We start from the raw sequence: 72,089 nt of genomic DNA on the forward strand, positions 1-72,089 counted from the left end.
AACTACATTTTAGTTTTCTACATAGAATTTTATCTACATACTAGAGGCTCAGTACATGGATTCATGCACCAGTGGGGTCTCTCGGCCTGGCCTGCGCCCTCTTGTAATTTGGGGCCTCTTGGGGAATATCGGATAGCTGGTTTCGGCCTGATACCTGCAGGCCAGGCGAGGGACCCCACCAATGCACAAATCCGTGCACTGGGCGTCTAGTATGCATATAAGATCTTTCGTTAATCTCTTCCCACCCTCTCTCCTCCCCCCTTCCATTTGAGATTCATCAGTCTGTTCCATGTTTCCATGCTTGTGCATTGAGTGTCTGCCCCTTGATGGTCAGTGCACATCATAGCTTCCAGTCAAATGGTTGCTTAGGCATATATATATATATATATATATATATATATATATCTCATATATTAATATATACAATAAATATAACAAATACATATTTTAGGTATGTGTATTTGTTCAACTACATATAGTTTTCATTCTACATATAAATTTGTATGTATATAACATATATACAGTATATAAATTTCTCTATGCATAGAGATTTGTATTATTTATAAAGGAGAACAATAGAGGGCTGCATCATTGAGTTCTTATATTCCTTTTACATCACATATTATTGACCTAAAGAACATTCTTTTGTTATAGAATCTTCAAGGAAGCTGGCAATGTTCTCTGATGCCTGAGGCTTGTTCACACTCATAACTTTATGTGAATTACCAAAGAATAAAACAGGAAACTCCCTTGGGGCATTTGGGAAATGTGATCGCTCCCTAATTGATATAATCAAATTTCTAGAATCACAAAAGAATAAAGAAAACTTGTTTGAAGGCCACATTTCCCACCAAAGACTTTCAGTGGATTTTTTTTTCAAGCTGCAAAGACCATGAAACACAGACCAAAATGGGTCTGAGCCCCAACAACACTTTCCCACATGTTACACATCCCTGACTTCCAAACACTAAGTCATAGATCAGAGGTTCAAGCTCACAGAATTCTAACCTCACTGCTTCCACAGAACCCACATTCACCTTTATACAAAAAAAATGTTGATCCCTAACATAGACATTGTGAAAAATATTTAGATGTATAACCAATTTTCAGTCATAAACACCTGATTTACAAAGGACCCATACCTAGAACAATTATGTCCTTTTATCTTTAATGTTGTATTCTCCCTCATGCTAAAGACCCTGATGGTTCTGTCAAAACCAACAGCAGACCACCCTAAACTCCCCCTCCAACACACCCATATACCACTGCAATAAACAAACAAGCAGATCTTTAAGGAAGCTGTGGAGTATAGACCTGGAGAAAGAACACCAGGAAAAGTACTCACTGATACCCCTAGCCAGTTTGGCTCAGTGGATAGAGTGTCAGCCTTCAGACTGAAGAGTCCCAGGTTCAATTCCAGGCAAGGGCACATGCCTGGGTTGCAGGCTTGATCCCCAGTAGGGGGTGTGCAGGAGGCATCCAATCATTGATTCTCTCTTATTGGTGATGTTTCTCTCTCCCTCTCCCTTCCTCCCTGAAGTCAATAAAAATATATTTTTTAAAAAAGTAGCAACTGATATACTTTGCCATGGAGCAGGAAATAAAAATGCAAATACCAGAGGAATTAAAAATGCTGTTAGTCACTCAAACCTTAGTGGAGGTTAATTTTTTCAGAGCTGCTGTCGTTCTCATCTTCTTTTGTCTTCCTCATTAACCACTTGTACACAGATTTTATAATGAAAACTGTTTAGTTTTCTAGAAAACTATCTTTTCCCCCCATCTTCTTCTTCCTTCACTGTTCTGTGGCCACATACTCCCAGAAGACAATTCAACACAGTCCCTCCACTACACTCCTGGATCCCAATCCAACACAGCAGCTTGGTGACCAGTGATGGTTAATGGGGTTTTGTTTTAGACAACTTCAGAAGTGCTTTTTGCAATAGAACCACTTCATAAGTTAAAGACTTCCTGTAATAAAACCATAATGGTTTTAAAGTGATAATAAGGCAGGCTTTTTTTCTTCAAAAATAATAAACATTCTAGAAATTAAACCTAATTTAATAATATTGAGCCCGAAAAAGGAGAGGGAACTCTCTTAATTTGTCTATTGGACCTGTGTAATACGCCATGTACCGAGAGAAGCATTGTGCAACACACCATGACGAATCAGTTGTTTCTCTCTTCAAGGAAATCACAGTCTTGCTGGTAAGATGAATGTATGAATAATTGAAAACAATTGAGTGCTCAAAGGTATTATGGACATTGTTGCTATCTGGTGTAAGTGACACAAAGAAGCATGGCCAATTTAAAATTTATTTGGGCGGTGGGAACTATTTCTAATATTCAATGTTTACAGCAGAATGGATTCATAGAGTCCAGTAGTGGGGCAATGAGTGACTAGTGACAATGGAAGATTATTAAAAAAAAGGAATCAAAGCAGGAAATGTCTGCTTCCCCTCCTGGTTACACGTGGAGTCCTAGGATCTGGGCAGCAAAGTCAAGTAGCCTGAGCCATAAGTGAAAATACACCCATTACTCAGGTATTCAGGGGCCAAAGTGAGCAAAAGAGACAATCCAATAAAGGCTTCTAAGCTAAAGAGGACTGGACACGAAAGACTGAAAGTAGTATTTGTAATATGGATTTTCCTATATGTCTGAGGGGTGACACAAGATGTCCATGTGGAGAACCTGCTTGGCCATGGGGAAAGTGGAGTTGAAGGTATCCTGTGAGTTTAGGCATGAACATGGTGTCCTACATATACATGTATTTGCATTGTAGCAAACAAAGCTGGCCAAGGGATGAAGGCAAGAAGAGCCAGTGAGGAAAAAACTAATATATTCTATTAATACATACACAAAAAGAAGATTTTTAAAGTTAATTTGTTTTTGACAGGCGTGGTGGAGGAGTAATTTATAATGAAGTTGTGTTAATAGATGTAAAGTGAAGTATGAAATATTATTCAAAGAACCATATTCAAAGCAATTATAGAAATAACTATAGCCAGAAAAAAACACACCACAAAATGATTTCTGATGAATTGTTCAGATAAGTAAATAAAAATTAGTTTGGTTATATGATCTAGTCATGTATTTTTCTCAGACACTCCTCTTCTGTTTTAACGAATAAAAACAATTAAAGAGACCTAATTCAATAATTTCTAGAATGTTTATTGTTTTTGAAGAAAAGGGGTGATCTAAAATGATGATTCTAACAAAAGACAACAATGTAAATCATTTTAATTAAAGTATCTATAACTCTATATACATCCACTTTAAGATCTGAACATTAAAAATACTATTGGATTAAAATGAACAAAAGCACATTGTTTCCATCATATACAACACCTAGACATTTTCAGAAGCTAAAAGAATTTCTTGGAATATATTCTGCTTCTCTCAGTTAAGAATAAACATTAAGTTGTTCCAAATATCATTTTATATAGTGCAGAATATCAATAATAGGTCCAAAATGAAAATTTTGTGATGAAAATATAATTTGAGTGTTCCTGGGCACATGCAACTATTTCAGAATGATTTTAGAAAAATTCCACTGTCACAATGCTATCACCCAGCAACGCGGCGGGACCAGTAACCACACAGATACTGGCTTTTCTGGTTCTGAAGAGCAAAGAATGTTGACAAAAAGCACCACCCCATGATTCAGGTGTCAGAACAAGGTTTAAATTATTCTTCAGTAGAAGAATTTCCAAGGTTATCCCTTCTCATGAGCTTTGTTTAGGAGATACTGTGCTATCCCCATGGTTACCAAAAGGGGAGAAAAAAATCCAATATACTTCAAATTTCAACTGCTTTGCTGTTGAATCAGAAGCACAAAATGACCTTCACCTGAACAATGCCTCTGGATAGTTTTAATTTTCTCATTTGATTCTGGGTATCACTTGTCTTCGAAAACATATCCCAAACAAGCAACACATTTCTTCTACAAACAAACATAATAATAAAAACTAGATTTCTGCATCTAGCTGCATTGCTTAATTTGAAATAATCTGAGAGGATTGGATATCAGCGAGATCACCCAGAAAGTGTGTGTGTGTGGGGGGGGGGGGTACTCTGAGAAAATGGAAAAATAATAATAATAGCAAATAAAATGAATGATTTCTTGAATTAGGATCCCCATCAGCTCTAGTTGTTAAAGGATCTATTTTTGGCTTTGTATTTAATGGGGAATATTCAGATACAAGAGGAAAAACCATCTAGGCTGTATGGCCCATTGATCCTATCAATTCTTTTTCCTCAAAGAAAACATAAGTAAACAAAGCAAAACAAAAAGACAGGAAGGTGACAATAAAACATTTGTCTTCCTTATCTCTGCTTATCTAAATGAATTTATGTCTCTTTAGTACTAGAGGCAGCTCAGGTGTCATTCTCCACTGCACAGGAGGAGGTATGAGGTGGGTGTTTCCAGCAAAGTTCTTCCCTATTCTGACCTGGAAGTAACAATACAAGAAATTCAATACTATTCCTGTGTCCTTACTGTGAGCACTAGGCACTATGTAAGATTCAAAGATGGATGTAATTGAATCCTTGTTCTTACAGAGAGAGTAGGAGCTAACCACCTTATTCTACCTTTTATTGTAATTTGATTTCCTCTTCAGAATTTGCATGAGGGAATGAAATGAGAGTTTGAAGGAGGAAAAATTAATATCTGTTAGGAAAAATCAGAAATGACTTTCCAGAGGCTGACCTTGGTGTAGGGAGGGCAGGGTTAAGTAGGTGGCAGTAGAATGCGAGCTTATGACAAGTCCAGAACATAGTATCAGCAGAGGCATGTCAATTATTATTTGGATCATAATGAGTTTAGAGTTTGTATTGAGAGCATGTACACTGCAGGTTAGAGAAAAGCAGCAGGTAAATAAGAATCTTTCCAAAGGACCTAAAATTCTAGTTTAATAGGAACGCATTTCAATCTGTAGATAGTTGAAAGTCATTCAATGTATTTTTTTAAAGAAGTGATTGAAAGCTTCCTAAAATGCAGTCCTGACCATATTGGATCTTGAATACAAGAGGATTTTACAGAGCAAGTGCGGAGTAGAGGTTTAAGAGGAGTCACAGTCCTTGACCTGTAGAAGGGCCGCTGTGAGACTACCGTGTCTTTCCTCTTGATAGGGCTGCCCCATAATATTTCTTCCCTCACTCCCACCCACCCCCAGCCAGCTATCCTGTGTTGGGTGTCCAGATAAGCTCCCTCCAGTATTAGTCCTTATCCCACTGGGCGTGTTTCATAAATAGTGCCTGTGCTGGGCAACATCTTTGTATCCCTGGGCATGTAGATAAAAAACCAGGCAACAATCACCCTGAGATCAGAAGAATGCTTTCTGGCTAGTACAGAGGTTAACGCCACGGGAATGTTGTACCCACTTTATCTTTGGACCAGTCCCATCTGTACTACAGCCCTCCCTCTGGCCCAAACAGCCCTGTGCAGATTCCTGGTGCTTCCTAATGTTGAGAGGATACAGAATGAAATAAACTGAGAGAATGCCGTGGATGCGCACAGGAGAATATCACAGGTAGACAACCTAAGGGCTAAAGAGACCTTATTTATGTTAAGCTCAGTGTCAGCCCTATCTCAGAGACAGAAAATCCATAAAACACACATTTTAATGGGGAAATATCACCTTCAAAGGGTGAAGATTGCTTCTCAGGGAACAAAACCATTTAATTTGTGCTACATATAAAACACAGAGATACACACAGTATATAAACATATACTAGTATACAGTACATCTGTGTTATTAAATTGTCATGGGTGAAATTTTATTTTCCTAATAAAATTTTAATTTATTAAGAGAAATATGTCTTAAAAGTCTTCTTAAGAGAACAATGATAAAAAAAAAAGTTGAAGAATGCTGCCATAGGGGCTTAGGAGCCTCAACCTTGCCCCATGGCTTCAGAAGGGAAATGGAGATGGGGAGAGAGGGGAAATCTGTGCGAAATCCCCACCTTGACTCTATCCTCTGAGCCAAGGCAGAACTGTCTGACTACATAGAATCCACTCTATGAAATTGTCAGGTCTTGCCAGGCTACAGAGAGCCCGCTGAGTGGCAGCCGGGGAAGAAGCAAGCCCTGCCAGCTTCGGAGTGTGAATTAAACTTGAGGGTGGGGACTTCCCAGGGCCCTCATTAGAGCTCAGGCTTGTACATACAGGGCTGGGGTTCCCCAATACTGCTCTACTCTTAGGTACATGCAAGGCCAAACCTAGCCTTCAATGCTGTTTCTCTCAAGCCAGAAATTACCCCCTTCTCACGAGATATGGAGGTACTTGTCTAGAAGGCAGTGTGTGGGCTACATTGGGCTTCCCAGAGGCCAAGGACCTGGAAAGGAAGGAAGGACACTGAGAGTGATGACATAGTCTCTTTGTGACTGAGGGACAAACGGATGGAAAGAAGCAGCAGAGGTTGGGGTCATTGATGACATCACACAGGGAATCTTTGTTTCTCTTAGAGTTTCTATGTAATTGTTTTGTCCACCCACAAGCACCTGGAGTCTTGCCCAGTATCTAAGACTTGGGAAGGGGGTGGGAAATGAACAGAAGCAGTGGGGGTGGGTGGGGAGAAGGTAGCCCTGCAAGGAAAGCACAGTGTGAAGGGGGGTGGAGGACAACCAGAGGAGGGGAGTGGGAGAGAGTGAGATGGCAGAAAATGAAGCTAGTGGTGAGTTATCAGGGCCATTTTAGCTAAGGGGAAAGAAAATATGAACAAAATTGTTCTGGAGACTAATTGGCTTGATATGTCATTTCTCTAATTATGCTCTATGAGAAAAATCATGCATATTTATCTATGCTGAGACTGTGTATTTCATACAAACATGCAAACACATGTATATCTCATCTTATTATACATGTGTGGGTTATTTCGGTATGTAATTTTCTAATTTGCTAATTATTTAATGAAGTTCTTCTTTCAAGGTTCCTTACTTTGACTTTCCTTTTTGTGTTCCTGTATGTTAAGCAGAAAGTGAGAGGATAGCTTCCAAAAATGGAAATGCATCAAGGCAGGCAATAAGAAGTTGATGAGGCTGTCACCCTGTAGATCTTTAAAGGATTTCTTGTGAAGAATGAATAAAACTCTATATAATGACTCGCTGCAGGATTAGGATATATTTTTTAATTATAAGTTTATGCAGGTGAATGTTTATGGGCTTGCACTGACAAGCCCCAGGAGAGGTAAAGAAGTTTTAAGTCTTGTGGGAGGAGAAACAGGTCCACAGGAAGAAGGAATACTATCTCAGGTCATTTAATGTAGAACCAGCTTTGGAATTTATGTTGATGCCTTTTATGGTTAAAAGAATGGAGACTTAATTTGCATTCGTAATATGTGCTCAAATTCACATCCTGTTAAATCCAGCTAAGCTCACACACCCATGTCACTCTGACAAGACTGAGGTGCAGATGAAACAAAGGATTCTTTAAGTCATCAGGCCAACATTATATCTGGAGTGCAAGGACAGAGATTTTTACCTGGTTAAATTCAAGAAGGAAAATGTCTCAGTTTTCCATGTTACTTATGTGTTTTAAACCTAAATTGTCCATGCCATATTCACTACCAAAGAGAATGCAGCCCAATCTAAATTTCAAGGGGGAAACTAATTATACAAGGACGCTAATATGGCATGGAGAAAAAGAACTCTTAGTCATAAATCAAGTATGCACCATTGAAACCACATGCTTTAAAAATAATGGCTTCCATCTTTATAAGAAAAAAAAAATCACAGTCCTTGAATATTGCAAGCTATTGTGCCCAGCTCCCTCCATCCATCCCACTTAGAGGGGAAGAGCCCCTGTCATCAGTCATTTCTCTCCACAGATCTCTATACCTTTTTAAAAGGCACTGCTAGAAGCCAAGTTCATTGCTAACAGCACTAGGATGCCCGCTCTAGGGTGTGACTCTTCCCTCCAAGATTACACATACCTAGGGAAGATATTTCTTTGCATGAATTGTGCTTACGGCTTGCGTTTCTAAATGTGCTTTTGTTTCTTTGGTTGTTTGGTTGTCATGAGTTCACCACTATTCTCTGTGTAAGGTATGTGGAAGAGTGCCCCGGCATCCTTAATACATTCAGATTCTAAATGCGTGTTTAGGCATAACAAAACTGGAAATGGGAGTCAAGCCTGCTTTGTCTAGGCTCAATAAACCTATCCTGTTGTTTCCTTTCAAACACTGCTAAAGAATTTTTTCAGTTGTAGTTTTCACAATAATTCCTTCAACATGTTTTTATTTTATGGAGGAGCAAGAGTTAAGAGGTGAGCAAATGCCAATACCCACCCCCACCAGTTTCTCTTATGTTGTTTCAAGATTTTGAGTGGTTTTGTTGTTGTTGTTTTTCAAAATCTGGTTAATACCAACCCTTTTCTAATTGCAGAATTTGGTTTTAAATGTCATGTAATGAGCCATTCCTAGGGAAGTAAGAAGTAGAAATAACATGAGTAGCTATGCTGCAATTATTAAATCATCGTTCTACCATGCTAAAACCAATATATGGTGAAGTAAAAGTCATTTGTTTTCTATTTCGTGAGATAAAGTCTTAAAAATAACAACTCCCACATGTCAAATTGTGATATTTGTGGCTCTAAATAAATTATGTTTTATAAAAACACAAAACTATTATTTGATAAAAACAAAAACAAACAGTTTTCCAGATAGAAATATATAGATGAGAAAGGATTTCTTTTCTAGAAAATTTCAGGGTTGAACACATAACATGATTACTGATGGACTTTCTTTTAATTAGACACCCATTTGCCCCTCCCTAAGGAAAAACAAACTGTGGAGCTGTTGGTTTTCACAGTATCCCACCTTAATTGAAATAGGAGCTAAAGAAACAAAGATAAAATTCAGATTTGAATTAAAATAGCATGTCCTTTTGTAAGATCTGAGTCACGATGGCCACTGCAAATACAAAGTCAGTAGATCATGAATCATACATGAATGTATGCCAAATGCTTTTTTTCCACCTGAGGAGATATTTTAAAAGGCAATAATAGCTTCTAAAGTGTGCCATATGCCATGTGTAATCCTCATAATGTGTTAAAATATTTAACAGTGAAAAAAAATCACCAAAAGGTTTAAAAACAAAACACAAAACTCATTTCTTACATTTCAAAAACTAAAGTAAAAAAAATCAAACACAATTTCATGAAAGAAAAACAGGTATTTCATTTGCTGTAAATAAGTGGACTGAACCAATAGACAGGGAAGGATTTCAATCTCTGCAAATTGCAAGAAGGATTGCAACGTTACTGAGAAAAAATACAAGCAGGGCTGTTGGCACCATTTTGTAGATTAGCCATCACCTATTCAAAAGGTGTTTAGAATTATTTGACTTCACTAAGAATCCAAGAGGGGTTTATAGTGACCTATACACTAAGAAACCAAACAAAGCTTATTAAAACCTAATTTTTATGATGCTGCTGCAACTTACAGGTTTTTAATTCAGGCAACCATGGCAAAATAAACCCTAGAGAGATTATCCTAATATATTAGCTCTTATTAATAACAACCCTTTAGTTATCTGATCTGCTGACCCTTAACATGTTCTCTAGAATATAATGTTTAAAATTGACAACTTAAAAAATATTGATATGACCATACATAATAATGCTTGTAGAGTAAAAGAAAACCCTTGCAATAATGAATTCAGATAATCTTAGTTAGTCTTTAAATTTTCTCACTTCTTAAGCTTATAAGTAGTTGGTCTCTAAAAACATCTTTCCTAAATTGCAATCTAGTCTTTAAAGTCAGTGGATCAAATTGATCAAACTTACACAACCTCTTAATGGTCAGTAACAACCTCTAGAAACCTGTTTCTTTATCTGTAAAATTAGAAGACTGAATGATTGATCTTATAAATCTTTTCCAGATTTATAGTTCTTGTTCTAGCAGCAAAAGAAATACTGAAAAGCTTCAAACAAAGTTGGACTGGGAAGCTAGAATTTGTAATGTCACACTGAGAGATTAGCTCGGCAATTATCATTAATAGGAGTCATATGGTGAAATCCCCCAGCGCTATTTAGAAACAAATCTCTGACTAGTTAGAACTATAGGTAAAGCTAATTTTTTTTTACTTATTTTTTTTTTAAGTCAAGATATGCCAAGGTTAGGCTCTGTCTTGGGATGAATTAATAGGCATTTGGAGAAGAAAGTTGTGTTTTTCAGGTGAATATGGAAAAGGACTTAACTGAACTAGGTATGAGGTGGAGAAAAATAGGACATGTTATAAAGGTCATAGGAACAGAACTGGGCTGGGGATTAGCATGTGATAAGTATTTTAAGACCCTGTGGTTTCTTGTTGATGGTAGGCTAGCCCTCCAATTGTGCTTAACACTCTACATGATGAAAGAGGCACTGAGATATTGTGAGCAGTTGTGTTTATCATTTTATTTTAAGTCATCATGAGATAGCTGGTGCAATACCAGACAATAACCAAAATCAAAGCAGGGGGAAGTTCTTAAAGATTTAAAAGAAGCTCTCTAATGCATTTTTTCTCCTTTAAAAATGGGTGCCTTTGGATGGAGGGACTGTGTAGGGTGTTGAGAGAAAGTGCTTCATTTTATAATAACATTCATTTATAAATTGTTTTTAAATATATTGCTAGATGGTTCATATTTCCATAAATATAAAGTTTTAGATTATTAAAAATAAGAATTGAAATATTAGAATTAATGTTTAAAAAAGAATAATTCTTGTGTTTCACATTCATATGACTCACTCTTCAATTGTTCTTTAAAAAATGCTTATATGATTTAATGGCAATAAGATACATTTTGAAGAATTTATTAAAATTTTAGAATAAAAATTTTTTAAAGTTGTTTACTATGAAGGTGCAAATTATATTTGATTCATACTATTAGTGCGTAAGAATTCAACAGTCAGGGCAGTTTAAACTGATGTGTACAAAAAGTTAAGAGCTCAGAAATAACAAACTAACTCTTTACTGATAATTCATAGGGAGTTTCAGGTAATCTTTCTCCTGTATCCCCACTGTATATTATGTTGTAAATTTATTGTAGTGGTATTATTTATTGATAGATCTATTCCCTCTTTGTACTAGGTTATCTTTATAATCAGGGATTGTCTTTCTACCATAGTGTCCTCTGTGATCACTGGACATAGTAGACATTCAGAAAGAATTTGCCCCGTAGTTGGTATTGCTTTGATTTATTCTTGATGCAGACAAAAGCAAAAGCCAAACAAATAAATGATCTTACCAAAATGGTTAAAGCCCTGGATAATAATACAGTGGGGCCTTGACTTACGAGTTTAATTTGTTCTGAGACTGAGCTCGTTAAGGAGCTCGTTAACTCAAATTGCCCTATCAACTCAATGCAAAAAATCTGCTGAGAGACAGCTGGTATCTCAAAAAACTCGTTAGTCGGGGCACTCGTAAGTCAAGGCCCCACTGTACTGTAACACTTCTAAGTGAAAAAATTTAAAGACAAACAGCAGCCTGGGAGAATGTATCATATAAAACAAAGGAAGCATTCCTAAAAAGCAAAGAACTACAGAATAAAAAGAAAAGCACAAACAGTCAAGTAGGAAAATAATAAAGGAAAGATATAGATAAAAATACAAATGACTAGTAAAGATGAAAAGATGAGAAACTCCACTAGTTATCAAAGAAAGCCAAATGAAAACAATACTGAGCTCTCATGTTTGCCAGATTCATGGAACAAAATTTTAAAGGGTTCATAATAGCAATGTTTGGTAAAAATGTGAGAAAATTATTACTCATATATTGTTAGTGGGAGAGTAAAATAGTACCGCCCATTTTATGGGAAAGGTTTTTTTAAATTTCTAATCTACTGAAATGTAAAACACGTGCGCCTGGAACCAGCACATCTCTTTATAGTTAGTTCTCTCTAAGGAGCGAGGGGGTTTTTTCTCAAAAATGCCCCTTCTCCACCCCGGGAGCCTTCCTTTCCCATACCATAAACCAGAATAGATCCCAGGCAAAGGAAATGTGACTACCCTTGGAGTTTTAGGTAGAACTGAGTGCAAGCTAAATTAGGGTTCCCTTAGGAAGAGGGAAGGAGTGAATGGATGTGGGATGGTCAACCAACAATGTCAATTAGAGTGTATTATGAAAAGGGATGTCCTTCCTTTCTCTATTACTCTTCCTTCTCTAGTCCCTCTCATAAGAACAACTTTTAACTCTAACTATTCCTTCGATAGTTATCTCTGTATCTCTAAACAATATACTTATACCACTATATTTTGATTTCTGAATTTTAGGGTTCACCTATGAAATGTAACAATTTCTTTACATTCTCTATCACCAATGCTACCCTTATTCCAGACATAATTGTGTCATGTTTGCTTCCTCTAAAGAATACTTTTGTAACTCTAAGAAAGAAGTATATTTACATTTTTTTATTTCTTATTCAATCAACCAAAGGCAATATTGTATGACTCCACACTTTCTCAGCTGAGTTATCACCTACTCCCACCATATCCCATGGCTTTATCCCCTGACTACAAACTTCCCCATTTCTGTCATTTGTAATTTGATTTTTGCAGTGACATGCTCTAATTATTCTAAAAGCATAGTTATGTTTTCTGTGCTTTGGCTACAGATTAGTTCTAGATGTTACAAATCAATAATAGTGTTTATATTAGCATAATTATATAAATATATTCATTAGGATTTTATTGTGTGTGTGTGTGTGTGTGTGTGTGTGTGTAAGCTTGTTTTTGATACTTTTGCTCTTTCTTGTTCTTGAATCATGTGCCTTTGTTGTTGTCTCAATTATTGTCAGATTCTTCCCTTATCATTAATTCTCTGAAGTTTCACGGCTGCCCCCTTCCATCTGTCCTGGTTGCTCTGTGGGCCTGCCCTTCTGTGACTTTCTTCAACTGCTCTGGTTTGGAAATTCTATTTATTGAGTCCATTCCTTTCTTTTTTTCCCAGTACATTTTCTCATTTTGCTGAAGAATCTCCTCAAAAACTCCTGGGAAAGTTTGCTCGGGAGGTTGACTCTCTGCAATGAGTTTTATTGCAACATCGTGCTTGCTTCATAGTTTGGGGAGCATATCACATCCCCAGCTTTAAAGGCATTGTTTAGTTGTCTGTGAGTTTCCGGAATGGATGTTAAAAAGACAGCTAATGTAATTTTGAACAGTATATGTATTTTCTCTGAAAACTTTTAAAGATTTCTCTTTATCTTCAGTGCTCCGAAATTTCACACTGACATTTCTAAGAATGTGATTTTATCTCATTTTGTGTAGCTGTTGAGCCCAATCAACCTGAATGCCTGTGTTCCTCTGCTACAAGAAATTTTCTTCTGTTTAATAATATGACTTGCATGCGATTGTATTGTTTATTCTTTCTGAAACTCATTATTTGGACAGATTATCTTTTTAAATGAATATTTTTACATCTTTTCTTTCTTGTAGTCTTTTGATTATTTCCTTAAAGATTTTATTTACTTTCTCTTGCAATCATTATATATATATATATATATATATATATATATATATATATATATATATATAAAATTTAATTTTAGCAACAATTTTTAAATTCCAGAAGCTCTATCTTTTCTTCTGTTCATTTATTATATCACTGTATTTTTTCATGAATACAATACATTCTTGAATCGACTTAGGATGCCATTTAGAAACTTTTGTGTGTGTTTTTTTGTTTATTAAAATCTCTTATTTTTCTCTGAGGTTAATTTTTCTTTTTACTTCTTTCACTTCCATGCTGCAGGCTTTCCACAAATGCCTTTGTTTCTCAGTTTTCTTTTCATATTAATGAATAATGCAACATAAAGTTCACAATGAGTTCTAATATAGAGACAAGGATTCTGAGCCATCAGTGTCCCCCAGAAGGAGCTGAGAGAGATTGGGCTCTCAGGCATTGGTGTTCCTAAACGGCAGCATATAAAGAGTTTGGTTGGATCATCAACTTCCACACCATCTACCCTAACTTCTCCCAGATAGTTGAGTTTTTTCTGGAGAAGAACCCTTTGGCTGTAGTCATGGTGGCAGCAGCAGTGGCAGTGGTAGATACCTTGTTACTGGAGATAACTGGCTTGTGCTCAGAATTTAATTTCTCTCAGTCCCACAAGTTCCCTTTACCTTCAATAGTACCTGCCGTTTCTGAGTCCTAATCCCCTTTATGGTTCTTCAGAGAAGATAAGCTCCAGGCAGGGCCATAGTCTTTCCACATGAACTCGTAACTGTGCTGTCCTTTGGTCAGCTTCATCATCCATCAGTTCTTCATCCCACGTTTGTCTCCCAGAAATCTATTAATCACTTCTCTGGTGATGTCCAACCCTAGCATTTTTCAGTTGTTGTAGGATTTTACCTTCTTTATTCTCTACTATAATTTTAGTAGGGTGTCATGGGAGGGAGTAGGGGAGAGAAAAACACTTAAACTCAGCCCACCACCTGGAACTAAAAGTCATAAATAAACTAAAAGATAAAATGTTACCTCAATTTTAATGTTATATTTACCAAAAGTACTCTGTCATACAAGATTTATTAAATTTCAACACAACTTTATGAGATATACAAAATTATCTCTAATTTGATATTAACAAAAATCAGATGCAGTTAGATTGACTTCCTCAAGGTTAAAACACTACTTAGAAACACAAAGCTAAGTATTGTAATTGTACCTGCACCAACACAAGGACAATGAGAGGTCACAGCTTTAGAGATGTGCCTTTAGTCACTGACATATTTCAGAATGTATGATGGTATCAAGTAAAGAGCCCTGGGCTGGAAGAGTTGGGAGGCATTATGTCTGTCTTATTTCTTCTAACCAGTCAATGACACCTTCCTGGACTTTAATTTCTTCATCTGCAAAGTGACAGGGTCAAACATTTCTAAAGCTCTTTTCCAGATTTCATGGTTGATATTTAAGTGATATGTCCCTAAATGATATCGGTGGGGACTTAATAAACCTTTCCTCAGAAGTGTTTTCTGAGCATGTTGCTGTGAATTTAAGTATACAATGCCCTACCCTTTCTGGGTTGGGCTTCATCAAGAATTTAATGGCACCAAATTAAGACTAATAATATTTAATAGTGAGGACTCTTGCCTAATTGGGAGAGTCATGCTCACTTAATTGAGATGCCTCTAGGTGATTGTGTGCTATATCTACAGAACTTGAGGTGACTAGAGACTGGTAATGCTTTCAGCTTCTTCAAATAATTCTGTTAATGCCAAGTTAGTAGAGCAGTTCAGAGGGAGCAAACACTTCTCTAGAAACATCATCTCCCCTAGGTGAGAAGAATCAATCGTCCCAGGAAGAAGATTCCTCTTCAGTTCTCTAGTAACGATTAATTATTAAAAGGCACTCTTGCTTCCATGGAAAGGCTACTCACGGGTAGCTGCTCTGGTGTGCTGAGTGCTTGCCATAGGCACGTATGACATCAGACACAGTTGAATGGTGTCTGCCAGAGACATTCTTATTATCTACATTAAAAGACAAACTCATATGGGGAAAGGATGCAGGAGCTGAATCTGAGGCTTACGATGTACAAACATGTACACACCATACACTCACCCTTATTAGCCAAGTGTAAAAAGAAAGCATCGGTTATAGTTTCTGCTTCACAATCTGTGTAACCTCAAAAGATGCTGAATTTAACACCTGGTTGATTTTAGACACCACTCTTCTCTCTGTTTAGATTAAATGAGGTCTCTGTTTTCTTTGGTGTCCTAAATCATTGCTATATTGAAGTTGGTTGCCATTGTATTATGAAAATCTTGACGTTTTATCAAAGTAGCTCATTCTATTTTTTCCACTTAGCTTACATGAAAATATTTTCATTATAAGCAGCATTTAGGGAAATTTTATAACAGGGAAATTTATTATTTTAAGATCCAAAATAAAACATGTTTAAATTTTTTCTCTTCTTTTTGGAGACATAGACCTATGAATTTTGAGTTGATTCACTTTAGCAGAGATTTTGGCTTTATGTGATCTATATTTATATCCTATAATAGTGAACATGTCCTAGAATAATCATAATATTTTCTGAGTTGCTGAGTACTCCACACATACAATTTTTTTAAGCCAAATAATCCCAAACCTAATGTCCCATATAATCACTGTAGCTGCCAGCAACAGACTCATAAAGCTTAATTTATTTTTTCAGAGGGGTGGAGCTTTTAGATAATTCACTTAACAAAGTTAAAGGTGTAATGGTAGTTATTGCTTTCCAGCAGCTTACATTACATTTGGGCTCAGTAATACTGTTGAGATTTCTTCTACCCAAAGCAGGAATGTTCTATGCCCTCATTTTCACCCCTCTGAACCAGTGCCTACCTACACTATTATTAGCAAAAGTATTTTACAACTCACTGCTAATGCGGAGAGTTACTTCTCTCACTTATCTCACGGAGGCATTCAGGCTGGACAAGAGACAAGGGGAAGTTCAGAGCACTAATGCGCTGAAGTCATATGAATTTCAGCAGCTAAGAAAAGAGACCTGAGTGACTCTTCGCAGGGACAAGCAGTTACTTAGGTCTTTTCTTCTTTCCCTTTGGTTCCTCCTCACCTCCATGTGTTACCTGTACTTAGTAGTGAATTGACAGTTTTCACTCCGATAGAACTCAATAATTTAGAGCATAATAAAATATCCACTAGCTTTTTAAAAAATCTATGATTTTTATTTTTAAGTTTTTATTATTTTGTCCTTTTTATAAAAGTTTTAATTTATGAGACATAGAATGCATGTTTCATTATCAGTTTAAAAATATTTTAAGTGACATTGGAAAGGAGTCTTGATTTGGAAAGCAGAGTATTATACCATTTGTCTATTCAGTACTGTGTTCCCAGTAGCTACTCAATAAATGACAATTGTTGTTTATTAGGTAAATGGTATAAATGCATTTTATTAAAAAATTATTATGCTACTTTATTATTATTCTGGCCCATCTTATAATTGCTAAGTATGCCAACAACTGTAAGTATTAGATAAATTACTTCAATCCAGAGTCGATGTCTTTCTCCTCATGTATGTTTGACATTATCTATTCTTCTAAATAAAGTCATTGTATGTCCTACTGAACTCTTTGAAATTTAGATCTACTGAATCAATTTATAAGGTCAAAGTTGTGCCACCACTTCATAGGCACAAGAATTTCCTCAGCTATAGACTTGGGTTACACCTTGTATTTCACAGAAGAGCTTTAAATTTAATTCCGGACTTTAAAAGAACCCGGATAGGAGCAAGAGGGGTTGCGGATGGAATAAAGTAAAGTGAGAGTCAGAAGGTTGGTCAAGGTTACAGAAGTGCCTCATTTACTAACTTGTTTGCGACCTCAGTTTCTTTAGAAATGGTGTCTTTAGACTTCAGTTTTATAAGCTTTACAGTGAAGGCACTGAAATCAATCTCTCTGACCTTATATGATGATGTTAATGCCTTTTGCTTTTCACGTAGTTCTTCTACGGGCACTTTATAAAGCAGGGGTAGGGACCGTCCAGCCCACAGGCCTTATACTAAAGCCCACAAAATCATTTGGTCTGGCCCTGTCAAGGCAACCACAGATGGGACTTGAAATTCAGTGCATCATCTAGGAGCTTTTTTCACAGCAACATAAATTTATATTAAGTGAATTTTATTAAGCAAATGATGTTATGGATATCCAAATAGCCCTTGGCAGAAAAAAGGTTCCCCACCCCTGTTATAAAGCTATGGTGATCTGAACCTAACAGCTGATGATGCAACAAAGGTCATTTTCACATTTAATAAATATTTAAATATTTCATAAGCATATAAAAGTTCAGCAAAGTCAAGCAATAAAATGAAAGCATTTTACCTTTTAAAAATCTATCAAAAATATAAAACAAAAATCACATTTAATTGTCTTTTTCAAAAAAATGCTTTAAGATATTAAGATAATGCTAGTAAATATCCATATTTATTTTCTGTTATGAACTACGTTGTGACCCCCAATCTATATGTTGAAGCCCTAACCCTCAAAGTGACTGCCTTTGAAGCTAAGGCCTTTAGGAGGTAATTAAGTTTAAATGAGGTCATAAGGGTAGGGCCCTGATCCAATAGAACTGATGGCCTTATAAGAAGAGGAAGGTCGCTCTCTCTCTCTCTCTCTCTCTCTCTCTCTCTCTCTCTCTCTCTCTCTCTCTCTCCATGCAAAGAAAAAACAATGTGAGGACACAAGGAGAAGATGGACATCTGCAAAGTAGCAAGGGAGGTCTCATGAGAAACAAAACCTAGCCAGACCTTCATCTTGGACTTTTCAGCCTCCAGAATTGTGAGAAAATCAATTTCTATTATTTAGTCGTGCAGTCTGTTCTTTTGTTATGGCAGCCCAAGCTGGCCAAGACATTCTCTGTACTTATTAAAAGTATATGGAAATGAATAAAATATTACGATGTAGAAGTCCACGGCAATCCCCAGAATAACTCTAGAGCTATTCTCTCCAGAATGCTTGGCTGGCTGGAAATAATGGCACCTAACTCCCAAAATAACCACTCTAGTGAGTTGTAGGAGGGAAGATCTGACTCTGGTAGATAGATCTCTTTTAATTACCGTATGACCATGGAATTAATATTCAGTTGATGCATGCCACATGTATAATGTTAAAGTAAACAATGACAAAGTCTATCTATTTACAAACACTCAACATGATCTCTTAAGATTCATTTTATGTGAGAAAGGGAGGGATACGGGTGTTTCTTCCAAGGTGGAGAATACTGTGAGGTGTCCTATAGGGCTGCAATGTTGTCTCTCAGATTTCTTGAACTGAACATATTCTGCCTTCTCTCACAGAAAATAAGCATAAGGACAGCAAAAAATATTACAGAAGTCCGAGAAGAATGTTACCTTCCTAGTTACTAGAATCAAAAGAATGTAATTGAATCATCCTTCACAAGCACAGGGAAGCTAAAAGTTAAGGAACTTGCCCACAGTGCTCATTCACAGGAAGTAAATAGAGAGTCAAAATCTGAAATCAGGTCTCTTGAATTCCATTGTTCAAGTTCTTATCTAGTTTACTATACATAACTCCTCTTCCTATATATGGAGAATAGGACTGGGCCTAAAAAAATGTGTGCCACAGATTCCATGGCATAGCAAAATGCTTTATAATATCTTATAATGGCTGCATATCACTCAACAGAAAACAACCTGAAATGTGAGATATTTTTTAAAACATTAAAGCCATTTCAAGCAACTTCATGTTATAGTATCAATGTTTTCCTTCCTTTATATCTGGGATGTGCACAAGTCAAATGGTCTCACATATGTTCAAGAGAAGCAAACTTATTTACTTTTCTTGGCTCGTTCTCATTTTGTGATCTCTCAGAGAGGTGTACTCTTGAAAGAAAAATAATAATTTGGCTGTGTGACCTTTGTCAAAATCATTTGTAAACACTCTTCCATAATGGAAAAGAATCAACCTTGAAATAAACTAAAACACAGTTATTTTTCTTGACTGAAGTACTTGCCTAAAAAAGAATTTCAATTCAATTTCAACATTCAAAGGTGTTATATTGTTTTATTTGTAGTACAGGATCATTTGGGGAGAATAAAAGTAACAACAAAAAGCAATCTATGAATGTCTAAGCAGATCATGAAGGTTGTTTCAAGCTTAGTGTCTGAAATCATGAAATACGGATTTTATTGTTACTTAAACTTGCTTCGCATTTAAAAACTCTGTGTCTTTTAAACAAAATCCACCACATGTAATGACTTTTAATTGTAATTTTTTAGGTAGTTTCTATTACTGGGTTTTTTATTTCCCCAATAAACTGGTCAAAAATTATTATTTTGAACAATCCATAACTTGACAATTTAAAATTTCATCATAGTATTGATCAAGAAGAACTCCATTTGCAGCTGACCAAGTAGCATCATACTCTCCAACAGATCTTGTGAGTATATTTTGGTTCAGGGGTGGGCAAACTTTTTGACTTGAGGGCCACAATGGGTTCTTAAACTGGACCGAAGGGCCGGAATAAAAGCATGGATGGGTGTTTGTGTGAACTAATATAAATTCAAAGTAAACATCATTACATAAAAGGAAGGGTACGGTCTTTTTTTTTTAGTTTTATTCATTTCAAACGGGCCGTAGTTTGCCCACGGCTGTTTTGGTTAGTCAACAGAGTGCATAGGTAAATTGTCCCATCTAACACCACAATCCTGTAGCTTACAATTAAAGATGAAAAATGGCAATTGTATAGTAAAGGCTTAGCAGGGAGTCAGCTCTCACTGGGAATGGTGTTGGATGGTACTAAGTACAAGAGTGTTTAATTGGTTTCAAACTTCCTCACTCTTTCTTGGAATGGGATTTTGCAAGAAATAATAAATGGGCAAAAAGTAAGGGCAAAAAAAAAATATCTAGTATGGAATTTCAGGGATCTTGAACAAATACTTTGTTCCTCCATTTGTAGAGATTACCATTTTGGATAGGTGAAATTATATTCTAATTTTTTAAAAAATTAAACTTCTGGGAAAAGACATTATGTTACCAAACTAATAAGTAATGATTCTTGCTGCATGAAATAGTCCTTTATGTGCTTCCGAAAATCCTCCTGTTGCTTTTTATTGTGCATTTTCTCTCATTTACTCCTCAGTGAAATGAAATCCTTTGTTAGAAGAAATGAAGAGTGTCTAGTCACCATATTTTAAATAAGAAGTTCCCGAAGGCTTGATGATAGGTATTGTATTCAATAGAAACATTTTCACCTCCCTGCATTTTCCTCATCTTCTCCCATTTCAAAACTGCTCATTCACTCTGAGAACTGGAAGGAGCAATAGACGAAGGATTAAGATTTAAAGCTCAATTAACAATTCTGTCACGAAATAACTGTGTGCCTTTGGATAAAATACTTCAAACTTTCTGAGTTTTGTCAACAGTAAAGTGTGGAGTTTGAACAGAATTATCTCTATTTGTCTATTTCTAAAAGCAAGTTATAATGCTTCCCTAAAATCTATCTACTTTTCCCACATTAATTAGGGAATCTAGAACTGGACACAGCATGACGATACTAAATATAAAAGTTAGGTCATCATTGTGAATACATTTATTCCTATTTCTGAATCCTAGTCTCATAATAATATTTTTAAACTATTTAACTTCAGAGGTAAAATAAAAATAATTTTATTATTCATGGTAACCTCAAGGCTTTTTTCCATGCTAATCTTGCTCATCCTTATTAACTTTGAATATTTTTAGATTTGTTTAAGTGTATCAGCTGAGAATATACCCATTAAAATTTATTTTGTTTGATCGTGATTATTTCTCCAACATATTATTTTCTTATTATAATCTGGGAAACAATGGACGTACCAATCTGTCCACTTGGCAACACATCATTTACTTCCTTAATTATTATTCTCACAAATCACCCAGGAAAATATGTAGCAGTGTCAGGGCTGGTGCTGTCCCCAGAGAAGTACCACCATTGTTGACACTGATCCTCTGATAAGTTCCCTCTGCATAATGACCATGAGTTGTGTGAGCCACCCAGAGCCTATGTTCCCAATTGACTTATTTTCCATTTCCTTTTTATTTGGATTACATTTACTGCATGTATGTTCTATTGGTCCACTTTCCTTGAGAGGTAGAAAGGCTGTCCACACTAAGAGGATGACACCCAGAGACCTAGTCAGATAATATATAAGGAAAGGAAGCTTACCATGGAAGGAAGAAGAAAGAAAACCCACAAACAACAAAAATATTACAGCCAAATAAGCTATATTAATTAATATATAAAATGTAAATGGGTCAAAATATCCAATTAAAATCAAAGATTATCAGAATGGATTGTAATACAGACCCAACTATATGCTGTTAATATGAAACACACTTTAAATATAGAATCACAAATAGCTTAAAAGTAAGAAGAAAAGCCCTGGCTAGTTTTTCTCAGTGGTTAGAGAGCATCTGGCAATGGATCAAAGGGCCATGGTTCAATTTTGGTCAAGGGCACTCAGTTGTGGGTTCAATCCCCAACCCCGACTGGGGTTCCTATGGGAGACAACTAATTGACGTGTCTCTCTCACATCAATGTCTCTCTCTCTCTCTCTCTCTCTCTCTCTCTCTCTCTCTGTCTCTCTCTCTCTCTCTCTCTCTCTTCCTCCTTCCCTCCCTCCCTTCCATTCTCTAAAAAAATCAATGGAAACAATATTCTCAAGTGAGGATTAAAAAAAAAAAAAGTAAAAAGAAAATACACACGATCCAAACACTAATCATAAGAAAATTAAAGTGACTGTATTTATATCAAAGTAGGCTTCAAATAAAAAGTATTAGTCAAGATAAAGAGAAAAATTTTAAAAGATAAATCACTGAATTTATTGAAAATCATGACAATTTTAAATGCAACATACCTAATAATATAACTTCAAAATACATGAAACAAAAATTGACAAAACTAAATGGAGAAATAGATAAATTCACAATAATCACTGGAGACTTTAACAGTCAACTCTCAACAACTAACAGTACAAATAGATTTTAAAAAATCAAAAGCAATATGTAATATTTGAACCTCACTATCAGCAAGTGCATTTAAGATCTATACTCTGTACTGTATGTAAATATATCTCAATAAAACAAAGAAATAAAATGTTCCTAAACTCAAAAATTGTGATACATGTCATATCACGGGTAAGTATAATATGACAATCTGTATAATTACTAGAGGCCCAGTGCACGAATTTGTGCATGGGTGGGGTCCAACTGGCCCACCACAATGGGGGCCCATCAGGCCGGGCCAGCAGGGGGGAGGGGCCACTGGTGGTTGGCCAGCCAGCCCAACCCTGATCGGGGTGTTGGGAGCCAGGCCAGCCAGGGGAGTAGGGGGCGCCCGATCGGGGCCCAGATTAGGCTGATTGGCTGCTGCAGTGTGTGTCATAGCCACTGATTATTCTGGTCGTTCTGCCATTCCAGTCACTGGGCTTTTGTATATGTAGACTAGAGGCCCGGTGCATGAAATTTGTGCACTTGGGGTGGAGGCCCTCAGCCTGGTTTGCACCCTCTCACAGTCTGGAAATCCTCGGAGGATGTCCAACTGCCTGCTTAGACCAGCTCACCAGGTCGGACAACCTTAGCGCTGCCATGGAGGCAGAAGAGGCTCCCGCACTGCGGCTGCGCTCGCCAGCCATGAGCCCAGCTTCTGGCTGAGCAGCGTTCCCCCTGTGGGAGCGCACTGACCACCAGGGGGCAGCTCCTCCATAGAGCGTCTGCTCCCTGGTGGTCAGTGTGTGTCATAGCGACCAGTTGTTCCGCCGTTGGGCCGAAACTGAATCTCTGACATCCCCTGAGGGATCCCACATTGTGAAAGGGCACAGGCCAGGATAAGGGACCCCACTAGTGCACGATCGGGCCTGGGGAGGGACATGGGTGGTTGGCCAGCCAGGGGGGGACTGCAGGAGGGCTCCAGAGCATGTCCAGACCATCTCTCTCAGTCCCGATCAGCTGGACCCCAGTAGCAAGCTAACCTACCGGTCGGAGCATCTGCCCCTGGTGGTCAGTGCACATCATAGCAAGCAGTTGAGCAGCCTTAGCATATCATTAACATATTATGCTTTGATTGGTTGAACGGCCAACTAGACAACTGGACACTTAGCATATTAGGCTTTTATTATATACTAGAGGCCCAGTGCACAAAAATTTGTGCACTGGGGGGGGGGGGGTGGTCCCTCAGCCCAGCCTGTGCCCTCTTGCAGTCTGGGACCCCTCGGGGGATGTCCACCTGCTGGCTTAGGTCCACTCCCTGGGGGATAGGGCCTAAGATGGCAATCAAACATCCCTCTGGCAGCCCAGCAGCCCTCAGGGGATGTCCACTTGCCAGCGGGGGGCAGACCTAAGCTGCAGTCGGACATCCTTAGCACTGCTGAGGAGGCAGGAAAGGCTCCCACCACCATCGCTGTACTGGCAGCCATCAGCCTGGCTTGTGGCTGAGCAGAGCTCCTCCATGTGGGAGTGCACTGACAACCAGAGGGCAGCTCCTGCATTGGGCGTCTGCCCCCTGGTGGTCAGTGTGTGTCATAGTGACCAGTCATTCCCAGTCTTTCTGCTGTTAGGATTAGTTTGCATATTACCCTTTTACTCTATAGGATGGAGGCCTGGTGCACGGGTGGGGGCTGGCTGGTTTGCCCTGAAGGGTGTCCTGGATCACGGTGGGGGTTCCGCTTGGATGCCTGGCCAGCCTGGATGAGGGGCTGATGGCTGTTTTCAGGCTGGCCACACCCGCTTTAGGGTGGGGGTCCCCACTGGGGTGCCTGGCCAGTCTGGGTGAGATGCTGAGGGCCGTTTTCAGGCTGGCCTGTGACTGAAGCTCCCAGCCTCTCCTTTTTTTCTTTTTCTTTTTTTATTCTGGGATTTATTTACCTTCTATAATTGAAACTTTGTTGCCATCCTGCTTGCTTCAGCTCTGAGGCCACAGCCTGCTGAAAGCAGGTATCTGGGATTTGTTTAGCTTCTATAATTGAAACTTTATTGCTTTCGGAGCTGTTGCTTTTGGAGCTCAGAGTTGGACCGCGGCAGGCGGGGAACCTTGGCTTCCTCCATCACTGGAGCAAGCAAGCCTCCTGCTCGCTTCAGCTGTGTGGCTGCCGGCCGCCATCTTGGTTGGTGGTTAATTTGCATATCACCCTGATTAGCCAATGGGAAGCATAGCGAAGGTATGGTCAATTACCCTTTTTGTCTTTTATTAGATAGGACTAGAGGCCCGGTGCATGAATTCGTCACCAGTGGGGTCCCTCAGCCTGGCTTGTGGGATCAGGCCGAAACTGGCTCTCTGACATCCCCTGAGAGGTATCAGATCGCAAGAGGGTGCTGGCTAGGCTGAGGGACCCCATCTGGGGCACGATCAGGGCCAGAGAGGGATGCAGGAGGTTGGCCAGCCAGGGAGGGTCCGCGGGAGGGCTCCAGGGCATGTCTGTCACATCTCGCTCAGTCCTGATTAGCCGGACCCCAGCAGCAAGCTAACATACCAGTCGGAGCATCTGCCCCCTGGTGGTCAGTGCACATCATAGCGAGCCATTATATTACGCTTTGATTGGTTGAACGGATGACCGGATGACCGGACACTTAGCATATTAAGCTTTTATTATATAGGGGGATATTTATTTGTATGCATATAAAGAAATCAGTTCATTTGACCATATGGCAATCTGCTTTTCTGAACTGATTTGAGTATATTTTCTCAATGCCTTATACATGATACTACCTAGACAAGACAGAAATTCAATGTGTTATTGGCTAATGACCTCAGCATATCCTATAGGTGGCTTCATGAACCCAAATATACAAGTGCCTGTGAGAGATCCAGGTCCTGGAATTGGGATAAGTGCCCTCCTACACCTGGGAGCCTGGGTGCTGTTGGTTGATGAAAGGCAGGCATTGGAGGAAGTAGTTCTTCCTATTGACCTGAAAACAATCGGAGTCATAGCCCATGACATAGGAGTTCTATACAAGATCTCAGAGGTCATCTAGGTCAGCCCTCTAATTTTACAGGCGGAGACCCTGACACTGAGATAGGTTGCCCAAGGGAACACAGATAGTTAGTGGTAATCAAAATGTCCATATTTCCAGCACCGTGTGAAGTCATTATATCTGATGCTTCTAACCCCTATAAATTATCTACCATTTTCTTTTTTCATTGTCCATTTCTTATGTGTCCTTTATTTTTAGGTATCTTTATTTAATATTCTTTTTTTTCTATTTTTTTTACACAAATTTATGCATACTATTACTACACAAACTGCTCCACACTTTGTTTTTTAAATTGTTTTAACATAACAGCATGTCTTGAAGGTCAATTTATTTTAATATATAGCCACCATTTTCAAAGCAAAAGTGAGTGAACCATCAGGGCACACCTTTATCAGTGTAAATGTTGTATTTTGAGTCTCCCTCAATCCATGTAAGGCTTCTTTTGATATATATTTGAAGCAGATTTAGACCAGAAAGGAGAGTGAGTAACTTAACGATCTTTGCCTGAGCCCATAAGCCTCTAGGGTTGGCTCATGGCAGAGGCAGTTTCATTGCAAGATAATTATGTTTTTCAATTTCTTATAGCAACTTCTCCACTGAGGCTTTAAGATCAGAGCGGGGAACGAAATACATCATTGAATTACACCTATTCCTGTTCTAAGTAAACATAACTATTAATTTGCATTTAGTTTAGACATAGTAATTGTGTGTGTGTGTGTGTGTGTTAATTTAAGGATTATTTATATTTTTAAGATGTAAGCAAAATTTCTCTTTCTCAAGTTTTGTTCAACCTCATTGTTTTTACCTGTGTGTAATTTTAGGAAATCTAGGGCTATTGCTTGTATCACAATTTTCTTTGGAAATTGATCTTGCAGCCTAATGCTCTGTTAATATCTTAATGCAAATCGGTTTTCCTCCTAGTAGTGAAGAGCATGGTGGGCTTGTGTGTGTGTGTGGGGGGGGGGGGGGCAGGGAGGGGAGGCAGGGAACAGTAGATATTAGGGATCTGGAATTACTCAAATGATTTGCTCTCTGAAGGACTTTCTGAGACATTTAGGATTATTACTCAAAGAGGTTTTCATGGTTAGAATTGCTATTCCCAGAATCTCTCTACTTATTCACCTGAGAGTGTTTAAGAACCCTGTGATATATTCTGTCAGCATCGGTCAGTTTGGGAGGTCTCAAGATGTCTGTAGGTCTATGGACTGCCTCAGTAGATGAGTTCCAGAGAAGGGCAAAATCTTCTGGGTCTCTTCTCTGCAATTTTTGTGACCTAACTTTCTAGGGGCTTTGACTGAGAAGTGTAGGCCAGGTAGCACTCAACAAGACTCTTAAAAATACCAACTGAGAACTCTAGGGGGAAATAAAACTATAAATTCATATATATGGAAAGCATCATTTTGGGAAAGTTTCCAAGATATACTAATTGGTCAACAGCTAGTCAGCTTTTTTGGAAAATGAATCAAAGTTGAATGCCTTCCATTGTACATTAAAATAAATAAGCCTCTCTTAAGGATGTTAATATTAGCCTTTCTTTCTAATTCATGGCTTTCAATATAAATAAATACATTAATATTTTTCCCATTTTTTAAATTTTCTCAGCATGCCAAGAATTCTTATGTACACAAAATTTGGTTTCAAATGTCTGTTTTAATTGTATATGAACCACTCACTGTAAGTGCCCTGGTGCCAACGTGTTAAGAGCCTTTAGTGACCTCCTGTAACATTAACCTAGGCTTCTACATGTCGGACTTGGTGACATGGGGTGCTCCTGAGAGCAGTCATTTGATTGATGTCATAGCGTTTCTGGGACTATGTGGAAGCACCAGGGGGCATTTTCAGAGGCAGCATGGAGGATATAAGCCAGAACAAGTGTACTGGCATCAACCCTCAGTAAATATTTATTAAGATCAATGGCTACATGCAATGTGCTGATGGTAGATTTTGGCTCTGAGTTAAAATTAAGATGAATTATATTATTGATGTAGTAGGACCTTTTCTTTGCTTTTAAAGTATAGGACAGGTTTTTTTTTTTCTTCTTCTTCTTCTCGTAACCTACACATCTTGCTAGCTACCAGACATTGCATCATAATGCTTACATATTCATTTAACCTATGGCTGATCTCTAGTGGGTTAGTGACAATAATGTGACCTACAGAAAAGTCTTGGATAAGGGCCAGGATCATATTGCGGTGAGTCATTTGACCTCTACTTATGTGGCCAGTTTTAAGGCCATAACATTCAGTTCATAATCACATTCAACAGCACTCAATGAGTAATAATAGCATACACTGTACAGAGCAGTGCCTTTTAGAGAGGGTTCTTTGGAGGTTGGAGTGAAGAAGGAGGGCCTAGAGAACCCTTCGGACTACAAGATGTTTACAGAAGGCACAACTGTTGTTGGCTGCCATAAAAAAAATATTTTTCTTCTCGCTCATATAGGTTTCAAAAAGTAACGGTTGCAAGACTTTGAGCATCTGGGGTATATTTTGCAGGATGCCCTATTCCCCACAAATAGGTGTCCTTCAAAATAAAGAATAATATTTTGGGTTTTAATGTACAGCTTGGGCATAAGGAAAATTTCACTGGAAGGATCTTTTAGAATAAAAACAAAATATTTTGAATAATTAAATAAAAGCAAATAAAATAAACTAATGATTAAATAAAAGCAAATAAAATAAAATAATTTTCCTCCCATTTCTGCAACAAAAAGGAAGGGGGAAAAATGGGAATTGACATGTTTTCTATATTCTTTAACAGGTAAACCATAAACTCTTTGATAAGTGCTACCTGTCTAGAAGAGAATATGATCTAAAGTACTGAATCTGCTCTGCTAAAGTCAAATCAGTTGTTCCAAAAGGAAACATTTTTCCTGCTAAAAACTGCTCTATAGCAGTGAATCTCAGAATCTGGTCTGAAATCACTGGTTATCCATTATAAGCCTTGTTCACGGATCACACATGATCCAAGTCCTAATATAACCCCATGCAAGGCATTCAACTTTCAAATAAATACCATAGACAGAATATGAGACCTAGACATTTCTTTAGAGGTTTGTCTTCAAAATCTTTGCAACTTGACCTCTAAATTCAGGGTGCAGTCTCCCTAGGAACATCTGTGGACTTTTTTCTTTGTTGGTTGTTAGTTTTATTTACCAAAGTATTAGCTCTTTGCCCAAACGGAAATTGAGAGCTGCTGGTCTAAAGAGCAATATCTGAAAAATGAGGTTAAATATTTTCAAATATATTGTCTATTTTGCCTAAGCTAATGACCCCTTTCAAGTTGTCCTAGCCAAATTATTTTCTCTTTTCTCATTCTGAGTTCAGGGATAATAAAATAGTGGTTACTGGGGTGTTTTGTTTATAAGTTTGATCTAACAATTACTGCCTTTTGCCTTTTCATTAAACAAACACTAACCTCAATTTAATTTTTTCTTTCTTCCTTTCTTTCCTCCTTTCTTTCCTCCTTTCTTCCTTTCTTTCTTTCTTTCTTTCTTTCTTTCTTTCTTTCTTTCTTTCTTTCTTCCTTCCTTCCTTCCTTCCTTCCTTCCTTTCTTTCTTTCTTTCTTTCTTTCTTTCTTTCTTTCTTTCTTTCTTTCTTCTTTCTTCCTTTCTTTCTTTTTCAAAGGATTTTTCCAGAAACTTGATAGGACATCTCTGACTCAATTTTTCAAGTCTTAGATTAAAATATTGAATGCTACTTGACCAGCCACATAACCTAAGTCACTCAGCTTTGTATGTCTCATCAGATTGACAATGAAGCTTTGGTGGTCTCTAAAAAATGTCCTGATTTGTGCATAGTAATAATCTTTGGTTTTATTTGATTACTCCCAAAACTCTAAAAAATGTGTATCTTTTAAATATACAACAGGCTTTTTAAAGAGAACAACTTATAAAGAACACATTCTTTAATTTTTTTTCTGAGGAAAGTTTCTTAAATATGTATCATAGTGCACTAACCAATTGATATAAATCCTATTTGGATATTTAGCAGACTAAGTAATCAATGAGCCTTATAATTCTGTATTAATCCTTTAAATGTTAATCTTTAGCTTTCTTTTTCTGGGAAATACTGAAATGTAAAGAAATGTCTTCCGGAATCAAAGACAATGAAGTTTGGAAAGGGCATTTGGAAAGGACTATGTGTGCCTTATACTGTACAGAACCAGAATTATATGGTCTGAGTCACTGAAGAATGTAACAAATTCTTTGTCAAATGCTCTGTAAACACAGAAAAGGATAATCAATTGGGCAATGAGTTATTATTTAACATTCACCCAGCTGTGTCATTTCCTGTTGGCTAAAGAATGAGGACCAAGCCCATACATCAGTAGTCAATCATATTAGCAGTCAATATTGATGAGGAAAAACAAGACCAAATTCTGTAACCCAGACCAAACAGCCTACACAGCTTATCTGAATGTCCTTGACAGGGCAAAGAGCCATAATTCTAAGTGAAAATTAAGGAAAAGATAAATTATCTTCCAAGGGAACAAATTCTTCCCAAATAACAGGTTCAATCCATTACATTTTATGAACCATCCTTTCCTCAATTCCTCTTTCTCAAAAAAAAAAAAAATGCCTATTACTTTTTTGATGTTACATGAGGCCAGCTGAGTGATCATCCCAATGGAGAGACAATTCTGAAAGTGCCACCCTAGTTACAAGTTCACACCCTGCTCTTATCTTTATATTGCACTTCCTGGATTTGAAGCTATGTCACATGCATCATCTTATTAAATTCTCAGAGAGAATGACTATGACTCATAGCCATACTTTCTGACATAACGTCTGTGAAGGCATTCTGCATGCTTTCTTGTTTTTATGTCATCTCTTGCTTCGTTGATGATGCCTATAAGAGACCTGTGCCTTCTCCTCACGATGCACCTGCTCCTTCAAATACTTGGGCTGGAGTCTGAAGAGAGGCAGGCACCGTGAATAAACAATTAGGATTATGCCTTGCAGTTTTCTACTGTGAGCTGAGATCTCCATACCTACCCTTCACCTGAGAAGGGGGTTGTCTGTAGTGTGTTTCTAAAGAAGAGTGTTCTAAGGTATAGGGCACATGATTTTTTAAGCAGCCTTATTGTGCAAGTTAAAGGAGACAGATATTATCATTCTCTCGCAAGGATGAAACTAAGGAAAATAATTCAGCCAGTGCTTGCCCGAGGCCAGACAGTGCCTTAGTGTTGAGTCTGGACTAAAATTCAAATTTTCAGACTTGTAGTCCAGTGCTCACAGGGAGAACAGAGCTATTGCTTATCAGTCCTATACCATCCCTAAAAGTCGATTCTCTCTCAATTCGCCCTCTCAACCCTTTTTGTGTCAGATGTGATGCAGTTTCTATAGAAATTGGGACTTCCCCCTAATAAGTAAAGGGTTAACGACAAAGGAAAGACTTTTTTTAGTTCAAACCTCTTCGGACAATTGAATGCTGAACACACATGGTTTGTTCACCAATCTATGTTGAAATGTTTGCTTTCTTCTTCTCCTTTTGAGGTTAGGGGTAAATTAGAGAAGGAGAGGGTAATAGGACGACAAAGAAGATAAAGAGAAGCGATAGTAAAGGGTTAATATACAGGGGTGGGCAAAAGTAGATTAATAAATACAATAAATAGTACAATAATTGATAAGTAATGCAAGAATAAACTCTGTTTTGCGTATTTACAATGGTAAACCTACTTTTTCCCACCCCTGTATGATCCCCTAGATGGGGCTTCACATATTCCAAATGAATGTTTTTCTCAGGGAAAAACCTCCCATTGCACTCTAAACTTTTAGTCTTTTCTAGGACTTTGGGTATCATTTAGATCTGAAAATTTCATTAAAGATGAGCAGTTTCATCAACAATTCAGTTATCAGAGAGACAGTTGCAGACCTAGAACTGGGGCCATTCATTCATTCTTTCTTTAATTCCTTAATTCATTCATCCATTTAAGTTATCATGTCACTACTCTGGTTCAAGCCTTCCTACGTCTAACTAGATGTTTCCCTAGAATGAAATCCGAACTCTATCACCATATCGCCATCAGCCAATTATTTCATCCCTACCTGCTTTCGTCTGCTTTCCTACCTATTTTCTCCTTCCCTTAGTAGGCCCCAGTCACTCTGGCCTTCTGAATTCTGTTCCTTAAACCTGCCAAACGCTCTCGCTCCATGCAACCTTCGCACTCTCTGTTCCCTTGCCTTCCACTACACCTCATGGCTGAATTGTTCTCATTACTGAAAACTCAGCTTCCTTACAGAGACACTGCCAGGCCGCTGTGTCTAATCCCCACCTGCTGTGCCTTACCATGCCGTCCTGTTTTTTCTTCATGGAGCTCAGCACTGTCATTCTTATTTGTGCAGTTGCTTCCTTATTTATTGTGCATCTCTTATCTGGAATGTGTGCTCTGTGAGCGTAGCAAACAGGTCTGGCTTGTTTACTGTTACATTCACAGTTCCTAGAACACAGTGCCTGGTATATAGCAGGTGCTTAATAGGTACTTGTTGAACTAAATGCTAAATTAATTTTTAAAGATTTATATAGGTTGAATATCCATCCACATGGAGCATTAGAGATTCAAAGAAGAAAAGGAAAGAATTCTTACCCTAAGAGAATCAAAGTTTAGTGACTTCAGGCAGTTGATTTTTTACTCTATTACACAGCCATTAAATTTCACTCAGCAACTTGCAGATTCCTGGAGATTCAGGTAACCTCATTTCCAAAAATAGCCATCCACTCTGATTCCAGATTATTCATGGGTAAAGTGATCACGTCTCTCAGTTTGCCTGGGACAGGCCCTGTTTACCATCGTTGTTCTGATGTAATCATTTTTCTCTCAAAATTGTCCCAGCTTATATGATAAACTACACAGTTATTCTATTCCTTGTCAGCCAATTACTGATAATTGATAATTATTGCTAGTTAGAGTGGTGTAACCATATAGACTACATCAATTCAAGAATATGGAAAGTCAAATCATATCTCTAGAAAGGGGCAAATTTCTAAGTAAAAAATTGAGGGGAAAATGGGGTGGATCTAATTTTTCCCAGTTCCAATTAGGCCACTAATGAGGCCAGAATTTCCTGAGATATGTTCCGGAGTTCTGAGAAGTGCAAATAAGAGTTAGGTGCCAAATATAAAATAGGTTGATGATTCTTTATTGTGCTAGAAACTAATCTGAGAACTTCATTTACATTTCCTCATAATTACTATTTTATATTTCCTCATAGTTATCGTTATAACTCCTATTTTACAGATGATGAAATTGAGGCTTAGAGAAGTTAAATAACTCACCCAAGTTTACACAGATAGAAAATACGAAGTTTAGGAACTAAGCACACCTCTTTGTGATCTATTGCCCCAACCACTCTGCCCATTGCTTCTCAAACAAACAAGTAAATAAGTCGATAAAAGATTCCTGTACTTAAGTAGATTTGAGGATGATGGGTTAAGTAAATAATGCTAAGTAGGCTACTTTTCTGTCTGCAACAGGTCAGAGTATTGGTACATCTTCAAGGAGTGATATGAGCACAGTGTCTCCATCATTAATTGGGCCCTGGCACCTTTTTTTTTGTTCGTTTGTTTGTTTTTGTTGTTCGTGGTGGTGAGGAGTACTAAAGTGCTGCAGAGCAAACTCTGGCCGATGCTGCTTCAGGAACCTGAGCATGGCCAGCCGTCCTCTTCTCTGCGGGTCAGCCCTCCACAATGTGGACGGAGAGTCCACATCCGGGATCTTCCTCTGTGAGGCTCCAGTTTTCTCAGCTCTGAAAGGAAGAGGAGACCGTCCTTGGACTCCCTAGACTTTATGGTCATAGCGTCTAATACTTACATTCGTGCTTTTAACCACCTTTCATTGTGCCTTTTCACTCCTCATACTAAGCTTTCTGGTTTTTCACTTCATCTTCTTTTCATTTACAAACCTAGAAGTCTTCATAGGGAACTGTTAAGTGCTTTTGGCCAATGTCCTTATGACTTAATAGTTGAAACCTTCCGACAATTTGGAGCGCAGAAGATGAAGATGAGGAAAAAAAAGAACTTATAAGAAAAAGAAAACAAATTCATGGGCCAATTTTACTCCTCTCTGAGACTTTTAAAGTAGGTGATTAGAGCGATGGATGTGGAGGAGGGATGAGGGGAGGTGGAAGTTTGTACCTGCATTTTTCAGTTATACATAAGGTGTTTTCTGGGTCCAGCCTAGGATGCTTCAATTCCAGGGATGGGGGTGAGTATTGATAAAGGGGTTAAAGGGCAGGATCTGAACCCCTCCTATCCAGTCTCCTCACCCCAACGTGGACAATGGCTGACTTTGTATGTTTGGGTCCCCAGTGCCATAGGGTTGTGTTTCCAATGGCTTTTGTCACTCATTTATGAGCAATTCGCCATTTTCTTTCTTTTTTTTTTTTTAAATATATTCCATCGGTCCTTCACAGAGAGGAAGGGAGAGAGACAGAGAGAGTCAGAAACATCGATGAGAGAGAAACACCGATCAGCTGCCCCCTGCACATCCTGTGCCCGCAACCCAGGCACATGCCCCCGACCGGAATCGAACCCGGGACCTCCCAGTTCACAGGCCGACGCTCCATCCACCGAGCCAAACCGGCCTCGGCAACCATTTTCTTTCTTTTCTGCTCCCACCTCCCCTTTGCACTACTCCTGATTGACGGAAACTGACATGTTTCAGAAGCCAGCCTATTACTGTGACCCAGGCAAGCCAGTTCCCACATCTGGAATAACCTGGCTTAGCTACTGGTTTATGGCCTATATACCTATGACAAACCATTTCTCTACAAAAACAGCCACTTAACCCTTCCCCACCCAGGACTTGCTTCCTATATTTCATATGGGTGTCTTAATTTAGGAGACAAATGCTTTTGCTTTCACGCATCTTCTGTAGACCAGTCCTTATTAAAACGTTTTTTAAAAAATGCTAGTAAAAGTCACTATGCACACAGATTCAGTTTTCCATCTCCTCCTGGACTTGCACAGTCCCATCCATCAGCAAAGCGTCCTTGGAATCTTCAAGTTGTCCCAGAGCCTCGGTCTGGAAATGGATCCCTCAGGGTCACCCTAGAGGGCGCACTGCTTGCGTTGTCCGCAAGTAAGCAGACAGCGCTCGCTCCCTGGCTCCATAAAAGGGGAGGAGGCGGATCAGTTTCCTTCTCTCATTGAGAAAGAAGAGGATTGGAAGGCCGAGCATATAAAGCCGCGCAGAGAGCGTGAAACAAAGCAGTCGGATCGGAATTGGACTTGGGAAGCGCGGTGTGGAGTCAAGCATAAAACTTGTTGGAGGGGAGTAACGAGCCTGCTCCTCCAGCTCTCCTTGTCTGCGCCGCGCTTCAGGGATTCCCAGCAGCCTTGCGATTTATTTTTATATCTGCTTTTTTATATAGAGAGAAATACATATATATATTTTCCTCTTAAGAGAAAATTCCTGTTCTAAGAGAAAATAAGACAAGATCAATGAAGGAGAGAAGAGCCAGCCAGAAATTATCCAGCAAATCTATCATGGATCCTAATCAGAACGTGAAATGCAAGATAGTAGTGGTGGGAGACAGTCAGTGTGGGAAAACCGCGCTGCTGCACGTCTTCGCCAAAGACTGCTTCCCCGAGGTGAGTGTGGCCGGCCGGGGCTTTGAGGAGGGGGGCGGCCCGCGGGGTACCCGTCTCCAGGTGGGCTTTCCTTTTTGCTTTTCCCTGTTCCTCTATTTTTTTTTTTTAAGCTGTCTTTTCCACCCCTTATTACTCCCACCGGTTAGACTGCCTGGAGAGGGAAAGTGGGCAGGAAGCGTTTTAGGGTTTGGGACGCGCCTGCACATTCTGCTGTGAGCTCAGAAACTTGTCCGGTCATGTGTGCAGAACCCGGGGTTGGGAGATTTGGATCCTCATGTCTTGGGGAGCCGGGTGGGGCGAGCGGGGAGGCAGGGGTTTAGGAAAAGGCCTGCCTGTTTGGCGTGCGACCTGATGTGTCGGGTATTTTATTTTTAATTGAGGAGGCAGTTTTTCAGAGGGGGTACTTGCGGCGTCGTGTCTTTTAAGATAACCTCTTTGCACTCTTCTGTCCATTTTGTTCGTCCAGAATTACGTCCCTACAGTGTTTGAGAATTACACGGCCAGTTTTGAAATCGACACACAAAGAATAGAATTGAGCCTGTGGGACACTTCGGGTAAGAGTCAGCGGACCGCGTGGTGCTCGGGGCGGGTTTCCAGCCGCGCTCCCGGGTGCCTGGCGGGTCTGGGACCTCGCGCCCCGCGGCTTCTCCGCGCCCGCCGCCGGCGCTCGGCCGCCCCTCGGTTAAGGCGACCTTTTCCGAGGGATCCCCGAGGTCCCTGCTGGGTGATAACTTTGCCCCTTCTGGGTGGGGTGAGCAGATGGCAGTGGGGAGAAAAGAGCGCTGTGTGCCCGCAGGGTGACCCCGCGGCGGGGACCGCCTGTAGCCGGGTGGCCAGGGAGCGGTTGGCTCGCGGGACTCTCTGCCCGAGTCGCCTCGCAGCTGCCAAGGGGGCTCGGTGTTGGCGTGATGCGTGCACCGCCTCGGAACCACCTGGCTCCCGGCGGGCGCCCCTCCAGGATCTAACCTGCTGGTTTTCTGGGAGGCGCGGAGCGCGGCGGGGGTGGTGGAAAGTGGGAGGTGGGAGAAAATCCCCGAAGCGACGCAGTTACGTTCGGATCCCGCCCCTGGCTGGGAGGGGGTGGGGGCGGGGGGGTGGGAGGGGAGAGGAACCCGAGCCCGGGCCGCCGCGGCGCTCGTGACGCCTACAGCCAGGAATGCGCTGGCGGCGGGGCAGCACGCGGCCCGCTGGTCCCCGGCCTCCGCTCCCAGCCGCCGCCCCGGTGCCGACCTGCAGATCCGAGCTCCCTCGCCTTCACCAACGCCCCGCTCCTCTTGGTCACGCTGGCCCCCGCCCCCGCCCGTGCCATTCCCCCCTGACCCCTATTGCTTCACCCCCGCCCGCCTACGAGGCCGCGGGCCGCACTATTCGCCTTTGACCTTCCCGTCCAGTTGAATTATTGACGTGGTGGTGAATTCGTTTCAAGGATCTGGGGGTCAAGACCGGGTTATCACCTTCCCACGCGCCCACCCATCCACCTGGTGCGCGGTGGTGGTCGGGGGCAGGATTCCAGCACACGGCTTTTAGGGGTTCCGGCTGGGTCTAATGCGGTAAGGGCACCCCCCCGCCCCCCGCCCCGGAATCTGGGTCTGGGATCCAGGCACCCGCAGCTCGTGTGTGCGGCTCCCGGGAGCGAAGGATTGAGGTGCTCACCAAGGGCATTGCCTCTGGAGGAGGAGGAGCCAGCGCGCAGGCTGGGTCAGAGCCCCCGCGCTGCTGTGTGCAGCTCCGCCAGCAGCTGGGCTGCCGCCGGTGAAACCGGCCCAATCCCGGGTGAAACCAGCGCGCAAGTGCCAACACGCAGGTTTTGCTGTCAAGCTGGGAGTAGCCTCCTGGAGGTGCTTCTGGGCTGTGCGAGCTCCCCACAACCTTGGGCCTTAACCTCTGCAGCCCCGGAGGGACTCGGGGATTGGAGAGCACCGGGAAGGAACCGGCCTGACAGGGTCGCCTGAGGCAGTCCAGGCACAAAGACCCGCGGGAAGTCTCGCACGAGCGCCTCTCGTGGTCACTGCCTGGTGCTCTGAGTTGTGCAGTGAGGAGCGCAGATTTTGTCTCCCCCTGGAGAGCCAGGCTCTTCCTGGAGCCTTGCCAAGGGCAGCAGAACCAGGACCTCAGCGTGTTTTGTATGGGGGATGGCACACAGTCTAGCAGCTGCAGGGAAGGTGTTGCTAGAATGCTAGTGTTTTCTTATACCTCAGTAGTTCCTATCATCAGCGTTGTTACAGAGCCCCCAGTACTTAATGGGATCTAATTCCCAGACATATCAAGGTATTTGTGATACCTGGTAGGCAGGACAGCTGGTTTGGAACCAATAATTAGCACCAGTAATCCGCCCCCCTCTCCCCCTCCTCCCCCCCCCCCCACACACACACGCACACGCACACACACACACAGGTTTGGACCTAATGCAAGGTAAGAAGTATTTAGGCAGTTAGGTGTGTGGTCTGAGTCTGATCCAGTCATTGATACGAAGGTCTGCTTAGATCTTAGCTACTGGTTAGCACCGATTTCTGTGTATAAATCCCCTACCTCCCTGAGCCTCATTTCATTGTCTGAAAAAAGAGAACAGAAAGCTAGATAACGTGCAGGATCTCTCCCAGCCCTTTGCTTCTTGGCTTTAGGACACCGGACAAGCAAGTCTTTTTGTTTCCCAGGATGTTGGTTGGCTTCTGCTCTCAGTCCCAGTGGATCTGGCATTCCAGTGCTGGCGTTTCACCACCCACAAAGCCAGCCAGGTTCTGGACAGAGCCTCTGCTTCCTGGGGGATTTAGGAAGGAGACTCATTTAGGTAGGGGAGGGGCACGGGTGGGCTCAGAGAAAGGAATGCTGGGTTATACATGCCCTGTCTCAGGCTTCAAGAGTCACAGGACCACCAACGGAGATTTCGATTAGGCCCCCAAAGGGCTAAATTGACTTTTTTTTTTTTTTTTTTTGGCAGAAAAAAATGACACATTGTTTTTCAAAGGCTAGAAAATAAACAAAATGTGGAGGCTATGCTTCACATGTGCAGTAAATATCAATCACTTCAGATATTTTCAAGTATTTAATTCAAACTTTCTGCATACATAGCATCATGTCTCACACACGGTAGTCACCCAATAAAATATGTTGCATGAACAAATGAATATGCATAGTTTCCAAGGAGATCAGATTTTCTGACATTTATTACCACTGAATTATCTGTGCACAAAGAATGTCAACTTTATAAATATTGCCTTTCATCAAACTAAAGATAATCACCTGAAATGAAGTCTGTAGTGAGATAATCACTTGTATTTTTACTTAATGAAACAAAACGGATGGATGTTTAACTAAAATATAAAGGTTTGGAAAAACTGTGATTAAGAAAATATCACGGCAAAATTATTCCATAATGAAATCTTTGCTCCAATTGAGGTTTATACAAACGGAAATAAAGGCATAGTTAGAATTCCATTATGTTGTTTGTGAGGCAAAATATTAGTTAATTAAACACAGTTACCAAGCACTGCTTAAATTCTAAAATAGACTGTTTCCACCAAAAATGGTTTGTCATTCATGAGCAAAATACATCTAGCAAGAACCACTGCATCAGTAGCTAATCATTTCAAGTGTCTTAACATTTTTCCATTGCACCTCGAGCTTTTCATGGCAAATTTCTAAACAGGATTAATTTTTGATGAATGTTTGACATTTTCTTTGCCCACTAAGATATTTGTTTAGTTCAGGTTGTGAAAATAATTGCATGTGCCTTATGCCTCATTATACATTTATTTTTTCCCCAATTGCTATCAATTTAACTTTGGAAATAAGATCGAAACCAAGTCTGTAAAGTCCTAAGTGTCAATTTTATTTTTCCTTTCTAAAACATTGCGAAAGTTAGAGATTTATTTAGGAAAAATTAGATGTTCCTCACTTCACTTACTAGTATATAGGGAGAAAGATTGCATAAACTTTGTCCTTTGAGTGGCATGCTCCTCGTGTTTAGCCTCCTAGCAGAGGGGTAAACATTCAGGAACCAGAAGCAATTCTTGCCTTATCTGGCTTCCATACTTGGAAGGCTTCTCATACAGGGGTCCCCTTACCCCACAGCAGTCATACGATATGCACAGGCAAAGCTCTGCCAATTTGGGTGTAGGAAAGAACATCAAGTGCAAGCAGGCTATGTAGGGTCTTTTTGCACCAAGAGAAAAGATAATCCATTCCCCACTTTTTAAGGCACAGAAACTTAATAGTGCCCTCTATTCTCTTCTCTAGCTCCCTTCTCTTTTTCTGCACCTATTATGTGCAGGCCCTGTGTGAGGTCTTAGAGATGCAGTGCTAGTTTTAAAAAGGCCCTGCCCCCAAGAATCATTTAATTCAGGTGGGGTGGGGAAAAGGAAACTCTCCCCATGTAGTGTAGCTCATATTCAACTTATGATGAGGTTCTTGCACCAAGTGCCCTGTTCTACCTGGTTACAGTGTATTTCCATTGTCAGGCACCCCTAGGGCTGACAGATAGACTCTCCCGCCGCCAGTGCACACACCAGTTCAAGTCACCACAGTGGCACTTGGCTAGTTGATTTCTGATGGTTACTTAAAGTCACTCCAGCCCCTCTGAAAGTAAATAAAACCTTCTTTGAACTAAAGCCACCATGAATCCTCTAAAAAGTGGTAGTGGGCGGGGGGTTGGGGAGAGGGGCTAAAGATAGCCTTTGGATACAGATCCATAATTTTTGATTTTAATGAGAAGTATTCCCTTTTCATTAAGAAGATGAACATGTTTATTAATATTTTCAGAAATGCCCCAAATAATTTTCAAATTTACTCCATGAGTTTCTGCAAAACCATGGGACATGGTATCAGCATTTTGAGGTGATGAGTTGAGATCAAAGTAGTTCTACTATCTATCATGTGCTTCAGAGTCTGCCACATTTGCCAAGCATGGAAGCAATTTGTAGCATGGAGCTAATAATAGAAGCTTAGTCATTTAAGGATCACCATATCTTTCCTAAGTGATTTGATTGCAGTGTAATTTCAACGCATGTGAATAGTCATTCATGCCAGCTTTTAACCAAGGCAAGTTAATGCACATTTTATTTCAGGCATATTATTAGTTTTAAAATACTCAGTTCAGCTGCTAAAATTCCCCCACAATAACGATGCTGTTTCCTCATGAATACTCTTTTGAATCTCGTCATGATATAAGCTTCTTTTAGGCCCTATGTGCTAAAGTTAGTACTTCCTTATTAGTTTTTAACATTATTAGCAGAGAATATAGTTGTCTTTAAATTTTATACTTAAAGGAAAAGGGAAGAAAAAAAACTCAATTCATGGTCTGACTTTAAGGACAAACTCTTTACAAATAGAAGTCATTTATATTGTTATATCTATAGCTTATACATAAGTTTAAAGAATAGTCTCTGTGACAAGCTTTCTATTGAAATATTTCTTAACAGGAATGGAAATGTTCAGCTGTGTTGGAGATTAGTGTATAATTAATTCAGAAAAGCAGCTTCAAAAGAGATCACTGGCATCTCTTTTGTGATTTACCATGTAAATTAACACATCAAGGCAAGACATATAGAATAGAAAGAAGTATAAAGCTAGTAAGCAGTTTTGTTGTTGTTGTTAGGTTTTTTTAGGGCATTGTGTGTGCATGAACTCTGATGAATGCTGTGGGAACAGGGTGGGGACAGCAGAGCAAAGCTGAGCCCTCAAGGCATTATGAGTCTTATCTTTGGTTCTTTAATACTTGTTTATAGGAGGGGGAGTCTAAGGTTCTAAAGTTGGTTTCACCTATCACGAAGATCCAAAGAATTGAAGGCTAGAGGGCCAGCCCAAGCCCGTGATCTAATGCCTTCCTTATCTCCATAAATTGACCCAGTCTTTAACATCCATCCCACTTGGAAACAGCTTACATTTATTTAATGATTCAAGGAAACCAAGATTCTGAAAGCTGAAGTCTAACTTAACCTTGTTAGAGAAAGACAGAGAACAAGCATTTACAAAGAAGCCAAATACTCATGGGTGATGTGTTTACCAAGGGCAAAAGTGCAGAAAACCAGTTCGATAATAAGGTAGTCATGATCCCTAGGAGCTTAGAGTTTCAAAACGAGGTTCAACTCTTAAGCTTTTATCCTGAAACTCTGTAAGACATGTAGATTAAGGCAAAACAGAGAGCTCTTAAGTTTGGATGGTGATTTTCAATAAGCAATAAACTACATTTGGAGATTTGTCCACCATGCAATGATTTCAGCTTATACTATAGATTTTTAAAAAGTAAGGTATAAATTCCCTTTCTACGTCTACATCTGTCTCTAGATCCTCAGTTAGTGCTAAGTTTTCTCCAACCTAGTTCCTTGCTAAGTTGTACATTTCAGTGAGGCATCCATATTGGTCATTTTGATGGCACCTGAAATAACCAGATGTTTCCTTATTAATCCAGTTCTTTTGCATGTAGATATGACACCAGGGATCAATAGTTTCTCCAATAAGCTCATGGTATCTGGTGGGCTGTGCTAAATGAATTAGTTGTACCTCAGCCATTTTCAGATGCCTTGTAAATGTCTTCTCAGTTACTATATATTGGCAACTTGACTCAGAGACACCAAAGCAAATTCCCATTGACACCGAATGCAACTGGGAATTCGCAGAAGTTTGACCAGGTTTTGTGTAAATTGGTTTTGAAAAGTGAGCCTGATGATATGGCAAGGTGAATTCACCTGTGGAGCTCTTCTCTGAGGAATCAAGTATTATATGGAACACAGTCTTTAATCTGTTACTGAAGAATAATGCCATTAAAAACTTTTGTTCATATCTACCCTTATCCCTAAAGTTCTGTGACTTACCATAGTTCCACTTTAAGCAGAATGTTTGGATTCTAATACTTTTTAAAAGTCTAAGTAAGACCAGGAGTTTAGGGCAACCACTTTATTTACAGCCCCCAAATAGCGACCTTATTTCTACCTCATTGACTTTCCAACTATGCATCTGCATTGCCCCAAGAAATAAAAAATATTGATTCTATCTTTATAGCAACACAGAAGTGCCCCCATCCACGTTTTCATAAAATCTGTTCATAATTCCAGTGAATCTGAACCTGTAAAAGAAACAAAATACTCTTCTTGGGAATGTTCGTTGCATATTTGCGGGCATGGCATTTGTGGGGCACACTAACGGGGAAAAGAGTTCAGAGTCCCGTACTGTGCCAGACAGAAACGTCCTGCTCAGACGTGATTCACATGGTGGAGATTGTTGCTAATTTGGAGCCTTCACTCTCTGGATGGCATGAAGAAGTGGAATCCGCTGATAGCTGGGCAGATCAGAGTCTCGTGTGTTTGCTGCTGTTGGCACAGAGATTCTGTTGGTGGCCACTGAAAATACCAAAAGTTAAATCTATTTTCTTTGCCAAAAAAAAAAAAATATGCAGTATTCCTAATTTTATTGTTCTTGTTAGGAATTTCTTAAGGGGGAATGGAAAGTTTTTAAATTTAAGGTTCAAATAAAAGAAATATTTAGGAAATACTCAACTAGAAGAGTTTTCAGTTCTCAGACTCCTATTATAGAGACTCACAACATTTGAACTGGTTTCACAAAAGGTTCCATAAAGCCTGCCTTTGGGCATGAATCTTCTCACATATACATTCAATGATGTACATATATGGTATGTTCTATCTTTGTGAAAGGATGACGTAAACAGGCAGGTATGTCTGCAAAATTAGTTTCTGGGTGAGGCACTTTGTGACTCTTCTTGGGCTGGAAATGCTGCTCTCACGCAAAGTTAATGATCTTGAAGACAAAGATGGGTAGACCTGATGTTTCAAAAGCCTTTTAGAACTTGGCCGATGTTTGCCAAACTTGAGGAACTCAGAGCACCATAAATGTGCACTTATTCTAATCTACACCCAAGCAAAGAGATTTTTTTTTCTTGTTTTTTTTTTGTTTTGTTTTGTTTTTTTTTGTTTTGTTTTGTTTTGTTTTGTTTTTGTGGTGGGGTGCATATGTGGCACAGTTGTTTCTTTATAATACAGAGTTTTCCTGAAGTTTTCTCTTTATGGTCTGATCAGCTCATTAGAAAGGACTTGGGAATAGTGCTGTGTGTTTCAAGTTTCGTCTGGCATAATAAGAAATGCTGCAGCTGAGATTTCCATATGCATGAAGCCTATTGCACATGCTGAGAAAGAGTTTTATTTGAGAAAGCTCAGCTCAGTACCTAGACAAGCATTTAGCTGAGGTACATTCTTGGGGTACATACATCAGTACCTGCTGTGTACTGCAGTATGCTCCTACATAGTGAAAAATGTGCAGCACTCCTGTGTTTAGTTCTACAGTTACCCTGGGAGCTTTGCACCTGCATCTTTAAAAATATATATATAGAAGTTAATGTGTTGCTGTTTGGCTTAACAGACTGTTTTAAGACTTTTCGGGAGAGACGTAGGAGTTAAGGGCACGCATTTTTCCCATTTCATGGGCTTACTTTCAGCCCTTACTTTGGTGTCACTTCTGCCTCCCATATTGGTTCTCACTTCACAGGGAATTCCTGGAATTCCTCTTCCCTTTTTCTTGGCCTGTGAGTTGTACCACACATGCCTGTGATTACAGCGTGCACTCTCCAGCTTTGCTTTCCTTTGTGCAGTAGCATGGGCTTTACAGAAGAGAACAGGGAAGAATCCGAAGTGCTTAAGCAGAGTAAACACTGTTAAGTTACACAGGATCTTTCTTTTTTTTTCCCTAAAGGTTCTGCTTAGCTGTATTGTTAGATTTTTTTTTTTTTTTTTTTTTACTATGAAAAAGTAGAGGCAGTAGATTTTCCTATCCCAAAAGATAGGAAAGATCTTTTGGGATAGGAAAATTTTACCCCACCCCAAAATATAATGAGTAAGTGGTCTTGTGGTCTTGTTATTTTTAATGACAAATTACTCTTGTAGTTAGTGGTTATACAAATTATGCTTATAACTAATAAATATGGGGATCAGTTTTATTGCCACTTTGGACACTCCTGTCGATCTAACAGAAGTGAGAGGACAGGATCACTCCTAATCAGGTCTTGTGAAAGCTTTTAAAAAGTGCCTCTTTGTGGGTGGTGGGCACCCAGTGCAACACACAGATCTTGTATCATAGAAGTGTATGGTTGAAACCTGTATGATCCTATTAACCCATGTTACCCCAATAAATTTATTTTTTAAAAATTGCATCTCTACACTGTAAAGCAAGGTGGTTTATTTCTCATGAGCCTTCACATACATACTTATTTTCATTCAAAACATTAAACCAAATGAAAACATGAACAGAAACAAACCTCCGTAAGGATGTGGTATCAGTCACAGCTCTGTTTCATCTTAAGTCGGGACAGTTTCTACAGTTGCAGCTATGTGGGCTGACTCACTAAGCACACAGAGCACATGGCTTGATTCTAGGAAGCCATAGTCTCCAGGCGGGACAGGGCAGAGGGCGGAACACAGAGCCGGATCCCCTTTGTGGCTGATAATGTATGGGGGAGGGAGACCCAGCACAGAAAGGGCCGGGCCTGAGGAGTATTCTCTGCAGCCACGTGGTGAGCTAAATTATGAAACCACTTTCTTGGTAGTCCCGATTTTCATTACTCTATTTTAACACCTTTGTAATTCTCTGGCTGTCTTTCCTAAATTTTGTAGTTATTTGGAAGATGGCCCCCATTGTTGTGCAGAGCAGTTGTGAGTCTGAGATTGGCAGTGAGCACTCTCACCTCATGTTCTGAAGGTATAAGGCACCTGCAGGTGCTTCTCCTCCCAAGTTCAGGGCAGATTGAGGCTGGGAAGTGAGTGGTTTCCAAGAAAGGGGATCTCTGAAAGCCTGACTAGGTTTCTGACAGTCCCCACTGTTGAAAAGCTCTGCTTTTATGGATCTGGGGTCCACTCATCTCCTGCTAACTCTGAAGAGCAGAGGAAATCCTGGGGTTCATGGTTGGTATTTGGATTTCCATTCTATGATCCAGAACTTCCTGACTCCGTATTTGGAAAGCAATTCCTTAATGTTTACAGCTGCAGCTCTGTCAAAGTTAGACTTTGGACACAAACAAGAAAGGTTGCAATTCGGAAAGTCAGCACCGGACAGAACAAATATACCCACACAGAGCCATAAGCAACCTAATTTCTGATGCCTCTCAGTAATGTTTAAATTAGTGAATTATGTGTGTTATTCTCTTCACCTCAGATTTCTTTAAATGGCCGAAAAGGCAGGAGCTCAGCTTATCATTTTCAGAGTCATCCTCATTCTAATACACCTCGTTATTTAAAATGACTTGGTTTTGAAAGAAACTGAAACCTTTAAGCATTTGAAAAATGTCTTTCAGTTGTCAGCCTGCTTCTAGGTGTGGGTAGGGAGCTGGTGCAGCTCATGAAAAATTCTGGCTCCGATTGTTTGTACTTATTCATACACTTTCTTCCTGATTCCTAGAACATTTCCTTCTTCCTTGATTGGTAGACACACCTGGCTTGAATTGTCACTGTCCACCTGTAAAACAGCTCAGTGTAAAGGCCACAGTGTCTCTGGGTTCCTTAGTGACTGCTAGGGACCAGACTCTACTGTGAACAGAGGCTGGTGCACCCTAACTGCAATGACTTCTAGAACTCAAGAATAGCCTCACATTTTGTTTTGCTAGATTATTTTAAAAGCTTCTTTAGTATTTCTCTCCTCCTGACTTTGACTATCAAGGTTTTGACTTATCAGGAGACAGCATGTCATGTTTTTCTGCTAGAAATGGAAGGATATGTCAAAAGGGAATTGATTTTCAAAAAGGCTTTGGTGGTTTAGATTTGACTCTCTACTCTGGAGTCAAATACACATACATACTTAGACACACACACACACACACATTTATATATATCCCCTAATAAAATGATTTTCATATTATGCCTGTGCAATGTCAGTATACGGAAAATGATTTAAAAAATAAAAAGCATTGACAAGCTGCATTTGATTGTATAGTCACACTATTTTATAATAATTGGCCTCGTGTAATTGCCCATCTTTTGGGATTCCTAAAGGAAAGGGAGAAATTTTCTAAATGGCTAGAGGGTTCTGTGGTTAAATTAATTTGCTGGTAACTTAAACATTTTGGGTGCCCTGGATTTAACTCAGGCCAAGATCCTTGGATCATGCCTCCGTGTCACTCTCAGAGATGGAACTGTGTAAAAAAGTGACGTGATCCAATGTGGCATTTATTACAAGGTTTGGTTGTCACAGGAAGAGACACTGTGTAGAGTTTGGGGGTGAGTTTAAGTAAGCAAGCTCACAGGTTGATGGCTTATCCAAACTTGTAACTTTGAGGTAGGGTACACAGATGCAATGTGGTTGACTGTGGTTCTCTTTGAAGAGCTGAACCTACCTTTCCTCCCTCCCCGACTCACCCTTACCGGATTGTCAGAGTGCTTTTGAGTTTTGGTCTCTTTCCCAAGAAGTAGCTCCATTTATGGTGCTGGCTACCACTCAGCTTTTAATAGCACCAACACAACCATAACCATTGTTAAGACTTACTGAGCCCTTACTAAATGGGTCTATTTAATCCCAGGTAGGTATCCTCATTTATGAATGAAGAATCTGACGCAGAATCCTAAAGCAACCCTGCCCCTCCTTCAGTGGTGGCAGTGGGTGGGTTTGCATTCTGGGCCATCTGACTCCAACAGCCTTTGTATTTCACCCTGATGCCCAATCTTCACTCTGAACCATGCAGATGTTAGATCCCGGCTCTTCCCTTTGGAGTCCCATCAGATACAAGGGAGGCTTCATTCCTCTTCTGGCAGCGATGCATATATTACTACTCAGCCTTTGTTTGTGTGTTTTGTTTTGTTTTTGCCTTAATTACCAAAAATTAGAGGAAGTGGGAGTGGGACCCCACCCCCATGTGATATTCAAGGGATTTAATTCAAAAGGGCAGGATTAATGCATGACAGACAAGAGATTTTCATCTAAAAACTGGTGTATCTTTGTCTCTTCCAGGTTCTCCTTATTATGACAACGTCCGGCCCCTCTCTTACCCAGACTCAGATGCTGTGCTGATTTGCTTTGACATCAGTAGACCAGAGACTCTGGACAGTGTCCTAAAAAAGGCAAGTGCTGGAGGATGATGACACGGTTCAGTACCGGCCCATATATAACATAGGAACATGAAGTGGGCTGAGGAGCCCCAACACTCTAGTTCAGGGGTCCTCAAACTACAGCCCCCGGGCCACATGCAAATACAAATATTGTATTTGTTCCCATTTTGTTTTTTTACTTCAAAATAAGATATGTGCAGTGTGCATAGGAATTTGTTCATAGTTTTTTTTTAAACTATAGTCCGGCCCTCCAACAGTCTGAGGGACAGTGAACTGGCCCCCTGTTTAAAAAGTTTGAGGACCCCTGCTCTAGCTAATACTCGGCTGTGTATGTTGGAGTTAGAACACTATAAAGGACACTTTTACACTATGTTAGGGTTTCCATGTGTCAGCAGTTTTGATGATGAGCTTGCTTAAAATTGTATTTCATTTTAAGAAACAAAATGCCCCTTTAAGAGCCTCTGAGTTTATTCTTTGGGCAGAAATTATATTTGATTACTGTCAAGCAAGTCTTCCTTCTTTCCTTCCTTTATTTACCCTATAGATTGTGCCTTAGTTTATAGGTTTATGTTTGACCTCAACTCAGATAGTGAAAAGAATGCAATAGTAGCTGTTTTAAGAAAGAGGCTGTGTTTCAGTAATGATGTTAGTTATTGGAAACAGAAATAGAACTAATATAGGAGGAGCATGGGCGTGTTTCCAGACATTAGACAAGGTGACTTGTAATTAGGGAGATGTCAGATGCTAACAAGAACAGTAGTTGTAAACATGTTCTGATGATAACATACCTGGTTTCTGGAGGTGGAAGGACCCAAGGAAGCCCTAGACAGAACCAGGGGGAGGTCAAGAGGAAGGGGTCCTATTACAGGTGGGTCCCAGGTACTGAGAAGGCCAGCGGAAGGGAGGAGCTGTCCTGGGCCTCCACCAGTCTTGTACTCAGCCTCTGGGCAATTACCGAAGCCATGTGCTTCACTATGGATCAGCCTGTGTTCTCAGTCCCGGCCCTGAGCGCTGTGGGGTTTCAGAATCAGACGCTTCTGTGGAGCGCCCTCTCTTCTCCATGCACTAAGGCTTACACAAAGGATATGGTTGAGAACAAGGCAGTGTCATTATAACATTTTGTGTGTTTTTATTAATTTATACCTCTTTATCATGTTTGACTGTTCATCTTTTGTGTCATATAAAATTAGAGTTTGAAGGTGAATCATCACTCATCTCTTTACTAAACATGGCAAACACAGTTATCTCAATGAATGTGCTTTTCTACTTTTTAACTTATCTATGTATCACAAATAATGCTAATGTTTGTCAGGCTTAGGCATGAATACACCTTTCCTGTCTTCAGTGCTCGTAAATAGTTGCTAGACATGCAGAGGGAGGCCAAAGTCATTACACAGCTGAAGAGCAACATAACAGCATGCCTAGTGCTTGTCTGTAGGTAAAAGAGATTGCTTATTTACTGGAGTTTTTACTTGACGTAGCATCGGGTTATGCATAATTTATAATGAAAAGCCGCGCTCCTGTTTTATTTTGCTTTCGTCCTCTGAGACAAAATGAATAGTGACATTGGCCTTAAAGATATTAATGAGTATGTTTTACATTCGTGTGAGGTTTAAGGCTCCTGATAACCCCTGTTATGGTTTGTCTTGATTAATTGAATCCTTTAAGTCCTTGAATATCAAAGAGGTTAGAGTGGCTTAAAGCAGGATAGATTGTATTCTTTTTTTTTTTTTTTTTAATTCAACTTCCAGTTCTTAACTCCAGTGCCATTCAGCACATGGTAGATGTTCCTAAATAATTCTGGAAGGGATAGGAGGAATGAAGGGAGGGAAAAAAGGGAGGGAGGAATTGGTGGATAAATTGGGCTCTTATGGAAAGTACATTGCTCCCTTCACCCACTGGTGTACTTGGGAGTAGAGTTCTTTGCCCACAGTACACCTCTAGCTCTAGAAAGGTCTCCTCTGATGGTCTTTGAAACTACTCCTGCAGGGTGTCCTTATTATCCAGGATTATATTCAGGACTTCATCATCCACACTCTTCTGTGAATTCCTCTTTTGGAGGCACAGTTATGTCTTAATCATCTTTGTAACCACCACAATATGTAGTACAGCACTTAAATACATATGTGTGCCTGTGGGAGGGGAGAGTCTGGAGGCGTGGATTCCTGATCTCAGCCCCTCTAATCCCTCTTCTCCAAGAGCCAGAACTTTCCTGTGAACACTCTGAACTCCTGACTCCCATCCTGATGGTTATCTCAAGTGTGAGGAAGTGAAACCACGAAAAGATATCCATTTGCTCTTTAAAGGGAGGAATCCCCTGGCAGATTTTTCTGTAGATTCTAATAATTCCTGTTAGGTCACAAAACAACTAACCCAACGTTGCACTAAATTGAAATATTTAGCAGCTATGTAGCTTAAAACTGACTCCAGGGCATATGAGCCGCAGGCCAGATGCCTCTCTGAGAGCCCAAAAGGTGGGACTCTGCAAGGCCGTGGTCTTGGTTGATTTGGCCACTCGAATGGAAACTTCTTAGAGGCAGAATGTTCTGTTTATTGACTTTATCTCCAGTTCTTGAAATCTCAATACCGATTCCATCACATGGTAGCTGCTCCATCTTTCTTGATGGGATCAGTGAATGCATACCTGTGCTTATGTTGGTTCCTTCTTATTCCCAGCCGTCCATGCTGGGACGTGTCAGCTCAACACATCCAAGGATGTAATCACTTGTTACAATATATAATTATGCTTAAGGCACTTTTATCTTTCAGAGATACCCTGATAATTACGATATTACTGAAGTTACCTTCTCACAACACCCAACAAGTCTCTTGCAGTAGGGACAGATACTGAGTCACAAAAACAGAGAATAAATAATAATATGCATAAGTCTTCCCCAGTGGATCCACTTGAGGATGTAGTAAAACTTAGTATTACTTAGGAGGTAAATGCAAGTTTGCTTCTTCATCTGAAGTGAAGGTTCCTTTTCAATGTCCTTTATGAGTCCCATTCCCAATGTCTGCCAGTGGAGAAATTGTTTCTATTCTGTGGGTGTCAGCACTTTGCTAATGCTTCGTCTTTTCCCTCAACAGTGGAAAGGTGAAATCCAGGAGTTTTGTCCCAACACCAAAATGCTCATGGTGGGCTGCAAATCTGATCTTCGGACCGATGTCAGCACATTAGTGGAGCTCTCCAACCACAGACAGACACCAGTGTCCTATGACCAGGTATGTATATGTTGTCCGTGTACCAGTGTGGGTTTTAAAAAGGACAGAAATGGAACATCACTCATAATAAATAAAATTAACAGGTGCCACTTTTCTTAAGGCTCAACCAGTGGTCAAGTCCAAGAGCAAGTCCCTTTTCTAAGATGCAGAATGAGCACCATGTGCCCAGATTGGCACCATCTGTAAACACAGATGAAGGGGCTGGTGCTTTGGGGCCTGTGCCTTCACAGGGAAGCATCTAAGCTCCTTGGGGGCAGCCCGTAGCTCAGATCAGTGTCAAAGGCCACAAAGTTAACCAGGGGCAAAGCTTGGCTGAAAATGTGATACTTTGGCACTGAACCCTCCCAAAAAGCTTTCCAAAATTGTTTCAGTGGTTTATTGTATAAAGGATTCATGTGTGTATATGCATAATAAGACAAGTTTGGGAAAAAATCTTTTAAAATATGAATGTTCTGGCATTTAGTAGAGCAATGACATCTTTGATTACTGAGTATATGAACAGTGGGTCATTTACTTCCTTGTATATATCTAAAGCTCCCACTGGATTTAAGAGAGAATGGGGTCAACATCGGTAGTACTCTTTAAGAGAGTTCATCTTATTTTACACTCAGCAGCACAATAAAAAAACAACAAAAAGAGAAAGGCTTTGACAGTAAAGTAGAACACTCAATAAAATTGTCTTTTACAGATTCATCACTTTTTCAGGTGTTTTTTCTAAGCATTTAGAAAAGAGGAGACTTGTTTTTAGAAATTTATTCTCTCAAAGCTTACAGATTCTAAAGAGAGTTCATGTTGAAAGAGCTATATATATATATTTTTTAGTATTCATTATTTTAAATGCTGTAGTCTTTGTCTTGCATTTCTAATTAACAAAAAATTTGTTATTTAGTAAACTGTTTTGATGCACACTTCCTTATTGTTCAATTCACTGAGGTGTATGGCCCATGTTTAGAAATTACATATTTTGTGTTTACTAACGAGATGGCATAACAGTACTGTTTCTTTCATCAATTTATTTTGGCCCTAAGACTTAATTCCATACATCTCAAAATTGATTCTGTATTCTATTCTTTATCCCTATTTTTTGGTACAGCCTATTGACTAATCTTGATTGTTATATACACTCAAGAAAATTGAGTGCCCCATGAGGTGCTGGAACAAGCTAGGGGCCGAATCACCCCTGCATGTGGAAAATGCATCATTTATATTCATGATCTTCAGCTGCCTTTTTCCAATAGTAGGATCCTCTGAGTAATTCTATACTTTGCTGTGACCTGGAAGACCAGAGATTCTAGTTCCTCTTGGTTACAGTTGATAGTGAAGATGAATCTCCTCCTTAGCTTCTCTCCTACTTCTTTGACTCATACTAACTGATGCTCTGGGCCTCATTTAGTGATGCCCAGTGACAGCCTTTTGCACCCTAGGATGTCAAACAGCATCTATTGAGTGTTGAAAATTGTGCATCTTAGGACTGGTTCTTGACTGCAAATATTTATGAAATGGTAAAGAAGGCAGTACAGATTTAAAAACTGGCATTTTTTTATTTTTTTTTGCAGCAACATTTGGAAAATTCAGTTAACATTAGAAATGCTTTGCAATGCGTTATTATTTAGAAGACACTTCTAACTTTTGCCAAAGACATATTGCTAAATACAGTCCCTTCTTTTACTTCTCAGGGGGCAAATATGGCCAAGCAGATCGGAGCAGCCACTTATATTGAATGCTCAGCACTACAGTCAGAAAATAGCGTCAGAGACATTTTTCACGTTGCCACCTTGGCGTGTGTAAACAAAACAAATAAAAACGTTAAGCGGAACAAATCACAGAGGGCCACCAAGCGGATTTCACACATGCCCAGCAGACCAGAGCTCTCGGCAGTTGCTACGGACTTACGAAAGGACAAAGCGAAGAGTTGCACTGTGATGTGAATCTCCCGTTACCATTGATGAGGACAAGGAACTTTCGTGTAAAAAAACACCAACAACAAAACAAAAAGGTGAAGTCTGAATGAAGTGCGCAGCCGAAGTCACATATTCCGGAGGCTTAGGGGGCATTTGAGAGGATGCTCATCTTTTTGGAATCCTGTCCTTAGGTTCGGCATGTAGAACACATGGTGAGAAGTGAATCCATTGAAGAGTTCTGAAGTGTGACTTGAGAAATATGCCAAAAAGAGAGAGATTCAGATGGGCTAGAGGTAGATGAGGAGGAATGCGAGTACCTCCAAGAAGAAATATCCCGCTCGGAGTGGTGCTTGCGTTATTGTTTTCTTTGTTATAATCTAGTCATGGATCTCTACTTTGATTTAATTTTTCAATGTTTTAATCTCCTTTACAAAAAAGTATATATTAATATACCGTCCTCACTGGGGAACTGGCACTGTGACCTTAGCATTTAGTTTTCTAGAGGATGAGATCTAATTTCCTTCTAGCTCATCATTAAAATGGAAATTGTATCAGGACCCTTGGGATATCCAGAGGAAAAGTTGGCGAGGCTTTGAAATCTTGCCTTCCTGACAATAGCTGAGCGAGAGGGCTCTAAAGAAAGGCTTTTGCAGTCTTGCAAGATAAGCAGACGATCAAGTAGAAATAAGTGTCGATTTTTATTCAGTCTGATGGTTCTGTTCATCATTGTGATTGTCATTAAAAGTGGTAAATTGCTCAAGGTAATATTTTTGTGCGCTGTGTAGAAGAGAGGGTGTGTGATTTTTTAATTTTTTTTAATTTTTTTTTTTGCCATCGTTAATGAAAATGCAAAGTCAAATAAAAGGTGTCTTGGTTTGACGTCATAGGATGAATGATCTAAGGGGGGAAAATGTAGGTACTATCTTCACAGGAAGAAATAATGAAGGAATAGTAGCAGAAAGCACAGTTGGTGAGTGAAGCTGTCTGGAATCATTACCAAAAGTACAAAGCAAAAGGCCTCTTCTTTGGGGGATGAAGCTCTGAAGTTGGCAGCAGCTGATGATCGGTCGGTTTAGTTCGCTTCCTTTAAATGAACACGGTCACAGAAGGACCCTCCTGTCCACGCTTTAGAGTCTCCTTCGTGGGAAAGTATGTACGGTCCGTCCTGACACTATGCTAGCCATTTCTAGAGTGACTGCTAAACCTCACTTAGCCAGATTCTGCCAAGGCCCTTGTTCAGTACTTGATCGCTGTTGTTACCTAAAATAATCAGCAGTTAAAATAGTTTACAGATATTTTTGACCAGTTTCTTTTAGAGCTTCTTTCAGAGTATAAACCCAATCTGACCTGTTGGCGCTTGTTGAAAACGAGCTTTCTTTCCAATGATAAAGCTTCATTTTTGAAGTGTTGAAGCTGTCGCTCCCATTAAACTGTGGCAGGAGAGGAGATTACGGTAATTACAAACTTCGTTCTATGTTTTACAAGCACTTTGTTTTGTCTCTGCAAGGAAATACCATTCCAGTCATTTCCCACGAAATATAGACGTTTCTACCAACATAATATGCTTTGACTGAGGCAGCATTATGCTTTGGGCAGTATTACAAAATAGCTGGCAAGTGCTTTCTGTATTTAAATATTGTAAAAAGAAAATAAGTTATAACTGTTAAAAAGCAGAACCTTTGTTGCATTTTTTAAAATGTTGAAGTCAATTTGTATGTTTGTTTGGTCAATGTTTCCGCAGTATTTATTAAAACATACTTTTTTTTCTCCTTCAAATAAAAAAGTAACCATGTCTTTGTCTAAATGTGATCTGCCTTTTATTGTCTACTTCCTGATTTAGCTGTTTAATGTTGACAGAGATGATTGCAGAATCTGGCTCATGTTTCCAAACCTAGTAGGCGTTGGAATGTTTTTATTCTGGGCAGTAGTAGCAGTTTCTTGGAAAAAGATAAATCTGCATCTATAAAGAGTTTTCATGATGATTTCAAATCACACAAAGAAAATGGAGCATAATTAGACTAAGTGATTGGATCTTAGACATAAAGAGCCATGATGCCACCTGGAATGAACTTGTAGAAGGTGTGGAAATTCCTTGAACAGCAGCAATGACACAGTATGGTGCAGTCTCAGGTCACAGATTTGTTTCTGAGATGAGGCTAGTCTGCATCCCTGCCCTCTGAGCCCCTAACCCAGCCATCCACCTGCGGTTCTCCTTGTTCACAGAGGCCCATGGAACGGATGACCCAGGACCCAGCTATTGGATCAATCAGAGGAAGGGAAGCAGAACAAAAAAATGACCTTACTTATAGTTGCAGCATCTCAATAACATAGGACAGCACAATATAAGGCCCTCAGTGTGTGGAAGATATAAAGGAACAATGGAATAGCTTAGGACCAAGGGGAGCCTGGGTCGTCCTAGACCCAGTTAGTTGCTTCTACATTTAGCTAAAACTTACACATGCAGCGGCTGGTGGGTGGGAAGGTATCAACCGATGAACTTGTATGCATATATGCATAACCCGTGGCCATAGAATGGGGTGGTAAGGGCCTGGGGTGGGGTTGGGTCGGGGTGGGGGAGAGCGATGGGAGCAGGCTGGAAGAGTTTAATGGGGGAAAAAGGAGAACCTATGTAATACTTTCAACAATAAAGATTAAAAAAACAAAACTCTTACACATAAGTTTTACATAAATGCCTGAAGATACTCAAAGAGGGACTTTAAAACTCAGCTATTTTGTCTACACAGCTAAGTCACTTCATATAAAAACTGCATCCTGTAGCTTTTTTTTTTTTTTTTTTTAATGGCTTTAGAAATATTTGAGGTATAGTTGCTTGGAAAGAATTCTCTGAAGCACAAACTAAAGGGGAAACCTGAGGATCCAGCATGAGTGAGTGAATTAAAGAGCATTGACATGGGACAGCCTCATAAAAAATTTAAAAGCAGAGAATTACCAAGAATGTTGGGGACTTATTCTTGTCAGCAGGCAGTAAAGGGAATAAAAGTACTTTCCTAATCCTTGGCATTGAGTAACTTCTCGGCATAATATCTAAGTCAGACTTGCAAGAAACGTGTTTCTCAACAATGACTGGCATGGAGCAGGCAAGGGGAGGGCACGGGGCAGGGCGGGCGGGGGGGGGATATACAAACTGCTGAGGTTCTGCTGACCATGGTGGTATTTCATAAGCTGTACAGTAACATTTCCCTCTGGTGAATTGTTCCTTTCTAGCAGCTTCAATTTGTTAAACCGAAAAGAAAAAAATGTGTCTTCAGCCCTAGGCATGTATGCCTTCCTTTTCCCTCTGACTTTTTGCTTCAGCAAACATTTATTCTAAGCATTCTGTGAACATTCCTTTCTATTGATTAATAGTCATGATTAATGTCTCTTTAAATACTAAAAAGTGATTTTCAAACTCTGAGTTAAGACTTTAATTGTGTCTCTCTCACTTCCATTAATCTTCCACAGGAATAGTTGCTTAGAAGATTCTAGTCTTATATGGAATGTAAGTCAAATTTAGAAATAACCCAGGGCATTCTTTTTTTATTGAAGGAATAGATTTTTTAAAAATCACCATACCCTCTAAGATTTTCAAAACTCTCAAAGATGCATGTCCTCTTTTTGATGGATTATTTTGACATTAACATTCTGTTCTAAATACCCCAGTTTTTATTTTGTCATTCTTTCATTGACCATGTGATTTTTTTAGTGTACCTACTATGTGCTGGCACTATTCTGGGCTTGGTCCATAAAACAGCATCTCTGCCCCAGGGAGTTTATATCTAGTAGAGGAAGATGGTCACAAATAACACAATGCACCTTGTCTGGGTGGGATCTCCATGGACATCTCCATGATGGACATCTCCATGGGATATCCATAGACATAGTAACAGCCACAGATGCAGGGTTGGTGGGAACGTTCCGATAGGTAGTTGGGAAGAACACATTTATATTGCTATAATGAAGTGGTGCAAGTGGAATTCCCAAATGCATCCTAATGGCTCACATGGTGATTATGGAAGAGCAATGTGAGGTATGGTGGCCAGTCATTATTGTGTCTGTACAATAACCCTAGATTTTTATGGCTGGTCAGAGTTAGAAGGGAAAAGACTCCTTCTGAGCTGAACATGAACATTCTCCAATCTTTTTGTTATAAAATGTTGCTGCATTGCTATAGTTTTGTACTTTATGTGAAATCTTCAATTGTTGAACAAATTAGAAAAGTAAAAATGAAGTATAGTTTGAAATAAATGAAATAAAACCTATAAAATAAAATGAACTCTCAGGAAATTACAAAACATGGTGGTATTTATATAGTACTTTGGGTGAATATGGAAAACTCATTATTTATCTAATATTGAAAATACATATTTAGAGGGAGTCTAAAAGATCTTTTAAAAAGTATTCACAGTAAATTCTAAAGCTCTTAGTGTATGCCCCCCTGGGAACACAGGAAACAAATTCTGATGAACCCTAAATCTGCAAGCTTGGCAGAGCCAATTCATTCTTTGGGATTTTTTTCTTCTTCAGATTTTTTTTTTCTTTTGAAGGGAAACATTAGTGCCTATCCTCCATGAACACCGAGGCACTGATGGTGAGCTTCTATTATACAACAAACTTTTAAAAGACATTTCAATGAAAAATGAAAATGGGGTCATTATATGACCAACCCCCTTGTCTAAGTAAGAGTTAACACTGAAATTGCACTGTCCTAAATGGTTCATACCCCTTCACAAATAAACTCGATAATTTAAGTACCATCAAGTTTACTATTTTACAGAGAAGGATCTAGGTATTTTCTTCAAGGTCAAGATTAGAACTCAGACAATGCAGTCTAGCTCTGCAACCCCATGCTCTCTTCACCACAATGCCATCTTGTCACAACTGTGTACGGAACACTGCGTGTGTACCGTATAGAGTCCCAGGTGCATGAAAGCTGAGCATTATGGTCATATATCTGCTTTCTGAGCCAGAGTGTGGCTGTATCTACCCTGATGTCCCCGAATCAGCACCCTTACAAGTCCTTCCCACACATTCTTGTTCCCTCTTTCCCCTCTGCCTTCATTGCCTTGCTTGCCCCGCTTCTTGGGTGGTGAGAGCATTCTGAGGGGACAATGGAAGAACCTGTCTTGGTCTGCTCAGGCTGTCAATACAAGATACCACAGACAGGGTGGCATAGACAACAGACATTTATTTCTCACAGTTCTGGAGGCTGCAACTCCAAAATCGAGGTGCTGGCCCATCAGGCTCCCGGGGAGCTCGCTCTTCCTGGACTGTGGACAGCCACCTTCTCACTGCATTCACAGGGCCTTTGCTCACTGTGTGTGCAAGGAGAGAAAAACTCTTCCTCTCATAATGCCACCAACCCTGACCCCACACTTATGACCTCATTTAACCTTAATTAGCTCCTAAAAGCCTTCTTTCCAGATACAGTTACATTGGAGGTGAAGGCTTCGGTATATGAATTTGGAGGGACACAGTTTAGTCCATAGCAGGACCCATGGATGGCTGTCACCCATGGCCTTCCACAATCCAAGGAAAGGTTTCACAGCCATAGTTCTAAAATCTTTCAGCCTCCAATGGACACTGGAGAAGCCAGCACTCAAATCAAGAAACTGAAAAATAGAAAAAGCTTTGACGTTCTGACTGCTGGGTATCTACTCTATTGCCTCTAATTTTTTTCTGAATAAGAAATATATAAATGATAGTATAAATATAATGAAACATAATCAACTAGATTAACCACATTCTCCTGATTGCAGATTCCTTATTTTGATGACGTCAGTTAGAGGGGGAAGTTACTTTATTCACTTTTAGTTTCCCAAGGGTGCACCCTCAGAAAATTGCTGTTTAAAGGTGTTGAGGAGTAGCCAAGGGTTACTTTCCTTTACGAGGGGCTGACAGTCCCAGGCAACAGGGATGGACAGAGAAAACCTGACTCCATTCAAATAACTCGCTGGTCTCCGTTAGACTGATCATCATCAGGGTGATGTAACTAACAGTCAACAGAGCTGAGAGAAGGGCTATATGCACTTATCATCAGGATTGTGTGGTAAGGGTTTCCTCCTCTTTAAGTGACATTGGACACTTCTGGAAAATAAACTTGTTCTGCTCCTCTTATTTGTCTCGTTCCCAACCTGCTCATCACATGCCCTCCATCCTCTCTTTGTCCCATTGGGCCAAGCAGTCTTTTCTAATCATTTGTTCATCTTTCTTTGAACATATCCCGTGGAGAAAAGGACAGAAGCAATCAGACAATATGACTTGTATGGTCTTTTTAACATCGTAAAAAGGCCTCAAAAGACCTGGATGTTCTTGGTCACTTCATGCCCAGTTTTCCCCAGTTTGTGAGCGTGGAATTCCAGGCCTCCTTCTCCCTAGATAGCAAAACCTCCAGGGTGTCTTGAAATGCTCTTGACGCTTAGTTCCACAAGGAAGGGACTATGTTTTTCTTACCAATGTATGCCCATAACTTTCTACAGTAGGTAGTGGTTAATAATAATTAATCATTATTAATTAATGGTCAATTTGAACTAACAAAAGAAAGGGTGCTCTTTAGGTGGCTAAGGCCGGACTTGAACCATCTAGAACACTCTAGATTACACAGAGTTCTTAGGATTGTCTCAGTAGCCCCCAAGATGCTCATTGGGTCTGGAATTACCCTAAGGGGCGAACAAGACTATACAGGAAATCTTGTGTCCATGTGACCATCTGGTATGTACTCACCCCACCTCTACCCCCACCCTACACTTTGTCCCCTGCCTCACGGCACACATCTCTACCCCCAGGAAAATATCAATATAAAGGAACGTTACAGAACATGTTCATTTCATTTTGCTATAATGCACAACTAATATAATATTACAATATTATTACAATATATTTTATACTATTGTTATTCTTTGAAAAATTTCCCAGTTTTCCAGTGTCACGTAAAAAGGGTAGAAGTAGGAGATGTGATAAATTGTTGGTGAGAGGAGACTTCTTCATTTTTTATGTCCCCCAGAGGCAATTAGTACCTGTTATAAACTTCAGGTTTTCTTCAGGTCTAGGCACATCGTTCTCCTTTTTTCTCAGCACTTGTTCACATACTTAGATATATAATTTCCCTTTCTGTTTTTTCCTTCTTTGCATATAATATCCAGGAACACGACTCTTCCTACTAAACTGTGGCATAATAAATTAATGGACGCAAGCAAACATATGGTACAGTGGCCCCCTTGTCTGTGGTTTCGCTTTCCACAGTTTCAGTTACTCTCCATCAATTGAGGTCCAAACACATTAAGTGGAAAATTCCAGAAATAAGCACTTCATACGTTTTTAATTGCATGCCATTCTAAGTAGTATGATGTAATCATGTCCCACCCAAGGCATGAATCTTCCCTTTGTCCAGTGCATCACGCTCCCCACCCATTACTCACTTAGTAGACATTTCAGTTATCAGATAGACTGTTACAATATTGCTGTGCTTGTGTCCAAATAGCCCTTAATGTTCTTAATAGTGGCCCCAAAGTGTAAGAGAACAATAGGAAATGAATGCAAGTATGCAAAATAAAACGCCCCCTCTTCCTCACCCATTAAATTTGGCTCCTTTATGTTATGATGCTATGGCCTTTGCTCAGAGTTGCTACCATAGACCCAAACCACTTCTTATAAGAATGGCCTAGTTGTCCTGGCCATTGTTGCTCAGTAGTTAGAGCACAGCCCATGCACTGAAGGGTCACTGTTTTGATTCCTGGTCAAGGGCTTGTACCTGAGTTGCAGGTTCAATCCTAGCCCCAGTCGACGAATATGCAGGAGGCAACCAATCAAATCCTCTCTCTCTCTCTCTCTCTCTCTCTCTCTCTCTCTCTCTCTCTCTCTTCCCCCCCCCCTCTCTCTCCCTCTCTCCTCTTTCTCCCTCCTACCTTCCACTTTATCTAGAAAATAAATGGAAAAAATTTCCTCAGGTGAGGATTAACAAATAAAATAGAAAGAATGACCTATCTTCCATTCCTGATAAGTGTCAGAAATCTTCACTCTCTCTTTACTCAGTGCCCCCCAAAGTTCCTGGACTACCATCTCATCCTGTTGGCCTCTGTGTGGGCAGTCTTGGCAAACAGTCCCTCTACTATCTCCTGAGATCCTTTTGGGTAGATTATATTTATATCCCTGAGCCTGGAAGCATAGAGTATTTGAGAAAAAATAGTGTTCTGGGATAAAAGAAATCTACCAAAGTTTTTGTTCAATATTTACTGTGGGCATTTGGAGAAGTAAAAGACCTAGCTCCAGATTTGAATACATCAGATGAAGTTTAACATAGGCATATATAGATATTTAAAGTGTCACGAGACAGTGAATGACCAGGGGCAAATGGATAATCAGAGAAAAAAAAAAAAATATATATATATATATATATATATATATATATATATATATACCGTGGCTGGCAGTTTTAAAAGTTTTCTTAGACATGTAGAAATTTTATATCAAAAGTTAGGCATTTAGGAGTTTCTTACTTTTTTCAAAGTTATTTTTCTTTAAAAACTTCAAAGTTATAAACCATTTATCTAAAAAATGCATATATCCATCTACACTAATAAAAGAGAAAAATGGTAATTGGCGTACGAGCTACCCTTTTCATTGGCTAATCAGGGCTATATGCAAATTAACTGCCAACTAAGATTGGCAGTTAACTGCCAACAAGATGGCGGCTAATTTGCATATGTAGGTACAATGCAGGGAGGCGAAAGGGAAAGCAGGAAGAAGCCCCCTGCCACTGACAGTGATCAGAAACCCAGGGGGGAGCTAAGAGCTGGGGGGCAGGGCAAAGGCGGCCCTGGGGCCGCCTTTGCCCTGCCCCCCAGCCATGATCGGAGAATCAGGTGCCTTTGCCGCCCTGGCCAGTGATAGCAGGAAGTAGGGGTGGAGCCAGTGATGGGAGCTGGGCATGGTCGAAGCTGGCAGTCCCAGGAGCTAGGGGTCCCTTGCCTGGGCCTAAAGCGAAGCCCACGATCGTGGGGCCACTGCAGCTGCGGGTCCCCGCTGCCCGGGCCGGACGCCTAGGCCAGAGGCGTCAGGCCTGGGCAAGGGGCCGATCCTGCAATTGGAGGGTGATGGGGGTCAACGCCTGAGGGCTCCCAGTATGTGAGAGGGGGCAGGCTGGGCTGAGGGACACTCCCCCTACCCACACCCAGTGCACGAATTTCATGCACCGGGCCCCTAGTATACACATAACTTCTGACACACAATCTCAGGAAGCTCACAGGTTTGCCTTGGTGTTTGCTCATGAATCTAGGTTCTTCAGGTTAGAAATCCCCGTGTCCGCCTTCTCTATTATACAAACAAGAGAACAGAAACCCAGTTACATTCAGGGATTTGTCTCAAGTTGCTAGAAGTAGGCTAATGACAGAGAGTAATTCTAGGCCTTCCCGATTCAGGAGTCATGATTCTCCCAGGCCTTCACCAGTGAGCATGAGGAGGGCCTGTGACTGTGTATTTGCCTGGTGATGGATGGGGCTAGAATACATGCTGTCTTCTAAATCTGGATGTGGCAAACCTGGCAAATGCAATAGAACTTTTCTGAGAGTGAAAAATAATACAATGGAAATCATTGGATGGTGCCTTTTGCTTTTGTGGGCCCAGTCATTTACATTGTCAGCAAATACTTTTTGAGTACTTTTCATGTGTCAGACACTGTGTTCTATGCTGGACATAGAGAGAGATGAGTTAGGCCTTGGGCTTGTCCTTATGAATGCTACGCTAATGGGTGAGAAAGACAAAATCACAATTCAGAGTGTTAAGTGACATTGGGGGAGTATGAACAGATGTATTCTCCTCTCTGTTATTATTGTGTTTGGTGTACTCTGCTCATGTCCTAAATCTCAAAGACAGATTCTTAGAAAAATTAGAGGACAGAAAACATAAGGTCAGATTGCAACTGGTTGATTTTTTTTCTCTGTAACTCTATGGAGAACAATGACTAATTCAATTCTGCTGATGAAAAAAATGTGTTTCTTTGTCCTCCAAAAGCAAACTCATACTTTTCTTGGGTTTAAAAGAGAGAAGGCTCAGGTGTTCTCCTAATCACATGTACTGAAGCAGGAGGGTATTGCTTTTCATAATCAATAATAAAAGGAGCGACATGTTTTCTTATTAAAGACATAAGCACTATAACGTGAGCGTGCGTTGCTGGAGAAAGGAAGACACTGATATATAAGGTAGGACCAATTAACTTCAGAAGCAAAATAGCAGTAACAGCTGAGCCCTCCTAAAGAAAAGAATTCAACAACTCAAAGCCAAACCCTTAATTCCCTAATAAAGGACAATGGAGGTGACATCATTCCTTCTCTTACTAAGCTATTTTTCTGTGTGAGACTTTCATAATGCTCACCCCAAGGTCAGTTAAACCACCCTAGCCAGGAGTTAGTCATCCTCTCTGCAGCTTTAGATGGAAGATGCTGGAAAATCCCTTTAATGTTGACTTAATTATATAGAAATGGGTGTCTAGAGAAAAAGGAAGAGATTGCTTCTATTCCTAAAGAGTCATTTAGGTTTATTGAATTAAAGCTTCAAGCTGCAGAAGTCTGGATGTGGTTGGCAAAGCGAGGCCCTGAAATGAAGCTGTCAGCCAAGAGAAACCAAAACTTGTCAGGTGGCCGTTTCATATCATGGTTACTTTTGCCACTCTCCGATGTACTGCTGAGGTGCAAATAAAATTGCTTTCTAGATAGAATGTTGTCAGTTTCCCTGGCATCTTTTGACATCACTCAAGAGAAAAATTGGGCTGGATTTCCAGTTCCCTAATGATACAAAATAGGTTGAGAAAAGGTGAAGGTATGATGGTGATTGGTGAGAGACCACACACAGAATAGCAAATAACAAACTTTAAGACAGCTGACCCCAGATCTCTGCATTTATTTGTATGTTTTACTCCCTTAAGTCTTGCCTGAAATTAGATGGTGAGAAAATCTTTTTATGATATTTATTTAAAATATGGTTTTATTCTAATCAAAAACCACCAGAGAATTATTAATGGGGCAGTTTCTCATAAAATTAGGATAGGAGAAAATAGTAAATAGTATTTCAATTCATTTTATTGCTGTTATTTCTAGTTTGAGGGTAAAGGCAGTAATACGAGAAGAAGGGGTGGATAGAATAAAAATAAAATGCCTGCTATCTCCCACCACCCCCCCCCCCCAGTTAAAAAATAGAAATTGGCTTTAACCTGTTGTTACCAATACTTTTATCTTCAAGTTTCACTATCTTTGCATGATTTATAAAGTCCAGCCCCTCTGCCCCTTGTTCAACAGTTGAGCCTTACCTCTTACCACATTCTCCCCTTTCCCACTCACTGGTTCCCTCCCCTCCTGTGTCTGCTCCAGCTTTAAGGAATTTCTTTAAATTCTATGACATAGACTCCCACAGTGCATGGGCAGTAGTCCCTTCAAAATGGAGCCCAAATTGGTCATAATCTGATCCTAAAGCCCCTAGGCAATTATTCTAGAAGGAGGTTATTTATATAATAATACATATATAAGATGTAAGTTTTTTTTCTACCAAATAAAATAATAAATTATTGCCATGGCTGGGTTGCTCCATTGGTTGTAGTGTTGTCCTGACTGTGGGTTCTATTCCTGATCAGGGCACATACCTAGGTTACGGGTTCGGTCCAGGTTGAGGTGCGTACAGAAGGCAACCAATCAATTTCCCTTATATTGATGTTTCTCTCTCTCTTTCTCTAAAAATCCTCAGATGAGGATTTAAAAAGCCAAAAATTAAAGAAATTATTATTGTATGCTCTTCTGCATTTCTTAGTTTGCATAAAAATTAGAAAAAGAGAGACAACGTGAGCCCCTACCACTGTTCTCTCTGACCTGCACATATGCTATTCCTACTGCCAGAAATATTCTTCTCTCTTTCCGTGGTTGGCCATGGTTACCTGAAAAACTCATTCTGATCCTTCAAATCTCAACTCAGATACCACAGGTCTAGGTGTATTCCCACAGACCTCACAAGTTGGGTTAAATGTTTCTGTTATCTGGATAGACAGGACATTTCATATCCTAGGTTGTACCACAGTATAAGAGGGCCATATCTGCCTATTGACCATTATAACCAAACATCTGGCCTGGTTTCTGGCACACACGAGATTTTCAATAAATATATGTTTTAAACAAAAAGCTAATGCTCCTTTTTCATTCTTTCTGTCAATACTAGTCCACTCCAGCAGAAAGTAAGAGAACATACCATGGTCATGCTCTTCTGAAGCTAACAGATCGAAATTCAGTAAAAACATGTGCTGAGTTAAACATATAGTTGGGAAAGAGGAATGGAAAACCATAAAAAATAGAATATTGAACATAATTAACTCTAAGTAAGATAAAAATAATCTGAGACATTATTAATATGTCCCAAGTGAATATATTTTTTAAAAAGTAGGCAATTGTGTTTAAGAAAACATATTCAGTCTTGAGTGGGCAGCAACAGTAAAGAAAAAGTCTTCAGGAAACTTAGACTTCAACTTCCACTAAATTTTCAGAGGGACTTAGTCAATGGAAAGTATGACACTGGAATCAGGCCTCTAAAACTAAAGAGGAATTGAAAGGGTCCAAAACAGCTCTCATTGTAAAATTTGAGAAAAAAAAATTCTAAATATGAATAGTAACCTCAGAACTGCTTTCAAGTAATCAATGACATTTCATGATAAGAAAATGAAAAAACAAGACTTCATTTCAAAAGTGACTCATGGAATTCAGCTTTATTGGTCTATTTATTGTTCTATTGTCATTGTTCAATGATGAAAGAATATAATGAACCCTTTTCAATTTTGCTTAGGAAATAAATAATAGAGGCTAACAGAAAATGTAATTGAAATACAAATTTCTCTAACAAAGAACTTGCCAATGGGAAAAACTAAGAATCAGAAAGGGCATTGAAGAAAGCATTGAAGTCCCAGAACAAGCTTTTACCTGTCCATAGGTGAGCTGGATGAAACCTTCCCAAAGCAAAATCCCTTATAGCACTTAGTGCCATCATTTATGGAATCATGCGTTCATCATGTGCACTTCAATGTGGTAAATAAGCATAAAGATATGGGTTCAAAGCCTGACTCACCCGCTTCTTAATTGCTAGATATATCCCAAGACTCAGATCTGTAGTCTAAGAGATGGATATGATAACACCTACAACATAGGTTTGCTATGAACATCTGAACTTTAATTATCTATTCATTAATCTATCATTCATTTATTTTTATATTTTACCATGGAAAGAATACTTAACATAGATCTGTCCTAACAACAATTGAAGTGTACAATATAGTACTGCTGACTATAGATACAATATGTATAGCAGATCTCTAGAGTTTATTTATCTAACTTCTCTTAGATCTTACCATGATTAGCACCATCACATGAAAGCTCTTCTTACCCATCCAACAATGTGACTTTGCACATCAGATACTGTCAAAGCACGGTATGTCCCTCCTTCCTAGCACTTATCACAGTTGTAACCCTCTATATATATAAAAGCGTAAGCAACTCTTTGACCATTTGACTGGTAGCATTGATGAACTGACCATCATGGGCAGATGCTCAATGCACAGACATGGAAACATGGAAGAGACTGATGAATCTCAGAGGGAAAGGGGAGGGGGGGGGAAAGGGGAAGGTGGGAAGAGATTAACCAAAGATCTTATATGCATACTAGAGGCCCAGTGCACGATTCGTGCACCAGTGGGTTCCCTCAGCCTGGCCTGCAGGGATCAGACCAAAACTGGCAGTCTGACATACCCCAAGGGGTCCTGGATTATGAGAGGGCACAGGCCAGGCTGAGGGACCCCACCGGTGCATGAATCCATGCACCAGGCTTCTAGTATATTTATATTTGTGATTATTTGATTAATGTGTGTCTCTGGTATCTAGCCCAGTGCCTGGGACCCAGTAGATGTTCAATAAATTTAGGTCAATGTATGAATAATTGAATGAATCCATATATGCTTGAATAAAGATTAAAAGATATAGCATAACACATCCTTAGCTCAGTGTCTGGCCTCTAGGATGATGCCATGTACTTGGCTAGGAAAATTCTCCAATTGTTCTCATGGGAAAATGTCATCAAGAGGTTTTTGGTTTGTTTCTGCCTTGGCTTGCTTCTTCAGAAATGCATGTAACTTCTACATCTGCCAACAAACTAATCCAGGAGACATTTGGGCATATTTAGGAGTTAGAATACTTCATAGTGCAGTTTCTTCTGTTTGCTTCCCAAGAAAATTCTCTTTCTTTGTCCTCTCACCCCCACCTATAACCTCGCCAACCCTGCAGACAAACTTTCCTCAAACAAGTCTATCCAAAACCACAGGGACCACATTCTTAAAGTAACAGTTAATTACACAGCAGTGACTTTTTTTTCTGGCTAGCTTATCTATAATTTTTCATCCTCCCTGCTTCGCTTCTTACTGTCTTACAGTTCTTGTTCTTTTAACCCAATGTAGGTACTCGTGTTACTATGTTTCACCCACCATAGTTTTACTTCTGTCAACATTTTCATAACACCTTAGAGTACTATTGGGGCTAAATAAAGATCATGAGCTCCTTCTTAAAAAATTAAAGAAATTAAATTGTGGTGTTTTTGGTGTGTTTTTTTTTTTAATAGAAGAATGCAACTAGATTCTTGAGAATGCAGTTCTCTAAATCTGAATACCTTTGTGAGGCCTTCCAAACTTTGTCATGTGTATTGCTGTAATAAACCACTAGATTTGTTGAGAGAGTCAATCTTAAGAGTTCTCATCACAAGAAAAAAAAATTTATTCTTGTATGTATATGTGATGATGAATGTTAACTAAAATTATAGTGGTACTCATTTCACAATGTGTATGAGTCAAATTATTATGCTGTACACCTTAAACTTAAACAATGAGAAATTTTTATACATTGAAAACATGTGCCATCTTTATACAATGCATATTTTAACAATAAAGTAGTATACTTAGATAGAATTAAAAATGGACTCACTCATGCTCTATATGAATTAGAATAATCAAATCACAATGTGGTATAAAACAGTATTAGTATAGTGTTTTAGAGATAGAAGGAAATTCTGAAGATTTACAGTTCTATCTCCTTATAATGAACAAAGAATAGCACAGGGAGGCAAAAAACATACCTCTCTCAAGAATATAAGCAATTTATGTAGCAACTTACAAGGAATTTAAGTTGCTATAAAATTATTAAAGCCATTACTAAAATTAAAGACTAGAGCATTGATTGGCATTGCCTGATGGGTAAGGACTGTGTCATATTCTTCTTTGTATTCCATCACAGCAACTTTCACACATGTTTACTAAATATTGGTTTATTAGTTGACTGAAAATCAATAATGCAGAAGAATCATACTGAGTTGATTTACTCACTGTTTTCTCTCCTACTTCCTCTTTCTTCTGCTTTTATGAGCAACATGATTTGGTGGAAACTATTAGTTAACATTTCCCTTTAGGGAAATAGTTCCATATAGGCTTATTATAGCATCAAGTTAAGTCTTTCATAGTGTTGATGTTTACTCACACATTAAAAAAAAATGCCACCGAAGAAAGTCCTGCTTTTTCTTCTTTTCAGATGTCTAGATCTTTGTATAAAGCTAAACAGTGAAATGAGCCCAGATATAATATTTACATAAACCTCAGGTTCTAGTCTCTGTATTTAGCTGATAGGACCACTCTTATGCTTGATAATTCTGAGAGAATTCCTTTTTTGTTAACAACACAGTATTATTTTTGTTTTGTTTTCTTTTGTTTTGTTTTTAATATATTTTTTAAATTTATTTCAGAGAGGAAGGGAGAGGGAGAGAGAGATAGAAACATCAATGATGAGAGAGAACCATTGATCAGCTGCCTCCTGCACACACACACACACACACACACACACACACACCTCATCTCCCACCACCCCCACCTCAACTGGGGATTGAGCCAGCAACCCGGGCATGTGCCCTGACCAGGAATTGAATCATGATCCCCTGGTTCATAGGTCTACGCTCAACCACAGAGCCATACCGGCCAGGCAACAGCACAGTGTTTTTAAATCTTCCTGTTACAAAAGAGTCTCACCAAAATCTAGCAACTGCCTTAAAAGTAACCTTCTTACATCAGGTTTATTTTCTAGGTGCCATTTAGTTTCAGAAGTCCTAGTTATGTATCTACATTAAGAGACTGAGAATTAATGCAGTTTTGAAAATTGATGATAACCAGTTTAAGATTTAAAGTGCCTGAGGGCACTGAAGAAAAGTTTTGAGCTCTTTCTAGATTGCTGTGTATGTAATGATTGTAATGTAGGTGAACTTTTAAGACATAGAAATCCTAGCCACAAAGTTTGCTCTGTAGTCATCTGCTTTGGAAGTAAAGCAAATCTATAAATTACAAAGCAAATCTATAAATGTAATCTTATTTGAGGGAAATAAGACATAAATGCTATGTCCTCTGTAACGCCAACTCCATGATATGCCCATTCTCTCTTCCAGTCCCCGTCACCCAGGATTTCAGCTTCACCTCATTTTACTTTGCTCATTCACCAGTCTTAATACTCATGTTCTTCACTTTTTATTGCCTTTATTTACCCATTTAGTTATGGCACTTGGCATTTAATCAGGAACCAGATGACAGAAGTGTTTACTGCTGGTACAAAGGTCATGTAGAATATAATCATACAATTATCCCCCAACCCCAAACCTCCTTATCACCACCACCACCACCACCACCACCACCACCACCACCACCACCAAGATACAATGACTTAACTGTTTCTATAACTCCATCTCCATGCATCCTCTTCAGCTGCTCTTATCAGATTTAAAGATTAAAATTAAGGAGGAGAATAATGAAATTAGATTTATGAAAGTTTATTTTCTAAATCTGAATTCCTTTGAGAGGTCTTTAAAATCATATTTGTTCATTCATTTTTATCTTGTCATATTCCCAGGAGGAGTAGAGGTGACTTATAAGACATAGACAAAAGATAATAAAGTAAGTACCTGAAAAAAATGGGGAAAGAAAAATAAATTGAATCAAGACCTGTATCACACAGATCCGTAATTGCTTTAAAGTAAACCACAACTGTGACTTTGGTTTCCCAGAAAAATAAACAAAGAGGTAAGTCTTCAAATAACTATAGGTCACAAAGGCCATTTTTAAAAAAGTATAGAGCGGTAAGTGCAGCCCAGGTTGCAATGGAATGATTTGAAATTAATACCTCTACAATTGAAAGAAATGACAGAAAAAAGAAAGAAAGAAAGAAAGAAAGAAAGAAAGAAAGAAAGAAAGAAAGAAAGAAAGAAAGAAAGGAAGGAAGAAAGGAAGGAAGGAAAAAAGAATCATCAGATCAAACATCCAAGGACATTTTGTTTTAACTTGTATAAATTCTCCAAAATCCCCTCTATTCAAAATAGGTCTTTTTTAAATGAACAAAATTGAATTAAATGTGTTGATTATTTATCTTCATGTTGATATCTATCATTCAGGCAACCTTCCGAGAGAGACACTTATGTATCTGGAACTATGTGTCTCATACATGCTACAGTTTTTGCTCCCTAGGTGTCTTAGGGTATCTTAGTCTAATTGGAAAGACAGATGTGTACACACAATTCCAGCAGAACAAAGAACATGCTAATAAAAGGATATACAGTAATTCATTGTGTTGGATACTGAATTGTAAAAATCACCAAGACACAGGTTCAACACCTATTCACCTACTTTTCCATTGCTAGATGTATCTGAGACTCAATTATCTTTACTAAGAGGTAGGTATAGTAATAGCTATAACATAGGTTTGCAATGAACATCTTAATTTTTTTTTTTAGATCTTAGTATAATTAGAACCATCTCAGGAAATCTTTTCTTAGCCCATCCAACAGTATCATTTTCCCCGTCAGACAATCTCATAGCACCGTGTGTCCCTTCTTCATAGTACTTATCACAGCTGTAAGTTTATATTTATACATGTGATTGTTTGATTACTGTGTCCCTCATACCCTGCCAATTCCTGGAACTTAGTAGATGCTCAACAAATTTAGGTTGATGAATGAATAATTTAATGAATGAATATATGCATGAATAAAGATTAAGAGATATAACAGAGCACATACTAAGGTTAATTCCTGACCTCTTAAGTGATGCCATGGCCTTGGCTAGGAAAATTCTTCCATTGTTCCCAAGAACTTATATGCATGTATGCATAAGCCATGGGCACAAACGACAGTGCAATGAAGATCTGGGGGAGGGGGTTGGGAGGACCTGGGGACATCTGTTATGCTCTCAAAAATAAAGATAAATTAAAAAAAAGAAAAATCAATAAAAACACATCTTCCTTAATCCGTGAAGATTAAGAAAATATATATTTTTTAAAAAGTGAAAACTATTATTATAAACTAGAGGCCAATGCATAAAAATTCATATAAGAGTAGGCCTTCCTTCCCTGGCTGCCTGCACTGGCTTCCCTCTGGCACCAGGGACCCAGACTGCTTCCCTCCACTGGCCACCCGCAGGCACCCCGGACCTGAGCTGACTTCCCCTGGGCCATCCACAGGCACCCCCAACCTGGGCTGGCTTCCCTTGGGCTTCCCACAGGCACCCCGGACCAGGCTGGCTTCCTCTGGCCCTGGTTTTGTCAGGAAGGACATCTGGAATGATGTGCAGAAGACATCCAGTCAATTAGCATATTACCCTTTTATTATTATAGACTAGAGGCCCGGTGCACGAAATTCATGCACTCTTGGTTGGGGGGAGTCCTCAGCCTGGCCTGTGCCCTCTCGAAGTCCAGGAGCCCTCGGTGGATGTCCAACTGATGGCTTAGGCCTGCTCCCCATGGGAGAGGCTCCTGCCACCACTGCTGCACTTGCCAGCAGTGAGCCCAGCTCAGGGCTTCTGGCTGAGCGGCGTTCCCCCTGTGGGAGCGCACTGACCACTAGGGGCAGCTCCTGCATAGAGCATCTGCCCCCTGGTGGTCAGTGCATGTCATAGCGATCGGTCATTCTGCTTCTTGGTTGATTTGTATATTAGCCTTTTATTATATAGGATAGCTCTTTAGCTGTGTGTCTAAAGATTCACTAGATACAAACTTTAAAAGTGTTATAGCTGTAACCTAGATTAATTTTATCCTTCTTCATATCTTGTAGCATTAAATATGGATAAAAGATCCTACTTGCTTTACTCTGTTGAGAAAAGAAGTTAAACTCTTAGTTTTAGGGTTAGATAATCAAAACAGAGAAAAAAAATGCTTTAAACATTTGTACCTTGAATCATATTAATGTTTAATACTTATTCCAAGATTTCAGTTACAGTATCAAGGAGAGACTTTTTCTCTTAGACCCTTCAACCCAGTACTAATCTATTTATTCCCCATGTGTTGAAAAAAAAAATAGCACAAAATTGTAATACATACCTCATTAGAGCAGTTTTAATTTCATAGTGACAGAGGACATGTTCAAGTGGATTAGGCAAAAATCCTCTTCATCCTTTGCCATTGTAGATAATAACCTAACTAATGCGTGGTCTCATCTGTAATTTTGATGAGTGCAGGAACTTTAATTTTTCTTATACTTTGATCCTAACACAACACCTGGCACAATGTATGTACTTAGTAAATTATTGTTTAATGATAGAATCTACGATTGAATAATTGAATGATTGAATAAATGAAAATGATATAAGAACTCAAACAAGGGGAGAAAGGAGGGTGGGGAGTGGACGAAAGAAGGTGAGGCATTAGCCAAAGAAAATATATGCATAAGCCATAGGCACAGGCAACAGCATAGGGAGGGCGGTGGCTGGATAGAAGTGGGCAAAGCGGGAGTTGGTGGATAGGAACATCTCCAATAGTGTCAACAATTTAAAAAAAAGAACTCAAACAATGCTTTATCCCATCTAGGTTCTG

The 72,089-nt window shown here is 39.7% G+C and overlaps 1 protein-coding gene across 1 annotated transcript; it reads left to right on the top strand.

Annotated features, from left to right (window-relative positions):
- Positions 1 to 34,632: 34,632 nt before the first annotated feature.
- Positions 34,633 to 54,003, top strand: RND3 (Rho family GTPase 3). Its single transcript, XM_081095296.1, has 5 exons — positions 34,633 to 35,033; positions 35,500 to 35,587; positions 46,971 to 47,080; positions 50,159 to 50,293; positions 51,970 to 54,003. The coding sequence occupies exons 1-5, from the start codon at positions 34,884 to 34,886 to the stop codon at positions 52,219 to 52,221; spliced, it is 735 nt and encodes a 244-aa protein (XP_080951422.1). The 5' UTR covers positions 34,633 to 34,883; the 3' UTR covers positions 52,222 to 54,003.
- Positions 54,004 to 72,089: the final 18,086 nt, after the last annotated feature.

This window comes from Myotis nattereri, assembly GCF_964212035.1.
Source record: "Myotis nattereri genome assembly, chromosome: 7".
Classification (NCBI taxonomy): domain Eukaryota; kingdom Metazoa; phylum Chordata; class Mammalia; order Chiroptera; family Vespertilionidae; genus Myotis; species Myotis nattereri.

Excerpts from the sequence above, each read along its gene's own strand:
- RND3 (XM_081095296.1), top strand. The coding sequence starts at position 34,884 with ATGAAGGAGAGAAGAGCCAGCCAGAAATTATCCAGCAAATCTATCATG. Across the intron at positions 35,034-35,499 it reads CCAAAGACTGCTTCCCCGAG|AATTACGTCCCTACAGTGTT; the intron begins GTGAGTGTGGCC and ends TTGTTCGTCCAG. Across the intron at positions 35,588-46,970 it reads GAGCCTGTGGGACACTTCGG|GTTCTCCTTATTATGACAAC; the intron begins GTAAGAGTCAGC and ends TGTCTCTTCCAG.